Source organism: Aphelocoma coerulescens, chromosome 3 (assembly GCF_041296385.1).
Source record: "Aphelocoma coerulescens isolate FSJ_1873_10779 chromosome 3, UR_Acoe_1.0, whole genome shotgun sequence".
NCBI classification, from domain to species: domain Eukaryota; kingdom Metazoa; phylum Chordata; class Aves; order Passeriformes; family Corvidae; genus Aphelocoma; species Aphelocoma coerulescens.
Genome location: NC_091016.1, coordinates 38,467,845 through 38,539,933, shown reverse-complemented (window position 1 = coordinate 38,539,933; position 72,089 = coordinate 38,467,845). Strand labels below are relative to the sequence as shown.

The 72,089-nt window shown below is 41.0% G+C and overlaps 1 protein-coding gene and 1 long non-coding RNA gene across 3 annotated transcripts; one reads left to right on the top strand and one right to left on the bottom strand.

Annotated features, from left to right (window-relative positions):
- Positions 1–19,466: 19,466 nt before the first annotated feature.
- On the bottom strand, positions 19,467–55,241 carry KCNK5 (potassium two pore domain channel subfamily K member 5). The gene is made up of 5 exons (XM_069009828.1): positions 54,764–55,241; positions 28,318–28,429; positions 26,757–26,923; positions 25,487–25,655; positions 19,467–24,663 (listed from the first exon to the last, which is right to left on the bottom strand). The coding sequence occupies exons 1-5, from the start codon at positions 54,947–54,949 to the stop codon at positions 23,849–23,851; spliced, it is 1,449 nt and encodes a 482-aa protein (XP_068865929.1). The 5' UTR covers positions 54,950–55,241; the 3' UTR covers positions 19,467–23,848.
- A 131-nt stretch (positions 55,242–55,372) lies between these two features.
- On the top strand, positions 55,373–61,772 carry LOC138107940 (uncharacterized). Of its 2 annotated transcripts, XR_011149786.1 has the most exons (3): positions 55,373–55,588; positions 55,684–55,764; positions 57,820–61,772. It is a non-coding gene; the product is annotated as an uncharacterized lncRNA (long non-coding RNA). The 2 variants fall into 2 exon arrangements; XR_011149785.1 differs by having other exon boundaries at positions 55,373–55,764.
- Positions 61,773–72,089: the final 10,317 nt, after the last annotated feature.

Here is a 72,089-nt window from a genome sequence, read left to right as displayed (position 1 = left end):
GCTTTCTCAGTTTCTAATGGAGACATTCTTCTGTGGAATCGCTGGTTTGGGCTTTTTATGATTAGCAAGATGCAGCAGTGTCAGGACACATCAGGATACACCCTGCCGGTGACTGCTTGCCTGCTGTGGGCAGCAGCACGTTGTAGCAGAGGGAAATGGTGGGAGGTGGAGGGTGATGAAGCTGCCTGTCATGTGCTAGAGGATGGATTGGAGTGTGAGGAAGACTGGTTAGTCCTCCCCTGGAGGAGGCAAAACAGAAGACTTTGCAGCCAAGTGCCACTTCCTTTTGCGCCAAGATGAAAAGCAGGAGGGAGGAAGGAAGGGGAGGAAGGGCAGGGTTCAGAGCCAGGGATATGACAAAACCAACCCCTTGGGATCTCCCCATTTCTCTCCCATTACTACCATAACCCTCCCAGCAGTCTGGTCAGGGGCAAGAGGGAAGAGAAGAGCAATTAAAGGGAAGTGCAGGGGACACAGGGTGGCATATCAGAAATTTGCTGGAATTGGTCATTTGGGCTGGACCATGACGGGGCTCTAGAGAGTTACTCATGATACAAAGTTTCAAAATATGTACAACTCACGCTCAAAAAATGACTTGTGTCTGAGGGAGGAGAATGTTCTCCCCAGCCCCTGCTTGTGAGACAAATAGGAAAATGGGGGGGGGGGGGGGGGGGGGAATTACTGCAGTGAACTGTTTAAATAAAGATAATTGCACTGAAGTTTGCTCAGGTAATGCTTCATCTTGCTGCCTGTTTTCAAGAGACTGTCCAGGGCAGGTACCTGATAGCACGGCTGGGTCCTGGTGGGGCACAGAAGTGGCACAGGAGTGGGCCTGGAAGCTTGAGCCTGGGCTCAATAAGGACTTTGGGGATTTTATGTAAGCTCTCTTATGAATTAGGGCAGCTGACACTGAGTGCCTATGTGTTTTATAAAGGCTGTCTGCAATCAGAAAGATGATTAATTTATTTTAGCCTCACAGAGACAGCAGCTGGTAGATGATAGTTGTCTTTAGCATATTATTTTTTCTTATATGAATTTTTGCTCTTCTTTTACAAATGGATAAAAGTGTGAATCTCCTTATACACAGATACACTTCTGTACTGTCTGTCTCAAAAAATTTTTATTTAGAGCTATGGCAGTAAATTATTCTGATTTGCAGTACCAAATTACTCTTAAAAATTATTGAATTTTATGGCTGGTCCAAATTTTGCCCGTGTTGAACTGGCTACCAGTGCTACTGCTTTACCATCACTGACCTGGGATGATCCTTTCAAAGGCACTTCTGAGTAGATACATCTTGACTGCTGCAATTAATTCAGCTGTGACCATCCCTGCATGTGGATGTGGTGTGACTGACAGTGACCAGTTACCTGGATTTCTCATAGTTGCAGAAGATGAAGTGACAGAGCAATGTTTGAGCCTGATGGGAGGAAAGCTTCTTCCCGGCCTGTCTGACTTTAAAAAGATCCTTGCTTGCATCAGCATGTATCAAGTCACTCTGACCTGCTACAGCCAGGTTTCCATAAATACAAGCTACAAAAGGAAATACTTGCTCTAGCTAATGCTGCAGGAAATTACAGGTCAATTCATTTATCATATGCATCAGTATAATATAGCAGTGGGTGCACACATTATTCCCTTGATTATTCAGAGCATTGCTCTAAATCACTCGGTGCTCAGGACATGTTCCTGCAGACGGCAAGAACCAGCAAGTCCAGTCTAAACTGGGGAGCCATAATTTACTGTCTCTGTCTGCTACACTGGCAACTACTGCAAGCTCAGCCATGGTACTGGGGGCTGTGGTGCTCTCTCAGTTTGAAATTAACCTTCAGGTAATGTCTGAGTTAGATGGACATCACAAGCCAGGGAAGACTAATCTCATCTGGAGATGCAAACTGATGTGTGGTTTTCCCTGCTTTGTCCCCAGCTCTCCCCTCTCCATTCCCATCTGTCTTCACCTGAAACTGCTGATAAGATATGTGGTACCTGCCTGCCTTTTCCGTAGTTGTCACTCTGGGGAGGTGGGGACAAAAGGCAATCAGAAATTAGCAATACACATGAGGAGTTTGTGATAACATTGATAACATTGCTCTTTGCTTTGAAGCTCTTTTGATCTTGTGGATTTCAAAGCACTTCACAACAGAGTGAAATTGAAGTGCTTTACTCCTTTTTTTCATCTGGGACAACTGTGGCACAGAGATGTACTAGAACATGTTCTAAATTACCCAGTGAGCCAGGACTCGCTGCACCTGATACTCCAAAGAGCTTTTGGCTTTATCTGTTAATTAAAATAACGTAGGGTGGGTAACTCAAGCTTGCTGATACATTTAAGGAAGCAAACATGGTGTTTCCAAGAGTCAGACATTCCATAGGAAGGACTCAGTAAGAGCTGGGCTCTCCTTTCAAGCTCTATTAGAGTCTCTCCCAATATTTCCTCTGCCTATTGCATTCTCTTCCTGCAGATGTTTTGAAATAGATATTAAAAAAATGCCTGATGAGTATCTTCATGATGGATGCTCAGCAGTTGTTTTACAAGACTCAAAGCCAAATCCTCACTTCTAAAAGGCTTTTTGAGACCTGAAATTCTATGTAGGAATAAGGACCTCTCACAACCAAAACCATCTATCCCAGGGGACTAGAAGGATGATCTAGTGTGGGTTAACATCAACACTCAGATTATCCTTGTGCTAGGTATAAATGTAAAGGAAGCCTGTAAGTTTCACCTGGAGATATTGAGAGCTGTTGGAAGAACAACAGATTCCCTTAAGCAGATCATTCCCAGATGCTGATGTTCCCTTCTTCCCAAAGCACTCCCAGGTACTTTCATTTGTCTTGAGTTTTAGGGGTAAAGAAAAATGTTGGATAATACCATAGCCATACACATATTTAAATATTTTTTTATGTTTGCAGAGGTTTACAGGGTGAACATTTTGGTGGGAAGAAGTTTTTGGTGTTTTCACTATTTTTCACTGTATAGCCTTACAGATTTCCTTACAATGCATTCACTGAGAGAGGTCAAAAAAAAAAAAGTAGTTTTTATCTGTTTGCCAGTGAAATTCAGTTTCTGTTTCTCACACTGAGGCCTCAGAGATTTGTTGTCCTTGTTACATGAAGCACTTCATGAAACGAAAATGATGTTCCATTACTAAAAGTCATCAGCACAAAGATCCTGGCAGTGCAGTCACTCTTGATGTTTACTTAAATAAGCCATTGTTTTAGCAAATTAGATCCACCTTTACAACAAGGTTTAGACTTGGGAACATATCAAATTGAAAGAGAAAACTCAGCTGCTGTTCTATTTAAATGTGTATTTATTTACTCAACTAAGCATACATTAGAGAAAGGTGATAAAATAATATTTCTATGCAGAAGTGAAATTTGGTTTATTAATTCTCCACACTTTCAAAACTTTTGTGTGCTGCAAAACTAGGTTGGCAAAATATGACAGTATTGCAGAATTATCAAAAGGAGATAGAGCTGGAATGAGGACATCTGCTTACTTAAGCAGCTGTGAGGGAGGGAGAGACAGTGTGGGATGAGGATGATAAACAAGTTAGTTGGTTCTTCTTCCTAAAATCCACCAATATTTCATTTTCACCACAAGGCACTAACACTCAGATACCTGCTAAGGTGAGCAAAGTAGCTTAGAGACCCATTGTTCAGGTAGCAAATACCGATGCATCAGCAGTTCAGGTTTCCCTTGCAATCACAGTGGCTGGAAACTGACTTTTTGGTGAGCGAAGGCAGATCTGAACAGATTTTACACCAAAGGTGAATGCCATATTTCAGGCTCACAGAAGTCATGCAGCATGCAGACATCTAAGGCATCAGTCTGACATAAGAAGCCTGGCTGATTTGTATCCAGGTGTTTTGGGAATTATAGCCTTCCCTGCTGGGAAAGCTGAGCTCTGGATCTGGGATGAGAGGAGGATTACCAGAGCAACAGACCTCAGCAGCGCGTCTGTGCACCAATGGCACGAGGCACTGCAGGTAAAGCAGCTCCTCTCACCCCTCTCGTGACAGTACCCCTGTTTTTAGGGTGTCTTCAGAGCCTCTTAGAAAAGACATTTCAGATGTTCTGAGTCTCTCTGAGTCTGCCTTCAGTGCTCAGCCCGTGTCCCCAGCCCCAGCTGAGGTCCCAAGGACTGTTACTCTGTTTTAGTCTTTTCTCCAGACACGGAGCGTTGTCTGCACCCCCCAGAGGAGGCAGAACGCTGCAGTTCTTTGGTAACATGGCTCCAGTCAATGCCCATGCACTGTAAAGTACACCAGAAGAAAATGCACTTCTTTGCTGTTACTTTGCCTGCATCAAGGGTTTTGTAGCTGTAGTTACTGTTGTTTTCCCTCCTGCCTTCTTAACTGAGACATGAAACAAATTGTTTTTCAGGTGAAATCGACTCTTGCTTTCAATCTCCATTCTGCTGCTTGCAGGGATCTTTCCTAGAATATGTAGGGTTTGGTTTTGTTTCCCTAGAGAAGCTCAGGAAATTTCAGCCAGATTTGAGTTAAGTCTGACCTAAAACGTGATGTCAGCTCTCATACACTGAAGTGTGTTAAGAATGTGAAAACACAGTGTGAATCATAAAGAACCAAGAGATTTTGATTCCAGGATAATGATTCTAGCTGGAAAAAATGACAATCAGTAAACTGAAGACAAAAAATGATGCTTTGACTTTGATGCATTTCCCTTGAAAGGGGAGAATAAATAAGTAAATGCATCTGTTGATTAGGGTATGAAAAGCAGATACAGTATAATTTATTACTATTGATAAAATAGCAATAGTATTGATAACAATAGTACCTAGAGTTATTACTGTAATAGAGTGTTCCTTGTTGAATTTCCTGGAGTGAAAAAGGAATCTTTATTTGATGAGCTTTAATCTGTAAAAATTCCCAACTACTGCTGTGCACACTGGAGTGGTGCAGAGAAAGGCAAATATGCTGGTTAAGGAGAAGATGAAGGACATCAACTTGTTTAGTCTAACAAAATAAGCACAAAATGGTGGAGTGGAGATACAATTACTGTAAGTAAATACACTGGACCATAACACTTCAAAAGGAAGGGAATACTTAAGCTAAAGGATAAGGTTAGCTTACTAAAAATAGGTAAGAACTAGTCAAAAATAGATCTCTGCTGGAAAACAGATTTCCAGACCCCAAAGGAATGAGAATTCAAAGCAGCCTTCTTCTAGGGCCAAAACCCCTCATTAGTTTCCAAAGGAAGCTGGATGTATTTGTGAAAAGGGTACCTGTGATGCTCCTGGAATATGCCTGATTGCACAGAAGATGAAGATACTCTCTGCTCCGGCATTTTTATTTTCAGCCCTCTCTTTTGGATGCAGGATGAAAAAAATTCAGAAAGTATGCAGGCCAGACACACATTTTGGGATGTCTTCACTGTACAATTACAGGGCAGTAAGAGTGCACCTCTTGTGCATCTGTCAGTGGGAGTTGAAACATGGCCTTTCTCAAGTACAGAGTTGTTATCAGTCAAACTAAGCAAAACCAAATTTTCAACAAGTGATAAAAGTTACTTGTTTCACCCCACACTGTATTTTACTTATTTGTTTCTCTCCATGCTGTATTTTTTTCCCAGAGGAAAGAAACCAGGAATGTACTCCCTTGGTAGGAAGGATAAAAGGGAGAAACTATTGCTTTGGAAATGACCTTGCTGAGTTGCTCCAAGCCAGGATAGTTTTACATCTATCAATTACAAAGATTAAGTTATTAACACATGTTTATAGGAGCATAAGCAAATTCCCCTTCTATACCTGGGCAGCAACAAGAGGGAACAAAATACCTAATTTAATGGGAGTTGGTGAATCTGAAGAGTCAGAGGGGAATCAGGCCTGCCAAACTTTCTCTACCTCAGACTATTGAGGTAAACTGCCTCTTGGTTTTGCTGCTGCCAGCATGATTCCTCAGGCATCAGCTCCAATGAGATAATTAGCCTGAACAAGGTATCCCTCTCAGCAGAATTAAGTCACAGTCTCCAAACATTCAGACATTATGACTCAGGCCTCATAGAGGCACAAGTTTTATCTTTAAAAGGCCTTTTATTTGTTAAGTATGTGTGTGTCTAATCTGATAAAACTTTAAATGCTGTTTTACCAGTCTTTAGCATAAAAGATCAAGACAGATTAGGATATGCCTAATCCTCAGTGTGAAATTCTGACAATGCTGCAGGCAGTGGGAGTTCTGCTGGTAACTTCAAGAGACCAGATGCCTTTTGCTTTCATCTCAGGAACCCTTGCTACTGGGTGAATAAAAGCCTCATTTGTGAATTATAGAGGAAAACCTGTTCACTTCCTTTGTAATCGAAGAAATTAGTAACCAAAGGGTGAAAGATATTGTTACCTAATACAAAAACTGGAACAAAAATGCACCTTTTCAGCTGTTTTTGAAATTACCTGTCACTTCTTAGATCCTGTGGAAGCAGAGTACATTTGGAGCTTATTACTGTCAAGAAAACAAGTAATCCAGGAGATGTTTGTTTCATAAATACGATGATATTTTGGCTCTTTTTTTATGTCTTTCCAACGATGTAATTTGGTGGCCAATGGGCTGCCTCTCCCATGAAAGCTCTGGTGATAAATGCAAGCTCACCAAAAGCCTCAGATCTTTTCTGTAGTGAAGCTTGATGGTAATGTGAACATTCACATCCCAAACCAGTGCTTCTCTACTGTTTCTTCTATGCTGCAGACAAGACAGTAGCAAAGGAACATCTCTGTGCAGCACAATCTTGAGAGAAATATCTTAAGTTGGAAAGGGTGGGAGACCAGAAGCTGGAGATAAGGGTCAACATGAAGTAACTAGCTGAGCACCTGCATTCATTCACCAGTGGTAGTATGGGACATTTCTGAAGGCCTTCAAAAGTAAGAGGAAGATCTGGCCTGTAGGGTAACTGGATGGAGTATCTCGGATACTTATACTTGGTATTTTTAGGTCAGAGGAACAAGCACTTCTGCAGGACACAAGGGCACTGTGGTTTGATTTTGGTGGTAAATCAGTTCCACAAGTTCCTTGTAATCTATATGAAAACCAGTGACAGAAAAGAAAGAGCTTTTGAAAGTTATACCCAGATCTTAATTGCTTTTTGAGGAATATGAGCTTTCTGTGAGCCACCAGAGCATCCAAGGACAGTGCCACATTGGAATGATGTCTGGGGTGCAAAGTTAAACATGCTGTTCTGCCAAAACATGTTCCAAAGACCAGTGTCTGTTACTGCAAAGACTTACACAGTTTCAAAGGAGGAATGAAAAATATTTGCATTAGGTGCTGAGAAGGTCTGGTGAAGTCCTGTCACATCTGTGTCAGACATAAATTTGGTGGGCAAGATCATGGGAAGGGTTTGTTACTGTAAAGTCAGATGCTGATGGATCAGATAGTGTCAAGGTAAATGCTTGCATGGCAGTTAGTCATGAGCAGGACAAAGAGATCTTTCCAGGTGGAGCAGAGAAAAAACCAAGTTGATTTAGTGCTGGAGCAGGATCCAACAGCAACACTGAGGCTCCCTCTCTGTGGCTCAAGGGTGGTGTACCACCACAATGGCAGCTTCTTCAGACAAAGACCAAAGAAGAAAGCTCCTCTTGAAGACCTTGCTAACTTTGAGGTGTTGAGAGATATTTAGTTGGTTTTGAGGTTCTGTGGTGGCAAAAAACAGAAGCAGATTTAAAGAGGTGGAGGGGAATTCCATCTTAAATGTGGAGGCTGGAGACTGATCAAAACAGCTTGCAGAAAAGCATACTAGAAGAGAAACTGGGAATGGCTAGGGAGAATAGAACTCCAAGGGCACTGCTATAGGGGTTTGGACAAGGCAAAATGTCTGACCTCGGCAGACAGTGGGCACATATATCCTCAGTAATGTGCACATCGACAGTGTCTCAAAGAATAATCCAGGTCTTCCAATTGCTGTTCTAAAACAAGATCAAAATATAGAAAAATAAGTTCTTTTGATAAATTTGATTTAAACATGAACAGTTAAAGAGTACAAATGGCATCACAAGTTTTGAATTACAGTTGCCATTTGAACATTTCTTCTCCGATAAGAGAATTGTTGTTTTCTATTTATTTGTGCCATTGCTGGAGGTGTACTTTGCTATTTGTTATATGGACACAGAGACTGAGGGAAGAAAACAATTATTTTCTGAAAACTATTACTTGTACATAGTTTCTTATTTATTTTCTATACTTTGAATTTTAGAAAATTATAGTGACCAATATAGCAGCTAATTGAGCATTAGCCATCCAACTACTGCAAACTACTTTGTATTAACTTGTTCTTCTGTGAGGCTTTTCACATCCTGTTTCATCAGAAATTGGAATCTATGGGATTTTACAACTGGGGCTGATATGAAAGATTTGTCCAAACCTTGCAAGACAGGAGTGTGTTGTGAATGCCTCATCCATGGCAGTGTTCAAAGCCAGGTTGGATGGGGCATTGAGCAACCCGGTCTAGTGGGAGCTATCCCTGCCCATGGCAGGGGTGAGTTGGACCTAAATAAATCTTTAAGGACCCTTCCAACCCCAACCATTGTATGCTTCTGTGATTCTATGAGCAGGTCAGGCTGAATACTGAAACTGTGGTCTACATTTTCAGCTGTGTTGGTGTGCTGACTCCATTTATCCAGTACTCTGTTGCCAAACTAAAGTGTCACATATCTTCAAGTGAATACAATTCTTTTTCTACTTTGTCTCAGAATTCTACATACTGTTGTGCAGCCACTGCATTCTACCCCAGCACTGGCTTTCCTGCAGGATTCAAGCTTACAGTATGTTCAAGCACTGTGTGACCCTTCGGAGTTAAAAGTGCCACCTAACATTACCAGCCTGCTTGCACACCCGTGGTAGCCATTCAAGCAATTTCTTAGACCACTCTTGCTCGTGTTCCCTGAGCTTACAAACCAACTGAACTGTACTTTCCTTAAAAATGAAGGAAAGAAACACTGTGAGCAGCAATTGGCAGAGCTGCTTCTTGTTTTCTAGAGTGGTTTGTTCATAAGTAACCTGAAATCATATAGCACTTTAGTAAGTGACAGGTTTTCCCCTTGCAAACATCAGGACAGAATGAGCAGAAGGGGTTGCTGTGCCCTGTCTCACCAGGACGCTACTGCTGCAGATGCTGTAGGGAGCTGCTCACTGAGTGTTTTCACAGGTTCTCTCCCCATCCCATGAGGGACTGCGTGGAGTCTGTGTACCTGCTCCTCCTGCCCGGGGATTTTGACTGGCTGAAGAGAGGGAGCTGTTGCTTGATGTGTTCCTGTGTTTCTACAGGGTGCCAGTAGAGGGCAAGGATGGCTTTAGGCTTGATGCGAGCAAGCACACAGGTTGCCCTGCAGAGCCGAAAAATTGCATGAACTAAGGGAAAATGCAAAAATGCTATGGGAATCTGGGAAAAAGAGGTGCCCCCAGATCTCTTTCTTAGCTGCTTCTCGCATCTTGTGAGCACAAGTTTCCATGCAACACAGCCGAGAGCTGTGGATCATGGTGGTGAGCCCACGCTGAGGCAAGAGCCTTGCAGGACCCAGGCACAGAAGTCTGTCTGTCCTCAGTGGGACAGACGTGTCCCTGTCTGCCTGAGGTGCTGTCGGCTCCTACCATGCCTAGGAAAGGGACAGGCCCGGCTGCTGCATCTGTTGTGAACAGAGTCTGCTCTGTTACACTGGTCCAACCCCCACTTCTTCATCAGCTTTCCCTTTGTGTTTCCTGAACTGCTGCTTAACCTGGGCTTCAAGGAAGGGTCTTCCACTGATATCATGTGGAACCTCGTTTCCCTTTCCTTTACCAGAAAACTTTAAATACAAGGGTAAAGAAGTTTTTTGGCTCTATTCTGGGGGAATGGAATTAGCTGTAGTATGAATAATCTTTAAAGGTCTTGTAATCCAAATAACCCAATAAATTAAGAATAAGAAATGCAGCTCTTATTTAGATCCTTTCTCTGAGCTGAATAATACATCATTTATGTCAGTAAGTACTTCAGATAGTCTCTATATACCTTAGTAAAGCATTTTTTTTCTCTTTTCACTGCAATTTCAAGTCATCTGTCCAGCTGATTTATAAGTTCATTATAATATGCTTCCCTTCTCTACAAGCAAATCGTAGGTGTCTGAGAAGATTGTTAATTCCTCTGCTCCAGAAACAGAAATAGCATAACATTTTGTAAATTTGTCCGAGTCTTTCTCAAGAGCTGATGTAAAACCTTTCAAAGGAAAAAAAAAAAAAAACAAAAAGAAAACCAAACCAGTGATAAAAATGGAAGTGAATTGTAAATAAGCTTCTTCCTTTCTTTCCTGAGGGAGCCCTTTTCATAAAACTTCCCAATAGTCAGAGGTTTTACCAGTTCTCTCACCCCACAAGGGTATGATGTTCCTCTGAGATACCAGTTACTGCCTTTTAGCTGTGACTGTGTAAAGCATCTGTGCTACTCTGGAAGGCAAAGCCTTTCACAGAATTCCTTACCTGTTTTCCAATCCCTTCTATTAAGCAGTGAGATAGATAAACAGGGGCTTGTTACACAGCAGTGAAAGGCCACCAAATTTAGAATCCAGAGGACTATGATCAAGAGATTACTTTTGTAACTTTGCATGCATGACAACTGATGTACAGTACAACCACTTCATCCGACTCACACAAATCCATACATGTGGCTGAAAAGCAATGGAAGATGACTAAGGAGTGGGAGGAAAAGGTAGGCAAGGAGGACACACTGTTCAAGGAGAAGCTGCTTGAGAAGAAAAACATCATTCACTCTTTCAAGTGGAAAAGGAGATGGAATACACTGGCATAGACATCGCAATCTTTGCCTCAACACTATTACATCCAAACCCTCGACACTGGAAGGGAGAGCCAGACACTGAACTAGAAGGTCCCACACAGCACCATTTTCCAGTGGCCTTGACAACAAGTGAAGGAAATAGAAAGGATATGAAGTCTCCTTGTTGTTTTATTATTTACATGTTTTTGTTCTCTTGTATTTTAGTACATTCTAATCATGTTGGGGCAGCCAGTTAAGTAAGTAGAAGAGAATATGTTATTTCTAGGGTGTGCATGAAATATTACATCTGATTTATAGCAGAGTCTCATTAGTCTGAGTAACCCTAACTATACATAAGAGCAATACTTTAGAGAGTGATAAAAACAGATCAGACCTGCTAGAATGGACACAAACTACAGAAACATACAGCTGAAAGGGACCTCACGAGATAACTGAATATGCCCTCCTGTACCGCGTGTCCGTACATGTAGCAAGACTGTTCCTGACAGTTTAGCTGTTTGCCTAAACCATTTAGAAATTCTCCAAGAATTTAAAGTCCTTGTCCATCTAGGAGTTTATTACTCTTACAGTTGGAAATCATGTTGTTGTAGCACTAGGCTCTGCCATGTTTGTTGCAATGCTGCCAGATTTATTTTGTTATTTTCTCCAAGGCCTAGACAGAACAGTTTAGCCCCTGCTTAGCACTTTTCAGCAGTATTTTACCCATCAAAAAAACTTACATGTACTGGCCCTTTTGTTTTCCTTTTTAGTCTGAATAAACAGGTTTTCAGCCTTTTCTAATGACCTTCTCAAATGTCATCCTTTCTTAAAACATTTTCTTGTTGCTGTAATACAGACTGCTCTCAGCTTACCTACAGCTGCCTTAAAATCTGATGATCTAAGCCCATGCTAGAGCCCATATTAGCCCCACCATCCTGGAGAGTGGAACAATACTTCTCATCTCTCACACTTTCTAATTTTGCTCATACATCCCAGGAATCATGGCTTTGGAAGCCATTTTAAGTGTTTGGTGGGGGATCTTTGACACCTCCCAGATCCTTTCACATAGTAGTAATTCTGATGCAATTCTAGGTATTTGATTTGATTTTAATTATCTTTAAAGTGTTTGAAATTACTTTCTTGAGGTGGGAGGATGGGATTTTAAGAATTTCCTAATATGGGTGCTATACTGGTGCATGTTGGTTTCTCTCTCATTAATTCTGTTATTAGTTTCTTCCTATTTTGCTGCCCAGAGGCCTCTGCACCCAGGACAGTGAAAAATTAAAATGAAGATGAGAACAGGAACCAATTATTTCTACTTGCTAATGGGAACATAAAATGATCACAAAATTAAACTTCAGAGAGTTGCATGTTACGTGTAAGAAAAATTATGTTACCTGCTAAAAAAGCCTCCTAAGGGAGGTGGTGGAAACAACACCAGTAGATCTTGCCAAAACTACAACCAGACAGCTCCTCATTGTCAGCACACTGCCTATGGGTTTGCTCACTGCAAAGAGAAATGGGTTCGGGAGGAAAGAGGTCTGCTCACACTCCATGGCCTCCCAGGGCTTTACCAGCACCAAAAATAGGTAAGAGCAAATGAACCTTGCATGAGGGATTCTGAGAAAGAGACCCACCTAAGTTCTGGTCTGATCCTGAGGGAAACAGCACCCCTGTCTCCCTGTGAGGAGATGAGTGAATGTAGAGCAGCAAGAAGACGTGAGACGCCTCACAGTCTGTAACAACAGGGAACGAGGTTATCACTCCAGGAACTATCAGCAGCTCTCCTGGAGAGTCTTCTCAACAACAGAGGGTTGTATGCTTCTGATGAGCATCTGCACATCAATCTTTGTTTAAATGTCATATAATGGAGACCTTTAGTATGAAGATACAGGTTTACCTCTTTTTAACCCTTGAGGATCATTGTAGTGACTCAGTGGGAGAGAGGAAACAGCTCTTTCTTGGAAAGTGATGACAATTTTTTTGCTTCTTCAAAGTCCTTTCCCAGCAGGTGGCATATGGTGGCACATGCCCTGCCCTCCTTGCCTGTGGATTCCTGCTAAGGGAACATGTCCCATCCCAGAGTCCCAGTGCACAGGGACTTCAGGGCCCTCAGCTGCAACAAGAAATACAAGAGACAGTGTTCTAAAACTGTTGTATCCACCCAAACTCATGTTCTTATCCTTCCCACTCCAAATATTAGCCAGGCCTAAACATAAGCCCGAGCAATGGTCTGTTTAGCAGGATATGGGGATGCAGAAGAATCTTTTTCATCTGTAGTTGACATGGTTTCTTATTCCCCCTCATGCAGAATACCTATTGTGTGCACATGCTCAGGAGTGAGGGTTTCTCCATTTTCCTTCTCCTTTTCAAAGTTCTAGATGGGGACTGTCACTATCTTGTCCTGTTCCTCGTTCCTAGGGTTTCATTTTTGTGTACAATTACTTTGGTGCTGCTAGATACCTCTGATACTTGAAGAAGACTCCTCTGCCTCAGTTTGAGCTGACCAGCCAAGAGCTATGCAAACTATACAAATATCTCCAATAATCCTGCCTGGTGCCACTGGCAGCTGCTATTCATGGTCTGTTCTGTGCTTGTAATCAGCTGATTGTCCCTGCCTGAAATGGTCCCTTTACACTCCCTGGCACCATAACACCCTGGAATTCAGCTATGGCTCGTGGTACCAGCAATGTCCATGCTATGGGCTTGTGCTCTCACGCATCATCAGCTTTCCATAGACTCCTTCATAGCACAGGTTGCAAATCTTGTGGTGGGGGCTTCTGCACAGATGTGGAGTGACACCCCATTCCCACTCCTCCCCTCCCACTGGCATTCTGAAGCCACTTACACTCAAGTATTATACATAAATGGTTCCTGACATTGATCTATGGTATTTTTAAAGTCACAGTTTGGCATTTATTTGGAATTACTGTAACTGGGAAAGTAGCACATATGGATTTCTCTACTGCTTAAAAAGATTCCACTGTGGGAGTTTTCTGTACCCTAAAGATTCGATATGTAGGCTGTCTAGATAATATTGGTTGCCATCTGGCTTTCAGTCCCACTCTGTTTTCAGTCTCCAGGCCATTATGTCTTTAGTAAATAATCAAACATATTTTGTTCTATTCAATCCCTTTTCTTCTGGTGAATTGTTGATTAGGAGCCAAAGATTTATTTAAACAGGTGATAACTTTGCTGCTTACTTGGTGCAATGGTAACATGATTTTAGGTCACAAAACGACAGTTAGTCATGCCAAGAGATCTGAACACACAGCAACAAGCTAAAGTTGGAAGGTTTGGAAGCCTTCTGGAGAGTTCCAGACTAAAAAGAGCTAAGCTTTATCCTCCCAGTTCAGAGGCTGCAGCAGTAGAGACCACTGTGGTTATGAAGTGGGACTGAGGAACGTAGGAGCGGCAGTAAATGGGAACTGGAGTGGGAAGAAGGAGAGGAGGAACATGGAGCTAGAAAAGGTGCAACTAAAATTCACAGTGGGCATAGCCTCTTTCAAAACCTGTTTTGAACTGGAGCCTCACTAACAAGTCCCTGTATTTCAGTAGGCTTGCCCAGTCCACCTCATGGCCTCGTAGTGAAGCTCTACCCCTGCCCTTTACAGAACTACATTCATGCAAATCTTAATCCCCAGCAGATATTAACAGCGTGGCTGAAAGTGCGCAAAAGCTTGAGTTGTTCACTGAAGGAAGCCATGGCTGCTCAGCTGAGTGCCTTGGCTGTTCAGTGTCCACCTCCTGTAGCTGAAGCAGTTCAGACTGACATTGCTGGAGTGGAGAAGCCAAGTCTATCTTCTGGCTGTCAGCCTCAAATGCCAAGAGGCTGCAGTGTCCTGCCTGCAGGCAGCCGTGGCATTCCTAGGGGGCATGGGAATTGTAATGGGACAGCTGCAACACAGCTGAGGGAAGGGAAAATTAAGACATATAAACAGGAAGAAAAGCAACGGGAACCAGAAGATATAGACCAAAAGGTTGGAATGGTATCCTCCCTTGAAAAATTAGTTGGGTCATTACTGCATAGGTCTGAGGAGAACGTGTGTTTGAAACCAGTCACAGTTCTCCTCACCCTGAGTCGTCTTGTTGTTGTTTTCAAGAATGGTCATTTTACAGTACATAAACTCTGACAACCCCAAAGTCTCTCCCTCCCTCTCTGTGCCAGAGGAAGATAAGTTTATCCCATGCATTTCCAAAAACACATAGTATTGGAAGTAATATTTGGGGTCAGAAGCTTTTGAATACAAGCCAGTTAGAGCTTCAATCCATCTCCAGCACATTTTTTATTTTCATTGCATTCTCTCAAAGAAGCCTGTCTCAAACCTACATGTTTTAAAAGGCTGACAGTTCTTTCCTGCAGATCTTGCATCTTTCAGCTGTTATTCCTCCATTAGATTATTCTTTGCATCTACTGACAAACACTGTAGAATTAAACTTCCCCAGAGACATCAGTATCACTTGGCCAGCCAACATCTTCAGAAAACTGCTTGAACTTACTTGCCAGAAAACTAATTTCCTAGTGATTTAGAGCAAATCTCCCCACAATTAACAGATTCCTCAGCTACTGTAGTTCTGATTTCTTCCTGTATTTGATACAAATTTTATCTCTTCCCCTAAAAAAAAATTTCTTAATTCAACATCCCATCCCTTTAACTTTGCCTGACTGACATGCTGGGATTACCAGTTGGGGCTAAATATCAATTTAAGCAGCTGAAAAGGATAGAGAACTGACACCCCAGAACTACAGATAACTTGAAGGTTAAATTTTAAAAGCAGGTATTTGCTTTACCTTCTTGCCTTCACCTGATCTCTATCATATATCTCAGAGTCTAGTCTCACAATTTACATTGGTGAATTTCACTTTCTGAAGAAACGCAGCACAGAAGAAAACCTTAAGACTTGAGTCTTCTTCATTGCATGAAAGAAAGCCACCCTTGCAAGACTTCCTCACTTTAAGCCACCCATTTTCTATCATTTATTAAAAACTAACAGCCACAAAAACAGCCAGAGTGCAGTGTCCCCCTCAGGTGTCCAAGGTGTGTTGCTTACTTCTGCTTTTCTATTAATTTCCCATTCTAACCAGCAATTAAAAAGCGGGCCAATTAGCTTACTATTTTTCCTTTCTTTCCAGCTGTGCCAGAGATGAGTTGGCAAAAGTCCCAGGCTGAGAGGAATAGAATATATCAAAAGAGATTGTCTGCATGTGAAGTGTTAATTTGTTCCTTTACTTTTTGGTAGCTGCCAACTACCATAAGCCACAAATACAAAGGTTGCCAGAGAAGGACAACAGAGCTTTATGAATAAACACTTACACTCCAGCTTCAAAAGCTTGTGACTTCTATTTCAATGTGAACACAGATTTATTTCACATTGGTATGCACATATTTTGCAGTTCTGCCCAGCAACCAGGAGTATGTAGGAACAAGTGCTCCTCTGCACCCAGTTTATTTTGATCGGTATGGATAGCGCCCAACCCACAAATCGGCACAGAAGCAGATTTTTGCCTCTGATCTTAGCGGCATTAGGAATTATGATACTTCCTTATACACCCAAACAGAAATGTGATCAACAAGTGCCCAAAGCTAAAAGTCCACAGAACAGTGCAAAGCTGTTGACAGGCCTTAAACAGGAGTTTTTTGCTCTCAGTCATTCACAGAGTGTATTAATTCTCCTTACAATTATAGGCATATTATTGTGCCACATTATACTTTTATATTCAAATAGGATTAAAAGTGTGTCAAAGTACTTATTTTTTACCAAATAAATTATGTATAGATCTAACTTGAAAACATGGGTGCTTCTTTTGTTTAGCATATTTAGGAGAGTAGCCAAAAGAATGTTGTTAAAGGTTAGCATGGGAAATGTCAAAGAATGTCTGTAGGAGAAATACTGACTTGTACTTAAGATATTTTGTGTTTTAACCTCCTCACCCTAATTTCAGAATTCATATTTTCAATTTTTTTGTTCTGCTTTCTTTGTCATTTACAGCCCCACCCCAGTAAGGAGAAAAGGGGGGACAGGTTGTATTTTCCACAGCTTTCTCCATGTAGGAAACAACATAACCACCAAAATATGAAGAGTGAGTTATCACTCTTCTGCTCTTTCCTATGAGCAGCAAGGAGTGACAAGAGGGAGAGAAATTCTGGCGTCCCATAAAAAACAATCTAAAAATAGAGAACCAAAACTCTTTGACTTCACAGTTGTTTCAGTTTAACTCATAAAATCCAAAGTGATTATCAGAACATTTTCATCAGAATATTTCTCATATGCTAATATATTTTCCATATATCTACTCTTTTTTTTTTTAGGCAGAAGGAGTTCTGGCTGTGGGCTGTACTTGGAATCTTGGCTGTCAGAGGAAGCCCTCCCAACTACAACATGACACCTGGCTTTCAGGGAGCCTCTGTTCAGGATAATGCCTCCAGTATCCCAGTCCACATTAACTCTCCCTCTCCAGAGGAGCCTTGCTGGTGTGAAATAGCAAATTTCCTTGGTCAGTTAGCTGAGTATTTCTGGGTGTTTTGTTTTGGACCTCTATGCTCCTATCAGTCGTGGTACCACTCCCTGTGCTGTGTAGTCCAAGATAACCAGTGCTGGCTACTTTGTTCACCCCAGAATAAAGAATACCTCCTTGGACACCTATTGTCCAAAAAACATCAACCCCCCTCACCCTCCCCAATCCCCCTGACCCCTTATGAGTCTGTTTCCTTGGGAGTCAGGAGTAAAAGGCAGTAAAGGGCAGTATTGCACCCCTTTTTCCCTAAGTCTTTGCCCTCATGCCATGAGTCAGCAAAAGCAGGTATTAGCCAAAAAGAAAGCAAAAAACAATCCCTCAGCAACTCCTCAAGTATCCCATGCTGCTCAAGATGTAGCAATGAGCAAGTTTGAGTGGAGAGCTAAGGGCCTGCCAGGCAGAGGCAATGCCATGGCTTTGCTCTCAGCAAGATAGGTCACTCTGGTCAGGTCTAGGTTTAGTCCCACTGGCCCATCATTTCCCCTTGTTCCTCAGGGATGAAGCCACAGCCCACAATCACCCTGTAAAGCCAGGCAGGGTATGTGGAGGAGGCCCAGTCTGAGTGTAGGTCAAGGGAATTCTCTAAGAAACAAAAAGAAGTACAAATCTAAGGAACGTTGTACTCAGCACAACCTTTTATTCCTATATATCACAGTATTAGTTATCTTACCAAGGGCAGGATGAGGCTAAAAATATGTTTTACAAAATAAAAAAGCTAAAAAACAAAGAAAAAACCCCAAAAACCAGCCAACCCTTGCTGACAGGCACAAGAGATGAACTTAAAAAGAAAACTCTTCCTCTTTAATCTATAGGGAACAGAGCCCCACCACTTCCTTGCGTAAGAGAGGTATTTTATGGGTTCTTCAGGACCTGGGTCCAGCTACAGGAAATTGCCCTGAATGGAGTAGCATTTCCCTGTTTAAAATGGTCCTAAACCACAACTCATCCTGCCTTTTTTACTGTCTTCATCTCCCAGAATTAAAGGTTTGATTTCTCTGTGTCTACAAGCTGTAGGTTGCTGGTGTCATGTTGCACCAGGCATTGTAAAGGCCTCTGATACATACTCAGTGAAAAGATTTCAGGCTTTTGAAGTGTCAGCTGGTCTGTGATTTTATCGATTAAGCTATTGTGTGCAGAGAACCCTGCAGCCAGGCATGGACCATAAGGACAGGCGTGTAACACATACAGGTTTGTCCTGTTTTCCTACTTCTTGCTACCCTATCCTCTATAAATTAATGACACTACCGAGGGCAGAAGGTGAACAATAGTCTCCAACCTGCTGGGAGCTGATAGAAATATTACTGGGTGCTTACCAGAATCCATGCTATGTGCTGCCCTCAGCTCCATGAGGAGCTGCCACCTGCCTCTTTGGCTCTTTCTGGCATCAGTCACCAGTTGGGCACCTCTTCCTCCTTCACTGTCCCTCTGTTGTGTGGCTGGAGGAAAATGCAGATTGGCTGTCCTTACTCAAATCCCAACAGCATCCACCCTTCACTCCTGTGCTCATTCATCTCCCCACTTTCTTAGCTCGTGCCTCAGCAATTTCACTCAGTTGTCTAAAAGCCAAGGTTCAGTCTCTTCCTCCTCAGGCTGAGGTTGTCCCAATTTCTCCAGATGGCTGCATCTCTATCAGGGTTATAACCAAGTCACATTTTGCTGTCCATTAAAGCAGGTAGTTAGCTATTTTCCAGCATGTTGCCAAGGAAACTGCTGGAGCTGAAGGACTGCAAATACTTCGAGCCTGGAAAATGGTGAGCACTGCTACTAGAAATATTGTGAAAATTCATTACCAGCTACTCAGATATTTTAATAGCTCTGGCATGTGATTCAGATACCAGTCATAAATGTCCATTTTATTTTATCACAGTACTGATTAATTCTAACACTTCCCATCTCTGTGCATCTGCTTTAAAAGCAGCCCACTGATAAAACACAGCCCTTAAAATAAACTTCAGTTTATTTTTCAACAGCTGTCCAAAATCCACGCTGAATAATAGTTTGCTATGCTGTATCTAATTGAAGACCAGATGCCATTGAACTGAAGTCATCAATAACCCATACAAGTTCAGGCATCTGCTTGCATAAAAGACCTTGCTTTTTTGGCTCTTTGCCTTCCAGCTCTTTGGGCCAAGACCAGTTTCAGCTGTGAGGTGCATTACAAGTGTAGGTAGCTGTAAAAACTAATCTTGATTGCCATTCTTCTCATGTCAGAGAGGACAAATTGTAAATTTTTTATTGCAAAATATTAAAATAAATTACATTTTACAAAGACTTAGCAAATATTTACATACAGTGTGATTCCAGTGACAATCAGCAACAAAGAACAGACAGACAGGCATATTATGGAGTGATAAGGGTCAGAACTGTACAAATGTCAAAAGCCATACAAAAGACAAGCTAATTTTTAAAAGTTAAATCCATCACAAATGGAATGAATCCCACGAGGCACAAAAATTACAAGTCTACAACAAAGTTCTTTTGTTTCGTCAACAGACTTGTTTGTATATTGCTTTTTGCTCTCCTCATCTGTCTCTACACACTCTCCCAGATCAACCGGAGGAAAAATAAAATCTTAGCATACACAGCTGTGTCACCATGGATCTGTTATCAGTCTGGTTTTAATTCTGCGTGCGTTGTGATATCCATTGCCAGCAACAGATTCACGAATCATTAGTTCAGAAAAATGTAACACTCTGATTTTGTATTTCCTCAGTGACTTCGTACCAGTGTATCAGATGTGTCCGACTGCCTGGTGTGAGACGGGTGTCCGGAAATGATGCCCTTCTGGTAAAAACAGCCTTCAACAGCACAATACAAACCCAAGAAGCATCACAACGATGTCATGAGAAACGGGGTCACATAGTCTTACAGCACTCGAAAGGCCTTTTGTAGGAACAGACTTCCATGGTCACATTTCAGGATTTTTGTTTCAATTTTTGGAAAAAAAAAAAAAAAAGAAGAAAGTACTGGCTCATCTTGGCAAAATTAGTAAGTGAACCCATCCTTCACATGATGTGACTGGAAATAAAATCTGCTTGTAGGCAATAGCTAGAAAGAAGAATTTCCACTGCTATTCCATCCCTTCCTTATACATGCTTTTAAGCCTTTTTTCCTTCTTTGTTTAAAAATCCCCCTTTCCTCTCTTTCCAGGAAGAGATCTGTCTCACCTATAAAACCAATTCCACAGCTTTAAGAAAACTGTTAACATTGTTAGCCAAATGAAATCTTAATTGGTGCCTGAAGAAAATGTTTCCAGATTGACCAAATAATTGAAATAACTACAAGACACAACCAGGTAGCACTGGGGAATTCACTCAGAGGCACTTTTGGAGCTGAGTGGAACAAAATCCAGCCTGGACACCCCTCTAAGTCACTACATGTAAATCTGAAGGCAGAAAGACATTAGTTTAGGTCCCCCAGGCAGCTTCTTTTCTCAGGACATGGAAGACAGGCAGGCAAAAAGCTGTCTTGTTTAGCACTTTGGCACTTCTGAGATGGCACCATAATTTAAAAAACCCTGGGAATGGTTCAGCCTTTTGGAGAGAGCCACTATGAAAGCTATGCACCAACTAAACCCCTCCAAAACTCTGAAACATGTAGGGCTTAACGAGACCAATTCTGTTGGCCCCTGTGTAAAGAGGAATTTTTTCTCAGTGTTAAGATTACATTAAGGCACATGGTGGGATATCTTGAGAACAGTTTTGTGAGGTGTGATCATGTTTCCCCGAAAAACTGGGAATATTGTACTTTGTTTTAATAAATTTAAACTATTACTTTAAATCCCATGATACTTATTATGCAGACTTATAGTCTATGCTGACTACACTGGGAAAGGCCAGAGAGCCACATCTAGCTTGATAATATGAAACAGATCCCATCTATTCTCAGCTCTGGCATACAAGTGCACTTTGCTACGCAGAACAGAGTCTGGGTTCCAGTGTGCAACACCCCCTCCCAGTCAAAGCAGCCCAGCCAAGTGTCTGGGTTGTATTATTTCGGTATTAAAGAGAATTTTTTTTTTTAATGAAGATTGGACTATGCTTTTCCATTTCACGCACTTGCTGGAAGTCTTTTCTTTCCTCGTTGTTCTGTAGCTTTCTAACTGTTACTAAAACTTTGATCTTTGCATCAATAATGGAAGACAAGTTGGAGGACAACAAAAGCTCTATGGAGTGCTTTCTCATTTTCTTTTAAGTTAGTGAGGACTTCTTAAAACAAAAAATATTTTTAAAAAAAAGAGAAGGCTAGACTGACTACACAAGCATCCTGCGCATCATGCACATAATCCTATCTAACATTTCTTACAGTTTGAAGTACAGCTGTCAACCACAACCCTTCAGACACAAAAACCTGAAGGGCTTGGAGTAATTTTAAAACAGTGGGGATTAAGGTATCTTACTAGAAGTAAGAATTTTCTTGATATGGCCTTTCCTGCTTTCCTGTCAGATACAAGTCAAAGTCATCCAACCACCCCTGTTCCAAGTAGTGTAAATAAAATAAAATTTGATTATAAATGAGAATCTCTCTTCAACAATAATATCATAAATTGCAGATTAAACACCAAATCACTCCACAGTTGTTTAGTATAACAGAGGTGGACACAAGCTGGCCACAATTTCACCATTGTATTCACATTCTATTTGAAAAAATGTCACATATGTGGAAAATTCTAGGAAAGAAATAGACTAGGAAAGACAGTCCCTTGTTTCACAGTAGATAACTTCAAAACTTCCCATTTAAAGGCTATCCAACCAGAGTGCCAGTTTCCCATATATCCTCCTGTGGAACAGGCCAGCAACTGAAGCTGCAGCCAATATTTGTAGTTATCAGAAAGAGCTAGTAATTTAAGATTAGCGTTGCAAGGTTCCATAAGCTCTTCTTACAGAGCTAGTGAGTCTGCCAGCATTACACTGAAAACAAGACTGAGACACTGAAAATTTTTAACTGTTCACTGGACTTTGGAAACTTTCGGACATACCAGAATGACTTAAATACTCTAAAGCCAAACAGATCAGCAGAACCTGGTATGTTAAGGTTTAAAGATCTTGGCTATTTTCTGTTCCAAGTATATTGGATAAAACTGAAGTCAGTACCTTTTGCCAGCATATAATCAAGAGCCTCATTTGAAAGAGTTGTCAGGGTTAATGCATAGATATGGAAAAAGAAAGTAAAATAAAACCATGGTAAAATTTCTTTGTAGCCGAAACAATTTGGGCATACATGTTATGAACAGACATGCTTCCTTCTAGTGGGTAGCCCATCTCCAAGTCAAAAGATAATACTTTTAGAAGCTTAGAGCCAAAGTTCCTTCTAAAAAAAGTGCCTTATGGCCTGAAGTCACTTGATCACATCTCAGTTTGCCCAAGGTTTGATATTGCCCAACCTTCTTTCAAGTGGGATAGAAAAACCATTGTATACACACATAGGTCAAACTCTAAAACCAAAAAAAATATACAAAGTGTTATCAACTGTTTCAAAAATCATCTCCCATTCAAGTCATGTCTGAAGTACCAAGGCAGAGAGCAAAATCAAACAACAATACTGACTAACACACTGCCCAGATCAGCAGCAGTGCTACAGGTCCCTTCTGACAGGCATTAGGGCATTTGGAGAGTATCTGTGCTTCCCAAGGTGATTTTTTCCTAAGAACAGTATCAGTGAAACTTCACCTGTACACAGATACTGTATAAAGTTCATTCAAGTATTTCCTTTAGGAAATGGACAGTGGAAGGACACTTTCAACATTAAAAAAGTTCATTGCATCCTGCTTGTGCTCATACATGCTTTGATCAGTAAGTCTTCCAGTCACTTTACTCTTTTAACAGTTCTGGGGCTGATGTGCAGCTTAGCAGCCCAACTGGTGAGCTTCATCCCAGATGATTCTTCCTTGTTAGAGGGCTCCTTCTCAATCCATTCCTTTAGAACTCTAAATTCTAATATTTTATTTATAAAATTAGAATTCACTAATTTGACAAGCACTGACATATTCTACAGAGATGCTTCAGAAGCTTCCTTCTCAGTCTACCAGCACACCTCAGCTCAGATCTGTGTGTCCTGGCACTCCATCTAAAGTTGCTCATTAAGTACAGCGTGCTAGCGCCGTATTTTTGGCGGTGACAACTTAACAATGGGCAACCCCCTTGATTTAATTTGTGATAAAAGCAGGATTCAAATCCAGGTTTTCAGAGGTGAAAGGCTAATGGAGTAACCGAACATGTTTGATGCCCAAACCAGTCTTGCAACAGTATAGTTACACTCCTTAACTATTTCCTCAATGAAATGTATGAACTCAGAGCAGATCCAGTGTATTAACTAGTCTTTTCTATTTTGTTCAAGAACCATAAAATCCAAAGAAGGAGTGGGACTCCAAATTCAACTGTTATTTTACAAGTCTGTCAGAAAAGCAAAGCTGATGGGCTCAGAAGCCAAGTTAGGATGGGAAAAGAAGACTGGAGTTTCTTAGTTTGGGACTTGCTTCTGTTTTCAAAGAGACAGGAGAAGCTACAAACATACTTTTCTCCTTGCTCTATGTTCAATATGCACTGACCACTTTCAGAAAAATCATTGTCCTGCATGCTTCACGTGGCAGCCTTCACATTGCTTACTGTATTATATTCATTCATCAGTTGTTCATAAGGCACAGAAAGTTCTAGCTCATTATTGGTAAAGGTAGATTCATCAGAGGATGGGAATTTTACCAGTTTTTTTGCAGTTTCAGATTCCTCTGCAAGATTATCATCCATAGAGGATTTTGATGTTTCCTCATCATCTGAGATATCTTCCTCTTCATCATCATCTTCATTTACAAATGTTATATTGGCATTCTCAAATATTAAGGGTCGATAGTCTCTGGAATCCCACACTTCACCTTCTTCTTCACTAATCCTGTCCAGCTGATTTACAAACATGGTTCCTTCTAGAGGGCTGTCTCCAATACGTTTATCATGGAGGGGTCTCAGTACATGACCATTCTGAATGTCCAGGGAAGCCTCATCATACTCAAATGACTCTGTCTTTGTGTAAGTCACCTGAACATCTATACTGGCATTCATTTGTTTGCCATTTTCCACTATAATCATTTTGTCATTGCTTGTCTTCAGGGCCTTCTTCCCGATTTGCTTTATAAGGTCATTGTAGGTCTCTTCCTTCTTTGAAAGAAAGCTGAAAATGTTGACATCTTTTGAGGTACCCATTTGAAGGGGTTTTTTAGACCGAGGATGGTTGTCAAATGATTCTTTTCTTTTTTTCCTCCGTTTCTTGATTGCTTTGTGGACTTCCACAAACATACTGACCTTCCAGTTAACAAAGAGTGAGAGCCAAGCTAGTCCCAGATAGATCCATAACTCCACAAAATATCTGTAAAGCGCATGATAGTTTGCATCTGGATTTACACCTACAAGAAATTTAAAAACAAAAACATTACTGAAAGAAGACTCACAGCTGATAAACCTTTGAAGTTATGACTCTGAGAACTACTCTCTTCCTCACTAAAAGAGCCTCGTTATTTTAACACTGGTCTGATAGGTAGCAAGTGGGGGATCTGAAAGAAAAAGTTGATCCCACATCTTCCACTTCTTGGCTGCATGTATTTTGACCACTGGACTAACAAAATTAAAATGCAGCATATCTATCCTCTCCTTATAAGATATAAAAGCGAACATTCTCCTGTTTGAAAACTACAAGTCTTCTTCCTGCCACTGAAGTATGTATATATAGGCACCTTCCTTGAGAAAAAGATTCAGAGTTCCACTTACAAGGACCACCTCTAAAGCCCTGAACAAAGCAGTGGATTTTAGAGAAAGAAGAGGGAGAGAGGAATATACTCAGCATTCCCCATTGACTAGCTGTAGGCAGGTGTGGAGAGCACTGCCCAATGCCTACACATCCTGCTTAGTACACTGGATCCCATTCACACGTGCACAACTATCATGGTGGGTACAGTAGCTCCTTGCCTGAAGTAGAGACATGGGGCACCAGAAGGACTTATGAACTCTGGAACTTGGCTGCCAAATTAACCCAATAAAGGCCTCAGGTGTCTACACCAACAGCGAAGAGACAGATCAAGTCCACTGGATCAGTACTGAGCCTTAAGTGAACGTTCTATTCTGCAAAATGTGCTGGAAAAGCTTAGAAAACATCTTTTCGAATTAGAGTTTGGAAGTAGAATTGCCACACTATGCAAGTAATAAAGTAATACATAAAATACAATTACTGACCAGCAACAAAATCTCCAAATCCTATGGTGGTGATAGTGATGAATGAGAAATAGAGACCTTCAATGTAATTCCATCCTTCAGTCATCATGAAGACAAAGGGAGGAATAACCAGATGGACCAAGACACCCCAAACAATGAAAATAGCAGTGCATGTAATTTGGGCTTTCCTCTGTGAAGAAAAAAGAAAAAGTCAGGGAAAGATTTCAATTTTTTTTCCCCACCCATGGCACCAAGAATCATCTGACAGTACCAGATATTTCAGAGTTTTGTGCTAACAATTTAGCTACCATAATTAAAAGTCACTAAAAGTGACTGAAATAAACACACATTTTTTCCTTTAGGCAGAACTCCCTATTCTTACAACTATTTGCTAAAAAAGGATTATTTCCTCACAGTTTTCTTTCACACTCTTGGAAGAGTTTAGTGAGTCCCTGGTATTTTATAAATTGGCATGGGATATGGACATAGCACTCTAGTCTAAAAAGCCATCGGTACCTCTAACTTTCCTTTTACTCTTCTGAATACAGAAGTTTTAAGATGTTTCTCTCCTACTTGTGTCCCCTTTGCCACTCATGCAACCTCTGTACAAAACTGCACATACACATGTAGTTCACTATTATTTTCTGCACTTTCTTCTCAGGTGCAAAACCAATAAAGTTCTTGCTCTGTTTCTGAAACCAGGACCCAAAGCAGTCCCAGTGCCCTCCAGGCACTATGACCCTGCATTGCCTCCCATCTCCGGGCAGAGTTAGAACTGAGAATTCACTTGCAGTGGGGAAGGGAAGGAAGGGAAGAAAAAACTCAAACAAACCCTCACCAGAACACCAACAAAAAGCCACAAACAAAAAACCACAAGCCAGTAATTCAGAACAAAATATTATTGTGCAGTAGGTTCACTGCACAGCAGGAAATATTCATGTTGGCATGCAGGCAGGTGGGAGCCAAGCAGGACAGCTTTTTTCATTTCGTGCCTGAAGGAGCTTGAAGGAAATGTCTGTGAAATGAAGCCTTATGTACATTTGTCCTAAAGGTCTTTAATGTAAGAAGTAGTACCAAAGGTTTCTATGAGATCTCATTTTGCTAAACTTCTTGCAGAACTAACACATCAGACCCAATCCCTCTTTTAGTTATTTCAATGCAACATCATTTGGGAAAATTCATAGTTGTGCAAGTGTTCACTTACTACAAGATAAGCAGGCAAGTTAAGAAGTGTAAGCTTAATTCATGCATCAAAACTACACAGTTCAAGGGTAAACAAGTAAGGGCTTACCAGGCTTACTCCTCTTTTTGTCAGAAACTGGCCCAACCTCTTGGCACGTCCTCCAAAGAACTTCCCCAGAGCACTGATCCACGTCAAGCAGAGAGGAACTCCAAAAAGCCCATAAAATATGCAAAAGAGACGCCCAGCGTGTGTCTTTGGAGAAACATTTCCGTAACCTGAAAGAGATAAGTATGTGGTCCGTCTGTTCTTGTTGAAGAGAATTCAAGGCACTTCTACCTGTGCACAAAACAACGTTGTGTGGGCTCCCACTGTGTCAGCACTCCTTACTTCACCATCTAAAAGGGATTTTACTCCAGCTGCTGATCTTCTGAATCTGGATGCCTTCCAATTTGACTCTAGCAAACACGCAAAAAACCCCGCACTTTAAGAGTTCCCTAGATTTTTTGCATCTTTTTCTGGACAAGATGGGATAAATACAAAATAAAGCTCATCTCAAAACTTCTGATATGATGCCCCAATCTTAAGCAGCGCTATTAAAAACTTAATTTGATTCAGTTTTATGGAATGAAACTCAAAATTCATCCTGAAGCCAGCTCCCACATGAAAGATCCACTATACACATTTAACTTGTGACCTTTGCAGGGTAAGAGCTTGTGAGTTAAGTGCAAGGCAAGTAAGTGCAAGATATTTCAACTGAATTTTGTTCTTTGCTGGTCACAGAACCCAACAAAGCATTACAGACTCAGGCTTCAAAATCAGCAGCCTATTTTCTGAACTTCTGACAGAGTTTTCTTCTTTAGGTGTGTTATTGACTTCAACATTTTGTCATAAGTTACAATATAAGCTGAGTATTGTGAATTTCAAATAATAAAGAAAACCACAGTACTGCATATGGTTTAACAGTAAGACTTCTAAATCCAGTCCTCTATGGTTATTTTGCATTCCTTTTTAACTGTAGGTGCAACAAGTATCTAACAACACCATGTAGAAAGATTTTTCTGTAAAAGCAGAAGGCAAATGATGTTGAGTTCTGAAAACCTATGTATCAGAGGAGGAAGAAGTCTTTCAGTGCAGAGGGTCTTACAAGCACGAATCAGCAGTGATATTTAAAAAACAACAGTTGTTCTGCTTCACCTTCTTTTAAGAGGTAGATAAAAAGTCTAGATAGTTCTGCAAGCCAGGAACACTGATGATTTAGTAGTAGCTCAAGAGGATGCGTGTGTGTAACAAGACAGCAATACAAAAACCTCATATGCACTTGCTTTAGGTATTAGTTTAATGGCATGCTTTGTTACGCTTTTGTTTTGGAATTTTAAGTGATTTGGAAATCTAAGTGCATGAATCAATGGAACTGGAATGACACCAGCCAACCCCAACAGCACCTGTAATCCATTACTGATTGGAAAGGCACACTTTTCTCTTCTGTACACCCATGGAGAGTGCCAAAATCCTCAGTTTTTTCCTCTATGAATCTGCAGGTGAACACACACTCTAGGCAGCTCCAACCATGGGGACTTTACTCAGTGGCTACCTTGACACAGAAATGGGAGAGTAGAAACACACTAAAGCCTACAGAAAACTACAGTTAGGAAGGCTGATAAATATTTACCGATTGTAGTGATCACAGTAGCAGCAAAGATCACAGCATTAGGCCAGTTCCAGTTGTTGAAAGTATTGTTCCCAGTGATGGCAACCCCCTGTCCAGCAGCATCTGATACAATCTGTAAGGAAAAAGCTCACTGTCAATCTTATAAAATCCTGGCAGCCTAAAAAAGAATGTGCCTGTCCCTCTCAGGTTTTCCCCTTTAGTCCCCCTTTCAAAATAATCTCTGATTTTTTTGTGAAAGCTGGCCTAGTATATTCACTAACAATAATTTTATGAAATACTAAAAATTTGTTTCACATAAGCAAAAGTATCACAGGTGCTCTGACATTTAAATAGGAAGTTTTAATTAGATAAACTTTTACTTGATTTACAAGTTTAAACCGAATGGATCTCTTCCAGAGAGCAAATAACACTCCTGCAGACTAAACTAGCATTTAACCTCCAGTGCAGATTTTGAATCTAGTTTAATATTAGGGATATCTTCAGAACTACTATCCATTTCAAAACACTGTTACATGCCTCAGCTTGACTTGGGCATGAATGTCATAGAATCCTTGGCAAAGCTCATGTGATTCATGTTAATTCACCTGCTGTCTCTACCAAAGTCAAACTATCTACTGTAAAACTGTACATTTCAAAGACAGAAATTAACTTTTTTTCACAGCATTTCATGCAACAGGATTCCAACCATTATCCTTGAATCAGGCCCTTTTCTTCTCCCACGCTGGAATCTGGTATGCCATGACAAATGCAAAGCACTTGTTAGCAACGGTCCAGGGAAGCAAGTGAGGTCAGCAGCATTTCTACAGATTCGGCCAGTCAGTTTTTTAACAGCTCTTCACATCTCCAGGTGCTCAAGAATTCTTAAACACCTTCACCTTAAACACCTTAAACACCTTTTGTAGGAAGGAGCTTCGAAGAACTAGCCTCCCCTCCTTTTCCAAAATTAGATTCTAGAAAACACACTGATTAAAAAACCCTAATTACTATTTAGTGTAGAAAGTGAAAGTTTCAGAGCAAAACGATGCATCTTGCCAATGCTGATGTGCATTTCTACCTCCCCAGAATAAAAGAAAAAAGCCAAACCAATTTACTATATTGTCTCTGTGAAATCTCTAGTTATTTCAATCTTTGCCCTGTCACATCATGATGCAGTTAAAACCTTATCAGGTTACTCTGCTTTTTTCCCTTCAGTGTAAATACTTAACAAAACTCTGAGGCTACACCCATATACAGAAAAGGTGAAGATATCTCCAAATGTTGATATATAACGCTATCCACTTTCTGTGTTTCTCCCTCAATAAGTGTTGAACATAAAAACTATCTTCAGCTGAGTACCTAAAAAATTGGAAGTAATATACTTTTTAAAAATTTTTTTTTTTAGAAATAAACATGACAGGTGATGTTTATCTTAAACTGGCAAGAACTTATAAAGGTAACTACATCCAACTCTTCCTTCCCCCATCACCCCTTCCTTCCTTTCTACTTGATTAAGATCTGATCTTGGACCCAGCAGAGACTCAACACAAAGTTCAATCACTACTGAAAACATACACAAGTTAACACAGGTTTTAATTATTCTTCAGACTTAATACGTATCACCACCCTCCTACTGCAGTAAAAATGCCCTCAAAGTGAATGTATTGTGCATATACAGGATGCAAACAATGTAATTAAAAATGCACTTTCAACACAGAAGCTGTTACAGAAGATAAAAGGAGAAGCACTGAAAGTGAATGAAGGTAAAGAACCAGATTTTCTTTTTTCTCCTGGTAAACTCAAAGTGTGTGCAAAACTGCATGCAGTGCCTTTCCATATCCTACAGGCTCTGGATAGAAAAGGACAGAATTCTTACCAAGGCACTCATTTATCATGAGAAAGTGGTGTACAAACGAGAACCTAGAACAGGCAAGTCGAGAGCAGGCAACTAAAACACACAGTGCCACCCCTCTTCAAAAAAAAATGGATCACAAGAGATCATCTGAGGAGAAACCAATCAAAGTACAAGCACTCATTTCTGCCACGGTCTGCAGATGAACTTCCTGGAAGTCCCAAAGGACATCCAAATCACCTGAAAAACACAACCTGTTCTCTATTATCCTTGAAAACATGCCTTGACTTCTTCCACTGCCAAAATGTTACACTAAGCACCAGTTTTCCAGTCATTTTCCATTCCATAAGCAGACTTGGATGTTTTTTAGTTGTTGTTTCCTCACAGAGCAAGTGATCTCTAAGAGACCCAGCGAACTATCCGTTCCCATTGTCACAGGCCATTATCTCATTACTCCACTTTGGTCTGACCTCATGAGCTCAGTTTCCCAGCACATACAATTATGTCAAGACCTGCCAGGATTTGAGGTCTGGAGGTTTAAAGGGGGCCCAGATCTGAGGGGAAGAAGCTGCTGGACATAGCTGCCCTTCACAGCCAGGCAGCTAACATATGGGGGGCAGATGGCCAGCTCTACAAGTTATATACAGAGAACCACAGATACTTCTCCAGACACAGCTGACACCCTCCTCCTGTCCCTATTTGCACACAGCTATTGGCTATTAGCACAAAATGATCTGTCATCTCCAGTCCAGTCTTTTTAAGTTACTTTATACCTGCAATAAGTCTGAATGCACTATTTGCATCCCAGCTGCAGGAATGAAGATGGTCACAAAACATGCTTAGATAGCTTTGGTGCTGTGGGAAATATGTAGCTGCTTTCCAAGCAGCATAACTTTTGCCATACTGAAATAATTAAAGATTCTGGCTTAAAACAAAAAATGTGAGTGGACACTATGCAAGTGAACAGCAAACATGGCTGTGGTTTTTTTGCTTGGCAAATCTGTTAGGCTCTAATGTCAGAGATGCCTTTATGTTCATATGCTAGGATACAGAATGCCCCAAGTTAGCTGTGCTTGATTTCTCAAACTACAGAAAACTTCCTCCAAAAAGTCTTTGGATTGTAAAATAGGAATCAAGGAAGAAGAGGGTAGATAGTGCAAGTGTTCTTAGTATCTTGAAAGATGTAATTTAAAAATACCTTTTCAAGTAAGCCCAAATGCAAAAGCTGAAAATAGCTAACTCATAATTTATACATCACCTTAGGTCTCACCTCAGGACAGCTAATACTGATAAAGGCGGGACAGTATTTTCAGTCAAATGTCTTCTGCCTCACAGAATTAAACCCTCTCTTCTCCCTCATTCCCTGCTACTCCAGTTCTGCTTCTTGGCAAAGGAAAAAGGCAAAGAAGTTTTAGAGACTCTTGTGTTATTATTGGAAGTTAAACAGACTTAAAACTACCACCTCTTCTGGAGACATTAACACAAGCAGAAAAAGGGATGTAATTTGAAAGTAATCAAGCAGACAATATGCTCCATTTGCAAGGTACCTCTTCCCACTTTCCCACAAACCCCAGCCCTGCTCCAATACAGCCTTGTGTTTCCTGGCTTTGGTGACATTTTTATTAACCCTCTGATGACCAGGCAAACTCCAGATTCACCAGGCATCACAGGAAATAGTTGTTAAATCTCCTCTGTCTTGGACAAAGGAGAGCCATTTAGGCACATACCACTTGAATCCCCCCTATATGAGTAAGAGTAGGGCTGAAAAGTTCTCAAAACAAATTCAAAAATAGCAAGGCAAAGTCTTGGCCCAAATAGGGCACACACCATTACTAATTTTTTTCTAAGAGTTAAGGAGTGCAAAAAAGTTGCGATACAGGTTTTGCATAACAAGTAGGAATGATTTAATATTTGGCATGAAATCTTAAGATACTCTAGTAAGGAATAGTTGGGTCTGATAACAATAAGCAATAGGAAAGAAAAAGGACTTCTGGGGTACTTGTGGCCAGATAGATACACCAGACTGAAGACAGAAGACAATAAACTGGCTATATATAAACTAGAGCAACAGATCCTGCCCCACAGGCACACTATTACATACAGGAAGAACAGCCAGATATTGCTCAGAGCCAGGTCTCGTTTGAAGAGGCTAAAGCCTCCCTTCTTATTCAGAGCATTCCCTGGAGATTTGACATGCAAGTCTAATGGCAGCTTTAAGGTTCTCCCAGTGGTATGAACAATTGTCTTCTGAAATGCTGCTTTTCCACAAGAAAGGAGATGTAATTGAATTATTAAGCCTGAAATCAGACCCAGTGGCTTTCATTCTACTCTCAACAGTATTAAGACTGTAATGGACAATCACAGCTTGCTACTGGATCCAAAAGCTGAATCCACTAAAGCAGCAACTGAGCCATCCTTTGAGGACTCCTAGGCTTTGTCCTCACTTCTGACTCCAAAAGAACATGGGAGTAATTTCTCTTCTTTCTCAAATTCTTTTATCAAGGATGTAAAGATTTAGTGCACTGAAAAACACTGAATTACAAATCTACCAAGGACTTTAGAGACTTTCCTACAAGGAATAAAAGCTTCAACAGCAATCGTTTTTCACATTGACATCTAAATCTTTTATACAATTTGAAGAAACCAGAAAAGTGCAGTAGTTATTTAATCATAGGTACGTATAATACTGAAAACTTAGTCAATCACAATAAAATTATACAGGGTAAAAATTTTAAATTTAAACTATCAGATGAAACTCGTGTACTGCTGTTCATTTCAGCTTTAACCAAATGCAGTAGCAGCAGGGCAAAACAGATAGGTGAAGTCATACAAGCATTTGTATGAACAAAAAGCCTAAAGGAACTCCTGGTTACCTTAAAAATACACAAACAATTAAAATCCATGCCCATGCAAATTGCACACCCTTTTACTTGTCCCACATGGGTTTTGCAGTGACTTAGGTTTTCTGGCTCCAGCTATAAACTTACAGTAGCAGTCAGCTGTTTATAATAATCATATTTTTAAATGCAATAAAAACACATTTCATTGTTAATGAATATCTTTCCAATAATAAAAAACTTGAGTCACATGTTAAGATTCCCGGTCAGATATACATTACAAAGTTCTGCTGACCTGGATAATACTGTCTCAGGATTGATTACACGTACACAAAGGGAAAAGAAACCCTCTCAGCCAGTAACCCTTTTCAAGGAAAAATGTCAGTGGGTGGTCACAGCTAGACTGACAGGACAGCCTCCTCAGACTCCTTATGCAGACAGGCAGCCATGGCCAGAAATTTCCTGTCCTGTTGGCATATTGCACTTTGACATCTGCTTGCACATTAAAAGCAGCAGAACCTATTTCCCAGGCACAGTCTGAATTTGTCAGTACTTTATAGCTAGATCAAGTTGTAGATTCACAGTCAAACTCGAATATATGCATCCTGGCTTACAGCTCAACTACTGACTAAGTTTGTGGGTTTAGTTGCTAAACAACAAATATATAATATAACACTAAATGCCATAATCTATTGTTCTGAGTTATGGTCACTGGAGAAAGTGAGAACAACAAACAAATGAAGTAGATATTGAAGGTGACTGGCTTTCACTCTGCACCCCGATGTGCCCCAGCTGAATGGAAGATACTGTCCATCAGAGAAAATATTTTCCTCTCAGGAATACCTTGGCAGCTTGGGGTTTGGGCTAGGAAAGGGAAAGTGAAGTCAACTATGCAACTAATGATTTTACCAATGAGTAAAAAACTCTTTCTCCCCAATTACTTTTCATGTCTAGATATATGAGGTGTATACAAGTAATGTTCTATTAAAATTTCCTGTTTGAGTTTTTCAAAGACTTCATATTAACCTATATATTCTTTCACCTCTCATCCCAACCTCAATTACAAAACCAGATGCAGTACTGCTAAGAAAATCTTGCTGTGCCACGCTGCTTACTTTGGTAGCCAGAGACACAACGTGGCAGAACTGCAGAAAGCCCAGAGAATTCACATATGGTGAAATGATTTCATTGAGGCATCAGAAAGATCAGCTATTCCCATGTCATCTTTAGGACATGGCTGCTATACACGTGTCTGTGCACACAAATGGAAGCTCATCACTTCTTGGAAAGGAAAAAAATTCTTTAAGGATTAGAATACAAAAAGACCCACACAGCCTACAACACAGAACAGCAGCACCCTATTTGGATGCTTATTTCTTCCACTTGGCACCTGGCACCTTTTGTATGTAATCTGCTCAAGGCAAAAGCTCTCAGGAAACGATGGTAGTTACCATCCACCCCTTTTGAGCAGCTCAAAGCCACCAGAAAGGCACACAGTTGTGGTTCCTGCCATCTTTTTTCACTCCCATCTCTACTGTAATGATAGACTTACCCTGACTGCTTGCTTGGACTCAAGAGTTCCCAGCTGAATCCCGCTGGCATATGACCAGGGCCAGCACACAGGGCCAAGTGTACAAGCCTTTGAGGCTGCCTTCGCCACCCGACAGTCTCTGCAGGATTACACGAACCAGCAGGACTTAGGATAGCTGACCTCTCATTTCCCTCTCAGCATTATCTGTGTTTGCAGTATGAATTTTGTGTTTGTCAGGGCAAGAACCATGCCAGATGTAAAAAGAAGTCTTTTAGCTGAGCCCTGGATTTCCTACTTGTCTTCTGTGGGGAATGGTTTGCGACCTTTTTTGAGAAAGAAAAATAAGACAAATGAACCACATTGTCTCAGTCTGACAGGCAACACCCTCGTGTCTTGCTAACCTGTGAAAAGTTTTACTGTCCTTTACTGACCTATGCAGAGAGTTGAGCTGGAAGGTGGTTGGGGCAAGAGGTGCAGGATATGAGTCAGCAGCACCTGCACTATAGAAGGATGGTGGGAATTAACAAATTCCACATTAAATGAAGAGGACATCAGTTGACTACACAAGTCTGATTCCGGATCAACTGAACATAAAGGAGTGACTCCTCAGCTGGCCTATACTAACCTAGGTTCTGCAAGACTCTTGATAATCCTAGAACTTATACAGTCTGTTTTAACAAACAAAACCCAAGGCAGAAAGAGCACAATGGGGTTATGGACAGTAGCCACTCACCACAAGGTCAAAGCTAAAACTGAAGCAAAAAATTGGAAGTAGTCATTGAGGGAATAACATTAACTTTCACTTCTAGAAGAACAGAAACTTCACAAGCTTCATGCTTGGTGTTGACAGATGTAAATAACACACATAATCAAAAGAATCCATGAAGATTATGCAAAAAACTAGAGAGATCACTATGAGTATACAGGATTCCTTCCCCCTTATCTATGAATTGAAATGGAAAAAAAAAATAAAAACAAACTCTGGAAAGCAAGTGTTATTCCCCAGGTTTACATTCCTGCGTAGATCAACTACAAATAGCAGGGGATAAGTTTTCCCCTTGCTGTCACAACCAATCACTCTATAAATGCAGTGCAAGTGCTATTGCAAGGAGATACATATTTTGCATTTTTCTATCAACAGTTTAGTCTTAAAATATAGTTCTCCTATCAAGGACAAAGTTTTGAAAATTCCCAGTAGGGGAAAAAAATCCTGGCAAAATATGATTTAACATACTTCAAAGGGAGGAGTTTGTTCCAGCAATAGCAAGATTTAATTCAGAATGAGATTATATTTTTACACTTTTATCAATACAGCAGATAGAGTATTCTCACTTTTCCACAGTCTTTGGAGAAAGAAGAACAAGAAAGAAATAAGTCTTTTTTTTTAAACTGCTTCGACATGTCAGTGGTTCTTGTTTGCGTGCTTTTAATAAGGCAATTATAAAAGTTATTTAAATTTGCTGTAAGTGACTTTAAATGATCCACCAGTATCAAAACAGAAACGTATATGTAGAGTTCAAATGCACTGTATATAACACGCTTTATCCAAAAGATTATATAACAAGATTGAACTTGCTCTGCAGAAAAAGTCTGGCTAATCTTGTTGATTCTTCATGTACCCAGCCAACTTCTTAGTGTTTCATTCTGTTCATGCAACAGTGCTTCTCAATGCACAAATGAATAACAGAACCAAGACACTCTATTGCTTTACCTTCATTATGCTTTGGTCTGTCAGGAACTTGTACCTTCACCTAAGCAGAATTTTTCTTACCTAATTGAGCCTCCAGCACCTGCCACTTCATACAAAGCTGTCCCCACATCTAAGCCTCATATTTAAAGAATGCACGTAAATACATGCCTGGTTTTCACTTTGCATAGTTTTGTGATATAACAGACAGCAAACTAGACTCATTTTGGCTGCTAATTTAGAACACAGCACACCCAGAAGGTTTTTTTACATGTGTCTTGTTCTTGATTTCTTATGTAGGTAATTTTGTCACAATTCTTTATTGATTTTTTTTTTTTAAGTGAGGAAACTCCTGTTCCTAGACTTCCGTGTGGCTAGCACTTCTTTTCTTTTAAAGCAGTCTTGCTAGTTTTATTAGAGGGAGAAAGCATAGAGTGGGATACCTTGTCCTTTGCTGGACTTTGAAAGCAGATTCCACTGAAAGTAATTAAGTACATGCTATGAAGAAAACTGTGGATTAGAGCTCGACATCCCTTTTAATTTACTGATTAACCAGCACAGAACAGGCTGTCCAGCAAGAACACAAGACAAGAAACTACCAAACAAGATACGACCAAACACAGAGAAACACTGAAGTAGTCTTTACCAGAGAGAAAATACTCTTGGACTAAATAATTGCATCACTGTGCTGTAAAGAAGCCCTGTGTATGTGTGTATGTCCTTCAAATGACATAACTGAGTTTGAAGAGGGGTTAGAAACATCCACATATTAATCCTACAAACATACCTTCACACTTAAGAATATTCACTATTTAGTATAATTCTGAGGATGCTTCTCTAAGGTTTATTTAGGCACTCAGAACTGAGGAAGAGCACTGACATATCCCAAAGCAAACTGGAACTGCTCAACACGAGCTCCAAAATCATTCTGCAAAACAGTTTGTTGGATATGCCAGTGAATTCCTATATGCATCTGAAGTTCTATCACATTAGCTGTTCTTAAAATTCACACTACCCAATCCCAGAATGACCTGTAAATACAAAGAGATTTAAACAACAGCATCTTTGCTATGGGTTAGTGAATCTATTGTGGTCTTGTGGCCATGCTTTGGTAGTGGGGGGGCTATGGGGGTGGCTTCTGTGAGAAGCTGCTTGAAGCTTCCACCATGTCCAGCAGAGCCAATGCCAGCCAGTTCCAAGACAGATGTGCCACTGGCCAAAGCTGGGCCAATCAGAAATTATGGCAACACCTCTATGATAACGTATTTAAGAAGGAAAAAAAAGTTATTGCTCAGATGTAACTGCAGCCAGAGCGGAGAGGAGTGAGAATGTGAGAGGAACAGCCCTGCAGACACCAAGGTCAGTGCAAAAGGAGAGGCAGGAGGTGCTCCAGGCTCTGGAGCAGAGATTCCCCTGCAGCCTGTGGTGCAGACCATGGTGGAGCAGCTGTGCCCCTGCAGCCCATGGAGGTCCATGGGGATGCAGAGATCCACCTGCAGCCTGTGGAGGAGACCCAGGAGACCCTCCTGAGAGGAGGCTGTGACCCTGTGGGAGGCCTGTGCTGGAGCAGGGTCCTGGCAGGGATCTGCAGGCCTATGGAGGGAGGAGCCCCCGCTGGAGCAGGTTTCCTGGTAGGACTTGTGACCCGAGGGGGGACCCACACTGGAGCAGGCTGTGTCTGAAGGACTGCACCCCATGGAAGAGTAACCCAGATTGCAGCAGTTCCTAGAGAACTGCTGCCCATGAGACAGACTCACACTGGAGAAGTTCACAGAAAACTGTCTCCTGTGGGAGGAACCCCACAGTGGAGCAGGTGAGTGACTCCTCTCCCTGAGCAGTGGCAGGAACAATGTGTGATAAGCTGAGCATAACCCCCTATTCCCTGTCTCCCTGAGCCACTGAGTGGGGGGAGGTAGAGTCTGTGAAGGAGGGAGGGGTAAGGGGAAGTTGTTTTTAAGAATTATTTTACTTTTCATTATCCTGCTCTGATTTTGTCAGTAATAAATTCAATTAATATCCCCAAGTTGAAACTGTTTTGCCTGTGATGGTAACTGGTGAGTGATCTCTTCCTGTCCTTATCTCAACTCACAAACCTTTCACTGTATTTTCTCTCCTGTCCAGTTGTGGAGGAGAGTGATAGAGAGACTTTGGTGAGTGCCTGGTGTCCAGCCAATGTCAACCCACCACATTTTACTATTGCATACAGTCTTCAGGACCTTCCAAAAACTGCGGGTGAAGTTTTTCAAAAGCATTTGTGTTTAGATACAATGCCATTATAAATAAAACATAAGAGATAATACTGTCACAGCTCCCTACCTTTATTAAGGCTAGTGGCTTAAAAATCTGTCCTGACTGCAGAATAACCTCCTTTCTGACTATTCTGCCAATTGGAAAGGAGTTTTCCCACACCTTCTCCCAGGCACTCATGATGGATAACACTTTTCCTCCCCTTCTCTTCAGCATTATTATTTTAACGCAGCACCAATTACACGTTTAACAACGCAGAAAGTTCTTCAGTGGACTGAGTCTAAAAAATAGCAGTGACAAATTTAAGTCTGGGTGTTTCAGGGGTTTTTCTCCTGGGTTTTATGTTTTTGCAAGGGCAACATGTGTGTGGGAACAATGCTAAAATGATAAATTTGTAACAGGGACTAAGCATTGAGCTTTACTAATCCATAACTGCTGACAGTGGCAACCTAGTGAAGAGAGGAAATAATTGATTTAACATGCAAAGGGCAGTCTCAATAAAGACAGTACTAGAGGCACAAGCACCTCTTTTTGTTTCTGTGTTCTCTATATGCTCCCTAGTCGGCAAAATGAATGAGGGTAGAGAATGCACATTTGTCACATGTCACACAAACACTCCTTATTTCAGTCTTTTAAGTGCTCATCTGTTTTCTTGTTTTTCAATTAAAATTTAATCAGACTAAGTGATCCTTTAGAAAGGCAATCTGTTAATTAACCCATATAAGACAACAGAAATCATGCTCTTCGAGCACAATCTCAATTTATTATCCAGAAATAGCTCTCATTAGCCAGAGACAAGAAAGGGGGAAGTTTTTACATACAAATTTAGAAGATATATGCTCTACTCTGGTTTTAGCTTGTTATCTGAAAGCCATGAAATAAATAATGAATTTGGAGGAGATGCAAAGAACCATCTTTATACATGCCTGAACCTGAAAGACACATAAAACTCTAATTGTGGCTTAAATATAATATTTATGAGTCTGGAAACTTCAGAACACAGTCCAGTGGAAACAATTTGTGAGTTTACAGACAAATTAATTCCACATTATTGTTTGGAAACAGAAAAGGTAAATAATTCTGCCAGCTATTCCCTGCTTGAAAAGATGATCAAAATTAGACAAAGCATGAGCAGTATGAAACTGGATACATAAGATTTGAGGATAAAAATTTTATGGCACTCTACAGTGCCAGCATTTGCTATATTGAATTTTTTTTTCTCCTACATTCCCCTGCACACACTCCATCCTCCACCTCCTACCCCACTATTAAAACCAGACATTCACATGCTGGACATTTTAGAAATTCATGTAGATGTAAATGCTGATCACTGCATCCTCCACCTCCTACCCCACTATTAAAACCAGACATTCACATGCTGGACATTTTAGAAATTCATGTAGATGTAAATGCTGATCACTGCATGAATTCTACTTTATCTACAGCAAGTCCTCAGGGTTGTTTCTACTTGGAGAAACAGTCTTAGTAATGTGTAATGTTCTGCAAGATTAGCTGCTCAATCAGCACTGGTAACTAGCACCACCACCTTTTCTTTCCCTCCAAGGTGGACACAAACATCACAAAGTGTATTGATATGTTTGAGTTCTGAAGGGAAAGTTACAGCTGAGTAATAACCTAATCAAGAGACCTTTCCTGAGGATATGATGCTTCCCAAGATGCAAGGGCACATTTTTTTTGGATGTCACATGGCATGGAGAACAAAGACTGAGAGTTTTAAAGTTAATGGAAAATATCCTGGGAAACAATTCCCATTGACATGATGAGAGAATTATCTCCTGTGGGACAAACAAATGGGTGGGGATCAAACTTAACCTTCCTAGCTTCCCAACTTCTGCAATATCTGAAAAGTAACAGAAAAACAGTAATTCCAGGAAATGCTGTCAATTTAACAACAGAAAGTGCCTGCCTATAGACGAGAACCATGGCAAAACCATTTGACTTAGTTCGATTATAGAGAGAGCAGGTTATCAAAATACAGTCTAAAATGTATCTATAGTTTCTTTAATTTCCTACTTCCGTCTATGCTACCAACTTCAACTCTCCTTGAATTAGCCTGAAAGAAGAGGAGAGCTCCAAAACTTCCGTATCTTGAAACCGGACCTCATTGCCCTTGAGAACAACATAGGTTTTGTCATCATTTTGTTTAGAGAAGATAAGCAATTTGTACTGCAAAAATGAAGGGCAAGAGGAGATAGCATTGCTTTCTTTGTACTATATCAGAAACTATAATGCAAGACCACAAACAAAAGCCATTTAAACAAAAAGCCATTTTGTACAAGAATAAACAACAACAAAAAAGCATGAGTGAAACTAAACTGCAAATTAAAACAGGTTCTCAACCAGGCAATAGCTGTTAATCAAAGCATTCAGCATGGTAGTGTGCATGAACCTCCCTGCCTAAACCAAGATCCAGATTAACACTGATTGGTTTAGCTAATGTAAATATTTCTGCCATGTGGTGTCAGAGGTAAGATTTTGGATCTGGAATCCCTATTAATTAATACTCTAGTGCACTGGGGAGCATATTTTTATCCTACAGTAAAATCCTCTTAGTAAGAGAGAAGGTGTTCTTCAGAGATGTTGGGAGAAAGTGTTTACTCTTTCACCATTTCCTGTGGCTCCATTCAAAGGCATGCAGGAGCTCTCCCTCAAGGATGGACATGATGCAGAGCACCCAAGAGATAAATGGTGAAGAGCAAAACAAATTACTTGGAAAGAAAGAACTCTGCTGATAAATAAAACACCAACACTTTTGCAGCACCACCTGTCAGGAAATTTATTTTTTCTCCTGACAGACTTCTAACAAGAAGGTCTTTAAGTAAGGTTCGAGCAATATAGAATACATACAATTTCCTTTACTGAATATATTAGTGGTTCTACGAAGTGGACACATTTCCCTACTGACTTTGTGAAGCCTTATCTTAGGGCAACATTGAAAACAAGTACAAGTAAAGATTAGTGATTTTGTAATGATAATTTGCACTCCTTATTTGTACAAAGTGCTATTCTACTGAAGGTTTACAGATGGCTGTTATGTCTCCAGCTACAGACATAACACAAGAGCTATCCTCTTCAGATTAAGCAAATTTTGCATGAAAATATTCCAACTGACAATGGAAACAGAGCACTCATCTGAGCAACCTGGTCTAGTGAAAGGTGTCCCTGCCCATGGCAAGGGAGTTGGAACTGGATGATCTTTAAGGTTCCTTCCAACCTAAACCATTCTATGATTTGTTCTTTTTTTTGTAAAAAGCAATGCAAGCATTACATTTGTCTTTGCAGCTTTCCATCATAAGCATCTATTTTACAAAATAGTGTTTTAAAAATAGGCAGTTTAAGACATTTTCAGTCAAAACACACATGTGTTTTCTAAAAAGTCTTCACATTGTGTACATGAGTGTTTGTGGAAACCTGTTGTAGTCTGCCCAGACATGATTTGGATAATGCTTGTTGATTTCATGGTCTGCAGTGAGTTCCATATTTTGCCTTTCTCCATCTTCATGGAAACTTCCCATTGCCTTCCCAAACTACCTTTACTAAAAGGAATGCCCCAAGACTGAGGCTTCGTTTTTCATGCAGTAAAATTCGAGGATAAAAGTCACAGAAGGATGTTCAGCCCAAAGGCGGTTGGACCTACACACACCTCCTCACTAAGGTAAGTTGAGGTCAAGCCAACATTGCCCACATGAACTGACAGAAAAACTGAGTAGTCAGGTCTTTGGAAGTATTTGTTGCTCTTTCTACACCATGAAATCAAGCATGCAATCAAGAAGAGAAAGCAAACTTAAGACCTCTGATCAGAAACTGCACAGTTGTTAAAATGGTACCTGGTGAATTTTGAAGGGTTTTGGCAAATTGAACCTTTACGGTTGAATGAATAAAGCTTTCCCTCACTACCAACCATTGCTGTCCTGCTGCTAATTTCTCTTTGACATAACAACTAGCTAACAACATGCTTGATTAGGGACCTCCTGGCCCACATGTGTAAAAAAGCAGACTAGGGGTGAACTATTGTCATGAGAGAATTGTTTATTCTGCAATAATCCCCCACGTTTTGGAATAGTTTTTTATTTTAGAGTAAACATGAAGTCAATGAGATTTAGGTGGTAAGAGTCTGTAAAAAAAAAAATTTGAACAACTGGAGCTCTACTTCTATTATGCAGTACAAATAGGTGTTACTGTTTCCTTTGGAAAAAAAGGTCTAACCTGTAGGGAAATTAACCTCTTGGAGGCATGTCAATATTTTTACAGCATGCACTGTTTAAGACTTGCTCGTGTATGATGTATAGCATGGACAGTTAATTTTCCTATAAGTCATAATTCATAGGACAAACAATGTGAGGGATATTAATGGAAAGAGATCAACAAGGTTATTTCCTTTTTATGACTTTCTGCAGAGTTAAATAATAAGTGAAACTCTTAATTCAGCAAATAAGTTAACTGGAACTATTTTGTCATTGCAGAATTGAATACTGAAGCTTCCCTATTTGTGATACTTGCAGATCCTACCCTTCAGCGAACTAATGTTGCCTAATTTTATTTCTCCTTTCTATTTATGTGCAATGGATGTAAATACCAACTGTTTTGAAGAGGCATCTGCCTTTTTTGACAGACCATGACTAGAGAATTTAACAGTTTATATGCACTTTCCCCCTATTAATTTCAGGACTAGATTCCAGTTTTATGAACTACTTAATAAACTATTTTGATGAAAAGCATATTCAGTGCTTTACCAGCATTCCCTTGCTCTTGTGATTAATGCAATAATAGAAAAGCTTCCTTTTCACTTTCGCAAGTTTCACATAGACATGTTTTGAAGACAAATTAGCTAAAGGTTATTGCTGCATGAGAACTGCAGCTGTTCTGCAGATGCTGAGTGTCCCTACTTTTCATTGGCCCACAATCCTTCTCATACTGAAATAAAACCTATCAGACTATGTCATAACTTTCATTATTACAGCTTAATTTTGTGGGCTTCTGTTCCAATATGCTCATAACAAACTTTGCCGTGGACAGGGAAAAGAAAAAAAAAGTATTTCAACAATTTTTATGTTGCATCAGCTGAAATTAAGACATTGGAATAATCTATAATAGCAGATTAAGCTTCCTTCCTATCTGAATACATACATGGTGACTAATGTAGCCAACTCCCCTTTAGAAGGGCTTTGGAAAATGCTGTTGTCCCCATTTCAGAGATAAGAAAGTGGAAGCAGAAGAGTCAAGAGTTTAATCAAGCCCTCACACCAGCTATGTTAGGCAGGGTTAGAACCAGACAGTGTTTCCATGAGCCTCTTGCAACAGAGCTGGTACCAATTGCATAAGCAGATGGTAACCCATGCAGCAGTCTGTTTCCAAAATAATACATTTCAGTTCAGTTGCAATTGATTTAAGTAGATTTAAATGAAACCAAAACAGTCCTATTGTCAATAAAAACACAGTTTATTGAGATGAATTTACTAGATGGAGAGGGGTTGGACAGAATATGTTGATATTACATAGGAGAAGCAGAAATGGAAACTGAGTTTAAAATTGTGCTTCCTGCCACCTCCTCCCCCCTAGCCTGCCATGATCACAGTGTGTAAGAATAGTTGATTAGGACAAGTCAAAACACAAGTGATCCAAGCTTGACAGCTTTGCTTACAGAGGCCCAGTAAGCTTTTCAATTCAGTGAGTAAATTGAAGCACAAAGTAACATTGCATACTGCATCCTCCCCCATTTATGGCCATGCATTAAAATACACTTCAGATTAAGAAATTTACAGAAAGTCACTTGTTCAGAGCACTCTAAAAACTGTTCAGAGTTTGTTTCTTAGGCACTAGGAGGAACATGTTATAGGCTTTTGGTTTCACAAGCACTTTGTATTTCATCCCCAAATTTCAATACAACTTTAAAGGTCTTCTTTCCCCAAGGACATGCTAGAAGCTGCTGCTGAAGTGTGCTAGTAGCATCACACACTCCACTTCCTATTTAACAACCTATCTTAAGGAGAAATTAGTATTTAAAAAAAAAAGGCAGGTCCTTGTAAAACACCTTACTTGTCTGACAATTCAGTGAGCTTACACATGCTAGAATAAAAATCTTGCCTGTCCCAACAGCATCAAATAAAAAACCGAAAGTGATCAGACTTGGGTGGAGCAGAGTACTACTTGTAACAACATTTTTAATCAGGTAGACTTTTGAACCACAAAACAGGAACAAGAAAAAGACACACTGTTGGCTATTAACCCTTTAGGGTAATACCTTCACTAAGCCACCTTGTTAAGCCAAACTAACAACCAGGTCTCCAGGGTGAACAAAAACTTTACATAACCTCAACCACACTAGTCTCTCTCCCTATATCATTCCTGTATCAGGCAGCAGGAGGACGAGGCAAGGCAAGGCATGCTTCCAATGTCAACAGGGACAGGATGCTTTGTATGAATAGCAAGGTGATGGGTTTATGTAAAGAGGTCTAACATGGGGAAAAAACTTGCCACAGAAATGCTCTTAGCTTTGAGATTTCTGTTATTATGTATTTAGCTTTATCCAGGGCTTAACCTGAAACAAAACGTTTTTATATTACTTACTGTAAGTCTCTTCAACACTAGATTAACTCAAGACCAATCTTTGAGGAGGACTGGGGAAAGAGTAGAGGCTGCTCTGAACAAATGTTTTCAAATACAGAGATCTGCTGGCACAGTTACAGCAGGTTAGAAAGAAGTGTGATCAGTAACTGAGATAACACGCTAGGAAACGTCTGACCTAGACACTCAGACCTGTAATAGCTTGGTTTGCCTAGTCTATGTTATTTCTTCTGTTGGGTGAGTGAATTAGACTGCCAATAACTTCAGTTTGCTGCTAAGAGCTGGCTGTGCATTAGAGTATTTCTTAAACACAGTTGTGTCAGCATATATACAAACCCCATTTTTTCAGGAATTGTATAACATTAAAAACCACACACGCAACACTTGCACTGGAACACAATCTTCTGCTATTTTAATATATTCTGCACTATACTAATAACTACACAGAAGGGCCTTTCTTACCAAGAGAGTTTCCAACCACTAACTGAGAGAAAGCAGAACAGATACTACTTCAATAATTCTCCAATAATTCTCGAATAACCTTTTCAGTCCTGTACCACATCTAGTTCCTGGCCAAAACCCAACTGTAAACTAGAAATTGCATATATCCTGTGGAAAGGATTTAAAGTAAGTGAAAAAGTAAGCTTAGTCAACTGAAAAATCTTCCCACTTTAAGACTACCAAACCATGCACACTTTCAGATTCACAAAATTTCCCATACATCTGCAGGTTTCCCCTGAACAGCTAACAAGAGACAAATTGCAGGCAAAGAGTAATGTACAGCACTGACGTGTGGCAGGTGATTAACACTCTGTGCCCTGTCACTTCTCAACTGTCCCATCCCTGAGGATGTATTAAAGCCAAACCACTTTGTCATCTTCTTGCTACTGTATTAAAGGCAAGAGGGATCAGCTGGCACAAGTACTATAGTTGCTGCCTTCTGTTGGACTCTTTTCCTTCCTAGTCCAGATTTCCTGCAACTGACATCATGACTGTCCAGCAGCATCTATTACCTTCTCAGAAGCTGAGACAGAGGAAGCACTCGCACATTTCTAAGTAGAGAACCCTCAAGCGTAAAAGCTGCTCACATTCAAGATGCTAAGGGAGTCAAGAAAACCACAGAAAAGTTGCAGTTACCTCAAATAAGTGAGACAGTTCTCCTAAGATGCACAGAATTCAGCTTAAAGCACCTAGTCAGTGTCTAGTGTGGAACTACTTTATGGCAGTGTCTCTCCACTAGGAGAAAAGAAGCAGCCAGCTGTGAGGACATCTGTCCAAATAACCAAATGTCTAATTGTAGCAGAGCTGAACAAGCATTATTAAAACATGCAAATAAAGCCAAGGCACTGTCAAAGTATGAACTACATTTTACTTCCCCTAAATACAAGATAAAGACATCCTATTCTCATTTCATTAATCAAGTTGACAGCTTTAGGACCTTGCAGAGGCTATGTAACAACTCATGAAAAATCACTGTTATCCTATAGGCTCAATCCAGTTAAGACACTACCTGAAAATCTAGTATTACTGTAACAAACAACATAGAGACACAATAAAGATGACTACTGGGTTTGCTGCTAAACCAAAGCAACTTTAAAATTTTTCAGACTCTCTCCCTTCCCTTGCCTTCCACCTGAAAAGCCATAAAAAAAGTTGGAAACATGTAAGTGATATTTTAAAAGGGCAGTTGATAGTGACGCAGGTGAAAAGCTTTCAGAGTGCACTGATAAAAATAGGAAAGAGTGAAGCATAAACTCCAGTGCCCTTCAAAAACCCTTGTGCCAGCAAGGCAAGCATAGATTGCCCTCTGTCATTCTGCAGTCACGTACACACCACTTAAGACAGGCCTTAAGCCTTGACTGGCAATTTACCATAGGTCAACTATTTAACTTGATTTTAACATATTTGCACTACAGTCTGTAGCTGGTTAACAGCAACTGTAAGAGCGGAGCATGTGCCAGGCTAAGCGTTCCAGCCAGACTAATGCAAGAGAGGCTGAGGGAGAAGTCAGTATCACAGTGAGCTTGATTAGACCCCTTCTCTTTGTTCAGCTGCGTGGCTCCAAACACCTCCCCTATTTCTTTGGTGCCTGGAGGAGACTCATCAACCTCACTTCCGTTATAGGCCAGAACTAACCTGCTTACAAATTGCTGTTTCGTTAGCAAGGGACCAAACATGACTCTTGAGCAGCTTTCCTCCAAAGCTTTTTTACTCCTTTGGAGTAGGTTGGGAGTAGCAAAGAAGAGCAGCAATAAGAGCATTTGGAAGTCACACAGAGAAGTAATCACTGATAATTTGATATTTTAGCCAGGCCATCAAAAATACTGTATCATATCTGACTATGTTTTCTACCTCAGGACCTTCACAACCCTTTGCAGAATTATCTTCAAGTCCCATCAACTATTACTCACTCACTGCCATTATCTCACAATCTCATGACTTACTTTGCAGTCCAAATGAATGTTAACTGTCACCTGTTGTTAGGAAGTATCAGAATTCAGAGACCTGGGATAGGTCCAACTGGGACATTTCTGCACCTCTTGCAACCTCAAAGAGATGCTGCACAGGTCTGGGTTTTGTTTCTCAGCAGCTGGAGACTGCTTACAGAGTATTTGCAAGATGCCGGCACAGAACAAAGCTAATTTAATATTTGCCAGTTTGCTAAATCACAGTCCGTGTCTACCTTTTGATTAAGGCAGAAATATGGTCCTACAGACTGGCTGATCTGTAGCAAATCAATCCCCCAACAGTGGTTAAAAAAATAGGTCCATCGTAAGAAACACTACTGATACACATGGTTAGAAAAGGAAACACAACCTATTATTTGTTTCCTACTTCATCACTCACATTTCTTTGTCTTAAGAAAATCAGTGTATGAGGTTTGATTTAAAACATTTCAGAAACTGTTTTGCGCTCAAGAGTGTCTTTGATCCACTCCAGTTCACACAACACAATGCAGGGGGAAAAAAAAAGAATAACTTTCTTACTGATTTGACTGTAAATAGAGCTACTAGGACAAAAAATGCCTAGAAGCAATCTCTCCTGCCTACAATTCAAGTGTTGGTAAGTACATAACTAACACAGTAAAATCTAAAAACTCTAACACAAAGACATAATAGAGTAAGATGGGAGGACACAGAAAACAAACAGCCAGCCTGAAGTTCCCTGCTAAAGAACCCGGTGTTTTAAAGAAAAGACCTAGTAATGCTAGAACCAGCAGTGCTGATGAGGGACCTGACAGAATCAAGACAGAAAATAAAGGAAGACAAAGCCCCTTCAAGCCCCAGGCATCCCCTCAGCAGAGAAAGCTAGCAAAATGCAGAGTGCATATTGCATGCTTATTTTAAAGGTTCAATCTGTCTCAAAGTGTGGCACTCCTGAGGATGTCGAAGCACCACAGGTGCTTCAGGTGTGACCTCACTGGCATTTTAATTTAACTGAAGAGTGCAACTCTTCCACCTGTCCTGTTACCACATTCTGCTACATACTACAGAGCAGGCTCAGTTTGTCATCTGAACTTATTTTGGACTAAACAAAGCCCAAAGACATAGTACTACTCCATCCTACTCCAGGAAGACATTTAACTACACTTTCATATGTATTCATTCCATAGAATCAAACAAGTGCCAGGACAAAATAAAACCTCTGCAAATCACAGGCACTGTGATCAGCAGAACCATAGCACCAAAGTGTAAAAGCATTCTCCTTTGCTCCCCAGTTGATCAGATTATTGACTGTCACTTGTAATCCAGCTTGCTTCTGGGTTGTATGTTACTATGTTGACATCTACTTGCACTACCAGCAAGGAATACAACTGTTCTGAAAGTCAACAGCATTCAGAGAAAAGCAAAACAATTCATTATATTTAATTAGTATTAATAGCAAAACCAACAATTTGTTTTTAAAAAGGAAATCTGTACAAAGTCATCATTACACTGTATCTTCACTGGCTACAGAAGGTATCTTGCAAAAACCACATATACAGTATGAACCACAGCAGGGCTTCCAAGATCCTTTAGAACAAGCTGTTGATAACTTGCAAAACTACTTGCATGCAATGGTCTCTAGAGCAGAGCTTGCCAAAAACACACCTAGTAGCAGAAGGTAACATGTAAGGTAACACAAACATTCAGTTCTAAGGTAACAGAAGGACAGCATACCAGGAACACTCAAGAATGAAGTGAAGTTCGTAATAGGAAAAAGGAAAAGCCCATAGCAGGAAAATTATAGCTTCTGATCGATTGCTATTGCTCCATCAGCAGAGAGTTGCAGTGTATGCACTATCAGCTTTGTTTAACTATGTTCCAAGAAAGTTCAAACAAAATGGTTAAACAGGGAAAAAGAAAAAAAAAAGAAAACACAACAGAAAAACATGCCTGCTTACATTTGGTTTTATGTGTAGAAACATACAGAGAAAAGCTGTGGGGTAATGCAGCTGGACATCAGGAGGAATTTCTTCACAGAAAGCGCTAATAAGCACTGGAATGGACTGCCCAGGAAGGTGGTGGAGTCACCATCCCTGGAGGCATTCAAGAAACAACTGGACATGGCACTCAGTGCCAGGGTCCACTTGACAAGTTGATGTTTGGTCAAAGGTTAGACTCTATGATCTCTGAAGTCTTTTCCAACCTGAATGATTCTGTGCTGCCTGTCCTCAATTCTTTTCTCCTAATGTTGCAGTGGCAGTGGTCTGAGGCATCTTAGACAGCCGTGGACAGTGGTCCTACATTTTCATCTTAGTTCATACCTGCTGAACTTAAAGGATGCATAATTAAAGATATAAATTTGAAAAACCTAGGAATACCTATTTCACAAACATAAGCCTTAATTTACACTGTCAAGTTTTTATGTGAAAGATATTAGAAGTAGTTAACAACCTTGTTTCATCGGCAGTCACTTGTCCTTGTCTGAAAGATGCTCAGCTTTACTTTGTTCAGCCTATGGAAAAGGCTTAGGCTTGAAAAGGACAAGTCAACTGGCATTCTAGATAGTTAATTGTCCTCTATTTATCCACCCCACCTTCAGTATCTTCAGTGGAAGGGATCAGGAAGGTAAAGGGCAAACAAACAAACCCAAGTAAGTCTAGAATCTCATTTATGCATCTCCTGAAGAGCACAAAAAGGGAAAAATATTATGAAAAAGATGCTCCTATTAACTTTACACTGAAAACTAAATCATTCTACAAAGCCTAAGCAAAAGCCATCATCTTTGTTAAATGTTGAACAAACAGCATTGAAAACCTAGTTCAAGTTTTCAAGAAAACTAATTTGCAGACTGTCAAAAGTACTGCACATAGATTTAAACCTTGAGGTAGTAGCTTGAAAGTACAGTCATGTGGGAAACAGTGTTCAGAATCAGAGAATATTCTTAAATTTTCACAATTTGAGACAAATTCCAAGAATATCCAGATCTAGAAGCAAGCTTCAGCATCCTCAAACACAAACCAAAATCCTGCAAATGCACCTGTACTTGTGAAAAGTGAAGACACTTAAAAAACAGGGGAGAAACTACTATTAATCCACTTTATTGTTATTGCCTTTAGCATAAACCATGTGCCATGTATATCCCAGCAGCTATCCTTAAAAGTCTTCTAAAATGTTTGCTAACAGCACTGGGCTTTAAGTCTAACATTTAGGTTTCTAAAGTTATACCTCAGACCTGTTTAGAGTCTTGCATGCTTTTCAAATAAAGATGTCATACTCAGTATGTTTGTCTGCCTCCACTAAACACAGCCAGCAGTTTCTCTTTTCATTTTATTGCTGTTTAGAAAGTAACCATTTTCACTCATCTGCAAATTCTTCCCTTTCTTTTCACCAGCCTTGATGTTTATCAATGGGAAGCATTTCATTTTTCAATGACTCTGGTGGGCCAGTAAAAGATTTCCTGGTAAATAAGACGTGGCCCAGGGTAGGCAAACCTTTGCTTATGTGAATAGACATGAGGGTCAAGAGGGCACCTCCTTGCATGAATAGCTTCTTTATTATTAAGCTGTTTCACAACCAGGATGGAGCAATAAAGAGTAAAAGTAAGGAATTGGAGAAGAGGGAAATGACTGAATCACCTTATATTTGGCTCAGTCTTCCTCCTGCAGCAGGGTAGATAAAGGCGTCATCACTATGGATCCCTGCTTTGTTGCCCTTCCTAAAGAGTCCCAGGATTTAGGGCCACTGAAACAAGTGGCAATGACAAGCCATAGACTTTTTATCAACAGACAAAGCTGTTAAACTGTTTTTAGGATTCTACAATGATGATAAATATGGTATATTAATGCTAAAAATGTTAATTTTTGCATATAGTCTAAAGAGGTATGAGACATTTCTCTTCCAAAGTAATTGTACATAGAGATGGGAGATTACGCAGTTCTTGTGTAAATACACAGTTGTGACTGAGGGTCTTTGGAGGCTTAAATAATGTGAATGATGTGGCATCTCAGCCACATTTACATTTGAGCAATCAGCTCTACCCAGAGGAACATGGACAGGCAAAAACCAGCCGATACACTGCCCAGGGTGAGACACCTTTAAAATGAGGGTCTACATAACATTACTCCAAGAAGTGTTTAAGTACTTTCTTTACTTCTTACAGTTATGGTAAGTAATATGGTGCTCTCAACAATCAAAAGCAAATGGATTCTTCACACAAGCGACTGCTAAAAGTTGCTTTTAAGCAAGTTTATTTTTAGGCATTTCTCAGCATGGAAGGAAAAGGCTTTCTTCTCAGCATATCCTACAATACTCAGCTTGTAAATTTCTGCAAGTGTGTTAAACACATTTCAGTAAACATTTATTGTGGTGTATTTCTACTGTAATGCATTGTGAAATTTTTATTACAGAATATAAACTTTAGACAGTATTTGACCAAATACAGCTCACTTAATAATCAGCTGAACTGTTGGCACAGAGATACTGGTCTGTAGGTGAGCTGAGAATCTGTGCTGATAACCTACTTGTCTTTTTAAGTGCTCAAGATCAACGCTACAGATCTAGCTTTGTAGTCATTCCACAGAGTTTCCATTACACTTACAGCTAGCATTAGGCTCAAAGGAACACACAAGCTAACCTGGGTGGGGAACAAGGGCAGCAGAGAGACCGGTCTCTGAATAAGTCAGTCCTTGTCACCTTTCAGGCTGCTTCTGGAAACAAAATTGGTATTGTTAGTTCAACTTGAACATTTCTTGGCATCCTTTCATTTTACTAATACCCGTTTAAAATTCTACAGTTAGTGATATTTGCTGAAGAACTTTATCCAGTTGTGTTTTAAATGGGGGTCTTAAATAGAACATCAGAGAAGTAACAGCAAAGCTCAACATGGCTCTGTAAAGTCATAGGAGTGTCAGTAGGGACCAAAAACAGAGAGAAAGAAAAGGCTTCAAGATGAAACCACCTATTAAAAAGAGACAACAGCAGAGAAACGAGTTAAACTATGCAAAATCCCAAGAACAAGTTTAGGGAGAGTCCGTGGAAGAACCTAGAGGAAGAGGCTCAGAGGAACAAGAAAGAAGTGGGGGTGAGGATGGGTGGGGAGGTGTTAAAAGCCCATTTTCAAATCAGCAACCTTCTGGATTTATTACAAGAAGAAAAATTTGGAGGTTTAATAAGAGAAGAGGATAATCAAGATTTGTGAAAGAGATGCTAGCAGTGCTTTAAAGATTCGGCAGAACCCAACAGAAGCAGCACTGAGTGGCTGAGAAAGGACAACTACAAAGACTATTTCTGATATACTTTACAGCTTACTCAGGACAGAATCCCAATGTCCTTACATGATTCCCCCATCACAGTTAGCTTCAGCTAGGTTAGATTTCACCCTGCCATCATCCTCTGACAGAAGTGACACTACCCTCTTTCCCATCACTTCTTACATAGAAGTTGAATAAGAACAGGAACAAAACTACAAGGCTAAAAGAAAGCAGGCAGTAAAGTTTCCAGTTACCAGTAAGAGTGAAATAAAGGCATTTACATTTGAGCTAACTTGAGCTTAGGACGACAACAGACCATCTATGAGGGATCATCAGACCATCGAGACTGGACATGGAAAGTAGGACATGACTGGAAGAAGTACAGAGGGAAAACTCAAACCACATATGGGACTATTACCAGGGGCTAACACACATTGAAGAGGAAAGGCCCTCCACATTTTTTCACTGTCATCTTGTTTTTTAAGAAAAAAAAAACCCAAAGCAAAAAACCCGCAACTTTCTGCCACTTCAGGATTAATTGTGATATGCATCATGGGAGAAAACAAACAAACATAAACCCCCCTAATGATTCCCTCATATCAACATAATTTTCATCCTAAATTGGGGCAATGTAGATTCTGCACTATGTTTGCAGCAAGTTAAGCACACCAGGCTTAATGCACATCCCAATCCAAACAAGGTTTTTTTTCTTGAGGACATCAGAACAGATTTGGGATATAACTTAGAGTAAGATTTTGTTAAGACTCCAGAACAGCAAAAACATACTCCAAACACATCGCATATTTTTCATTTTCCAACATCCCTTTATGGTTTCAAGCCTCCATCCACCTGTTCCACTGTATACCACAAAGACACACCAGGGCACTAAGATGGAAACAATAAGAACACTGCCACCAAAAAGCTCTGCTATCTGAAGCAGACAGAAGGCAGTCACCAACTGAAGAAAAGAAACTTAAACCACAAACTTTTGGGATCAAGAACCTATACTCTTCTAAGCTTGCACAGTATCGATTACACCAAGAAAAATAATGAGCCACTTTGCCATTCTTCTGTATTTTAGCATTTTAATAGACTTTTAGTGAATTTGAAAATAAAATATTTAAAAAAAAAAAAACCCAAGGAACAGAAATAATGAACAGAAAATATACCCGGTACAAACATTCTCACCACTGGAGCCCCACATATCTGGGCAGCCTGTTTTTCATAGTTCATCATTGCTTGCCACGACATTTTAACGGATCCATAAAAAGGCACTAACCAAGTTTATATTGCTCTCGGATTTAATACATGCTATCGATTAATAATTAGTTTTGAAGAGGCATTCTGCCAGATGACCAAACCAGGACAATTATCGACTCCTTATGGCTTGGAAAGAAGTCAGTCTCCTAGAGTACAACAGCGCAAGAGTTGCGAGCATCCCTCCGTGCGAGCCGTGCACCCTTTCCCCCGGTTACCCCGACTGACCTCCGGGACCCCCAGGGCACCTCTTCAGCATTTAGTAAGAAAACAAATTAAAAAAGAGAAAGCGAAGAAAATCAGACCAAACAGAAGAGGATCGAGACTCTTGGCTTCACCCTCCCTCCTTCTTAACACAACATCCATTGAGGCAAAAGAGACCAACCACCCTGGGTGCTAAACAAGAGCCGCATTCAGGGCGCCGCGCCGAGCAGCGGGCGGGAGCGCACTCCGGGCGGGCACCTCCGGGCCGGCCAGCTAGCGCTGAAATCAACCCCCAGCTCCTTTAGCACTCAGAGGGAAAGAGAAGGCAACGCGGACCCATTTAAGGGCTCTATCATTAAGTAGTTAGGAACGATTAAGAGGTTTCCCTACGCTCCCGCTCGAGGGACAGTTTTTCACCAGCGGGCTTTGTGAAGGCACAGACGCGGTCGGGCTGTGCCGGGTCCCGGCTGGTTCCTCAGCCCGCCCGCCCACGGGCGCGGGGTTTTCCGCTCCAGGGCGCCCGGCAGCACCTGCTGCTGCTGCTGGCACCCCCCGGCCCCAGCCCCGGCCCCCGCCCCGGCGGCGCCCGCTGTACCTGCAGGATCTTGTCCAGCCCCTCTTGGCCCAGGCAAGGAAACTGCTTGAGCAGCTCCGTCTTCTGCCGCTTATAGTTGTCGGTAGCCGAGCGCCAGTGGGGCTCCTCCAGCACCTCGAAGATCGCCGCCCCAATGGACAGGTAGAAGATGATGGCCGAGGTCAGCAAGGGGCCCCTGTCCACCATGGTGCCGGCGGCAGGCAAGGAGGGCGAGCTGGCGGAGGGCGAGCTGGCGGAGCGCGGCAGGCGGGCGAGCCGGGGCGGGTGCCCCGCGCTGCGGCCGTGGGTGCCCAAAGCCGCCCAGTCCTTCCCTGACCACCTCTGCCTACCCCGGCCGTCCGCCGTACCTCTCCTCCTGGCTTCTGCCGCGTTCCCTTAGAGTCTTCCACACTCCCCTCCCACTCTTCCTCCTCCCGCCTCTGCTCCGCTCCACTCCACTCCCCCCGGGCTGATCTCCTTCCCCCAGTTTTTTCCCCTCCCTCCAGAGCAGCGATTTGAACCTGGTGCTCTCCCGCTTCCTCTCTGCCCCCGGCCCGCGCATGCGGTGCTGTCGCTGGGGAAAGGCCGGCGGGGCGCCCCGGGCGCGGCGGGACCCAGCCCGCGGCCCGGCCAGGGACGGGCGGTCCCCGCGGGGCGGGAGGGCGGCGGTGGGGTCCGGCCATCGCCATCGCCCTCCCCCGAGGGGCCGCCTGGGGGAAGGGGAGCGGGGCCGCGACCTCCGCTCTTCCCGCTCTGCCTGGCGGGAGCTGGTGTGGGGCCGAGAGGGCAGCTCGGCCCCGGCCTCCTCCCCCTGAGCGCGGCTGGTCCCCGCGCCCGCAGCCGTCTGTACGTTCCCCTCCGTGTTTTCCCTTGAGTCAGGGTAAGAAGGGGTAACGTCGCTCAGTTTTATTTTACTTGTTCCCTCATGCCGGCGGGTTCAGCGGAATTCCTCGTTTTCGACGCCGGGAGGCTGTGAAACGAGGTCTATAGCTTTCCTGGATGCGTGGAACCGTGGGGGGAAGGTGAGCAGGAGCTTTGAGGAGAAAAGAAGGTGTCTGTCCGCAGATTTCACCCCTTCCCTGAGACGTCCACACATGGGCATCACAGATCATTCGGAGCAGAAAATGCATCTCCCTTTCTTTCATGCCTTTGGTACCTTCAGTAAATATTGCTATGTATGCTGTCGGTGTGTTTGGGAGGGAGGGGGACACGGGGTAGTGATTTTCCATGAGATGCTCAAAACATCTTGCAGGCTGAAGCTCTCTTGAAGCTCCCCCTATTTGTGAAGCCTTCTCCAGGAGCCTCTTACAGCCATGCACCAGCCCACGCCGCTCCGTGTTCGAATGGGGCTGGAAATGGGTTTAAATGGGCAGGGAGAGGATATAGCGATGCGTTATGCACCCTGGCAGCGCTTCTGGTGCGGACACAGTTCATCTTACAAACATTGTTTTTGTGGGGGTAACTTGTTTTCTTCCAGCCCCCACAACAGGAAATAAACACTCAAGAAATACAGTCGTTCATATCAACTGCATCAGCAGTAAGAGATTTGGGGTGTATAGGTACTCAGTTGGAGTACACAAACTAAAAGGCTGAGATAAGCCTGTGCAGACATAATTGAAATGGGAAGACGGGGAATGGAGGATAATGGGAAAGACAAAGGAAAGAAGTGTGCAAGACAGGATGGAAAAACAAAAAGGAGAGCAGATAGAAGGCAGAGGAACATGCCTTGGTTAGAAGGTGTATGGAGATACCTGTATAAAACTTTGAATCATGCCCAACGGATGCTTGTGTGAGATTGCCCCCAGGAAATCACATGGCCCTTAAGCAGTCCTACTAATGTACATAGTGCTCAATAAAAATACATCTGCAAGAGGTTCCTGGCAGCCTAAAAGCAGGACTGCAGAAACCACAAAATCCACAAGCACATTAAGTGATCACTCTTTGCATGGGATTTCCCAGTTATTTAAAAGAAACATTAAGAAGGAAAAAGGATTTTCAAACAGCAGTAGTTAAAAAATAAAAATTATATGTGCTAGAGGAAATAGCAGGAAAAAAAGCATCATAATAAACATTTTTTAAATGAATGTCATAAACTCCACTAATCTTTTTTATTAAGGTAAAAATGGGGGATGCTTCATGAAGTTGAAAGGCTGTAATTTTTTTAATTAAAAGGAAAAGAAGAATTTCATGATGCACAATTACCATGTGAAAATTATTCCCAGGTGTTATCACTTGGCCCAAGACCTTTGCAAAACTTGAAAAGCCATTGGCCACATAAATTAATTTGAGCATCTGTCACTGTCTCACTCACTGATTTAAAAGTAAAGCTAAAAATTGTAAGGTATATAAGTACTTACGGCAAGTGACTGAAAGTATTAAAGAACTTTCAGTAGGCAAATCATGATACAATTTTCCTTTTGGTGCTCTTGCACCTTCTTCTGAGTCACCTGCAAGTGGTTAGGTTACTCTGACAGCAGCACCAGTAGCCTGACACGTTACAGCAATGCTGCACTTGTGTGTTCCTGACCCTGAACATCTGTGCTTTGTAACTGGAAGGTATTTGATTAAATTTTGAAACTGTACTCTGCTCCATCTGTCTTTAAGTCTCTAAAGGCCCATTTATACATTGAAACAGTATCTTAAAGGCATGAGGAATGACACGAATGACCCTGAACCCACTGCAGTTACAGAGCACAGACGAGCAAAACCACTTCCAGGCATTTTACAGAAAGTTTGTGATTTTGATTCAACATTTCTGCTTTCCACTCTAAACTCCCAGTCAAAGACTGCATAATTAGTACTCTCAGTAACTGAGTCAGTCGGTGTTTAAAAACAAACAAACCTGTGTATCACATACCATTTTTCCCTGTGTTGAAATGCTATTGCACTTGTTAGACTGTCTCCTTGTGTTTCTCTGAGTTTAAAAGAGGTGAGCCTGGTAAGGAACAACATCCAGAAGAATAGTTTATTCCCCAAGGAACCATAACCAGCTACTCCTACAAGAAGAGGTGATCCACTGAGTATCAACAAACTTCGAGCACTTAGATATTTCACTTCGATTCCATTGTCTTTTGCAGAACAAATTGCAAGGTATACTTTCATGCTGCTGGCCAAGCGAGTGCAGCAAGAAGGAATGTTTTGTGTAGCTGGCCTCTCTTTGCACCTCCTGATCTAAAATGCTTCTCCTGACCTCAGAAAAGATCCCATATCCTTTTATTCATGGCCCTTTTCTCCTCTTTGTTTCCCTTGGATTAAACAGTACCCCTATTGTCAACCCACAGCACCTGCCACATAGGCCCCACAGCTTTTCATGCTAGCTAAGTTAATGAAAAGGCTGGAGTTATTCACTCACAGTCTTTTAAATCTCATTAAAAATCAAGGGAGAAACAGCAGAAAGCACTGTGGTGAGCAATACCACAAGTATCAATCATTTGTATTATTTGCGTAGGACATTATTTCAGGCTGTCCAGTCCAAAAGGAAATCTCTTTCATCCAAACTGTGTGTCTAAGACACATTTGCTGTACAGATGTTTCCTAGAGCAGCCTGAAATGAATGAATAAATGTCAGAAAATGTCTTAGATGGAGCAAGTAAAAGACATTATTTGGGCTAAAGAAACCTGTCATGTAGTGGCAAAGACGGCATGTTATACTGAGTATGAGCTATGAGCCTCTCTTCAAGCCTCTGCCATTTTTCACTTAGAAGTCTGTTTTGGGCTGGTTGATGACTGTTCTCAATGCCTGTCAACTCTGCATGTTTCATTTTTTTTTAACTGTTGAAATTTAGACACCTCCAACGTTGTCTTCAAGTGCTTTGCATCTAGCCACGTATGGTTTGACTAAGTTGAGGGGTGTGCTGTCGTGACTATCATGAGCAGTTTGGCTTCTTTGATGCAGTCCAGTGCACACAGAGAGGGTAAGAATGGTCTGCAGATGATGCAGAATTTTATATGAGGCATTTGTGGAAAGTTCAAAAATTCTCCATGGGATTGTTCATACCTTTTGGCTTAAGTATTTACACAAAGCACATTTTATGCCCTGAATGTAAAGTAACACATAGTAAATCATAATAAAAATAATAAAAACTTTTACCAAAACAACTTGCATACCACTGCAACAGACTTCTTCACCCATGGACAGATAAAGAGTGAACAAACACCACATGACAGATGTTAGTCATGCTGCTTAATGAATAACTGGTGATGAGTACAATACCTGTGTGGAATGGCTGTAATATGTTCAAGGAAAAATATGCATTTGGATCATCTGTTTTTCACTGAGGTACCTGTAGTGCTCGAGAGAAATATCTTCATCAGGAAGAAGCCTAGGTATTTCAACAGTTTTTCTACATCTCTTTCCTTGACTTGTTCCTCAGTCATCCATAGCAGTCACTGGATGATGAAACACATCTTCCTTCAAAATATTAAAAAGAAATACTCTGGCCTTCTCTTTCTGTTCCACCATGACCTCACTGGTAGTGCCAAAAGCTTTACGGCTGACATTCATGTCAGTGATCTAAGCATTTCAGAATACAGCTCTACAAAAAAAGACCAACTCATACAATGTCAGTCCTGGACTGGCTTTTACCACCATGATACCTGGAGGACATTACTCTTCTAGATATGTTCAAGGATAGCTGAGCACCATGGTAACAGAGCCAGTGAATATGCAACAATCTGTTATTTTGTTATGTAAAACTTCACTTTCAAGTCTTGTGTAATTAAGAAGGAATTAAATTTTATTTGTGTATAGTAATATGGATGAATGTTTGCACATCACCCTGAAACTTGTTTCCCAAACCAGTTTAATTTAACTTCTATCAATCTGGTGTCGTGCAGTGCATACCTTCTCCAGTGTTACTGCCTGAACGTGACAGTGCTGGATTACAGGGGAGAATTCAAGGAGCTGTTAGCCTCCCCTGTCTCCCAGCTGGGTTGCACAGCTGTGTGTCTGTGTGCCAGGTTGTGCAATGAAGGGCCTTGTATGTGACTGGGCAGCTCCCAAATCCACACTGGGCTCCCTTCCATGCACGGTGTGTAGCACTCACGTTTTGTTAGTCAACATGCCGGAAGAGCTGTTCTGTTCCCACCTATCTCTTCCCTTTATAGAGAAAAAGTCAGCACATTAATTTTGGCAGAGGAAAAGCAGAGCGAAGGTTGATGGCTTTTTTCCCCCCCTCTTCGGTGAGTAGAGCCTCGTGGATATCAAATGAAGACAGCTATACACCAAAAAAACATTGAAAAGGATCATATTTTATCATCTGTTCTCCTGTTCCAAACCCTGCAGCAACAGCTTGTGAGGCTAGATTGGGTTCCTTATCTAGGGAAAGAAAAGATTGAGTAAGTAAGTGAGAGAGTTGGCTACATGCACTTAAAGGAGTATGGATTTTTAAGATTTTTGTTTCCTATGGACACTAGTTGCTTTTGTGCTTGGTGTCCTGGAATGAAAGAATGGTCATAGCCCATGTGGTCTCTATGCATGTGCCTCTCCCTTATGTGTTTAAAGGAGTTTTGAAAGAAGACAAGAGTTCCTGGCATAGTCAAACTCCACAGCCCCTTAGCCTGGCACATGGTTCTTTGTGATCCCTCCAGGTCATGTGTGATATTGGGAAAGAAGACAGCAAAGGCTGAGCACTAACACCCACAGCTGTCCTGCAAGTGAAGGGCCTGTAAAGCTGTTAGTGGCTTTTAACTTATGCCTTGAACCCTCCTAGACCATCACCAGGAGAGGTGTTATAAGAGAGTTTGGAGGAACTTGGATATCAGTGTTACTGCCTTCCAGTGGTGCCTCCCACATGCCAAAACTCAGCAAGCAAATCCAGGTGACTTGCAGATATGACTCTTGGGAGGTAACTTGGCACAAAAGTGGCTGGGTTAGAGCATCAGAAAAAAATCCACCTGGTCTAGTGCTTCACTCAACAGCAGGACTGTTGTCATTGCTGTAAGCATAGAAGCTGCCTGCAGGTTCTAACTTCCAGGTCTCATGGTGAGCGCCATGCTCTTGGCTCTCGGTGACTTTGTAGGGATGTGTGTGTGTGCATGGTCACAGTCAATTGCAAGATAACCCATGACTGAGGTGGAAAAGCAAGTCAGATGCTGGATATTTTCCTCCTGTTGTGTAGCACCTCAGCAGTGCTCTGTTCATCATTCTGTCTCACAACTGGAACAAAGTCCAGGGAAAGTGAAGAAGCAGTGAGTGAATAGAAGCAGACTCAAATTGCCCATGTTGCTGCTCTCCTTTGGGAGCTCTGGGGAAGTCCTGGTAACTCAGGTCAGACTCACAACGGTGCCAACAATGAGGTGTGGGGAGGTCTGTCAGGAAGCAGAGTTGAGGGAAGGCAGAGAGCATAAGAATAGACAATTCCTAACTATACCTGTACATCTGCAAAAATCTCTGAAGCAGCTGGGAGAGAGAGAGAGAAGAACATATGGGTCTCTCTAAGGGCATCCAAACAGAGGTGAACATCCCAAGCTTCTTTGTTCATTCAAGAGGACCATCTGAGGCTGAACATCCCCAGGGAATACTGCATTGCCAACATGGGTTATAGAAACTAGTGGTTAGCAGCCTGTTAGAGGTTTCACAATTCATTTTCTTTGAATATTAGTTATTTCTTTTGCCAAAGAGAGGCGAAAAAGGGAGGAGGAGGAAATAAAAACTAAATGGGCTATTTCATTTATTTTATAAGATAAAGTCAATAAGCAGATGGGTGATCTCTGCAGATGGCATTGCTTCAGTCAAGACAGAAAATTCAGTGCTTTCCCTGCATGTGTTTTTTGCAAGATTTCTTTGGAACAAGGAAGTGTATGCAAATAATGGAACCAATCTGCAAAAGCTCATTCAGCTCAGCAGCCATGAACTCTCACTGACTGTGGATACTTGTAACAATAAAGATTCTCCAGGCTGGGGAGCCTGGCTCTTGGGTCTGCTTCGTATTCTACCCTTGCTTCACAACTCCCTACTCTCACCCCCAAGCTTTTGCAATTCAGTGACAATCAGAGTTAATAAAGGTGTGTCTGTGATCCTATAAAGCAATTTGCATCATCATCTTTTGTCATGAAATTTTCACAGGGGAAGGAGGAGCAGCAGCATTTTGTCGAAGTAAAGGTTGCCCTGGCAGTGTACCAAGAAGGCTGAAGCCCTTAATTTTCGTAAGAGAGATTTGATTACCGCAGCCCATATCTGAGTGCAGAAAAGTGTCCTGCAGAAACTACACTCCCCCACCCCCTCACTCCCTCTCTTCCAAGATAAATCTAAAAGTAGTCTGGAGCTTACAGTCTTGCATTACTGCCACTGTGTCACAAGCACATGGACAAGCTTGGGCTACCTTGCTGAAATTATTGTACTAGGTATACTACAGATTACACGACATCTGCCTCTGCCCTACCAAAACCATAATTTTCCATAGCCAGGTTGAAGAAACTGCGCTGCTTTCACTAGCCAGAAGTGGCCAGAACCTGCCAGTTGACATTAACTGTGTTGTATGTTATTTCAGTGTGTGTCTATTATAAACAGATGACAATGCAACTTCCATTTTGACTAAAGGAACTGATAATCGACACAGAGCTATTAAAACATGACAAATAAGTAATGCCTAAGCCAAATAAATAAATGAGCTGTTGGAGAAGTCTTTCTTCTGCTGTGCTGTCTAGTGCAAATACAGCAGCCTTGCTCAATAAAGAAGACCTTGTTTAGTTCTGGGCTTGTCTCAACCCTGGTCTTTTACAAGCACTTTGGACAAGATCATTAAACTGCATGTATCAACTGAAGACATGCCTCCCAAATTTCCTGCTAGTGCTGGGAAAAGCTCTAGTTACACAATTATATCTTGACTAACAAATATCTATTCTCAGCAGTGGGAAGTGAGTTATTTTGCAGCTCTCTATCAGAGTCTACAGATGCCTTGTATGACATTTAGAGAGATTAAATTCCTTTGCCTCTCTTTATACCTGGACTGCTTGTAGGGCATGCTGCTTGGAAAACGTGGGAATATTACAATTGGAATATCTATTATCATGATAATGTGTGGAAATCTGACAGAGCAGTTTGGTAAGGACATTATTGGGGTTTGTAGGTAAAGCAGAGAGGGGATTTTGATATCTGTCATTAGTACAGAACAGTGAGAAAAGCTGCTGTGGTTCCTCACTGGCAAGACACAGTGGGGAGGCTGCTACTGCCATAAGCTGGGCACTGGACAAAAGGGTGGGATGGAGCCTACAGGAAGAGTTGTGCAGGCTGGCTGCCATGGGGGGCCTTTGCTGGCCGTGTGGTGGGCAACAGGGCCACACAATGAACAGATACTCCAGCTATCATTTTTATTTTCCAGAAAAAAGTTGGCTTTCCTATCTGGAGTGACTAAACTGTCTTTTCTCCATTCACCTTGATGCAAACTCATCTGTTTTTGAACAGAGATCCCAAGTTTTAAGATCCAATTCAAATCTGAACCTTTCCTTATGGTCTCTACTCTGTGGAGAATTCCTCCGAGTCTGGCAGTTTTCCATATTAGAAATCTAATATTATTTACATTGATTGTGGTTTAGACATAAAGCTTGAATTCAGTTCTATGTGGATAGAAGGATTGAATATCTTCAAACAGTGGTGCAGAGAGAGAAAGAAAGGAAAAGCAAAAAGGTCTTGAATAATATAAAAGATGCTAAGGAGGCAGACCAAATAACATCGTGGTCTTTTCATTTGTGACTTGTGCAGCACAGGCTTTTCAGGATGGTTGAGTACCCACTTCAGGACGAGGGGGCAGGGGTAAGGAAGAGCTCACAGCAGCACCTTGACAGCTTGCCAATGCACACACAAGCAATACGCACCTTTTGGTTAGTCCCTGCAGTGAATTATGTTTTCAGTTGTACCTTGCAGAGTGAATAGCAAATAACTTCAGACTGTAACACTGTCCAATCTGTTCCCCCATATGCACTCCTTTTCCAAAGAATACACTGTACCATGCAGTAATGAGGGCATTCAAATAACAATGGAAAGACTGAGTCTGATATTCTCCTGAGCTAATTTCAAAGCTGCCTATCCAGTTCTCTGCCTTTTTTGGTCAGTCTCTTTACACCATTTATGCTTGGTTTTAAACAGACTTGGTAGGAGAAAAGATTCCAGCACACCTGATCCAACTTTTAAACTCAGCTCCACAGAAAGGCAGATATTACATAGGCATAGAGTTAGAAAGTCAGTAGAACTTTCCCTGCTTCCTAGCACATTTTTATTTCTTAAAATTATGTAAATTCTGTGTTGGTAAGGTAGGTAAAACTGACTGTGGGACATTACACATGAACTGGAAGGCATGGCACAAGAAGTCACATCTTTTTGTAACACTAGATATTGTCTCACATATGGGAGGCAATATATCAGAACTCACAAATCCTCTTTTAAGCACCTGTAAGAAACCACTGAAACCAAACACAGGCCACCTGCAACATGCAAAGCCCTCAGCTGAAACAGTCACATTCACAAAGCTGAGTTATGAAGTCCTCTATAATAGAAAGTCCTCCAAACTTGCAAGATTTATTGTTCTTCTGGGGGCAGTTTTAGGCATATAACTTATTCCCACTGAGCTCTGGCAGTTTCTCATATCCTGGTTGTTCTCACAGTATCTTCTCTATGGCTAGTCCTGCAGCCAGCTTGTTTTCTAGCTGGATAAGCTGCCTCTGCTGTAATATCAACACTTGTCGGGCCAACAGGGAAGACAGTGGAATCAGATACATATATAGGATAGCAATAGTAACACTGTATATTCTTTATTCCTTGTATTGACTTTCTCCCTGAAAGACTGCGCACAGCACAATACTGAGTGAATTTCAGCCCTTTTACAGGGCCAAGACATGGTTTCTATAACACCTGTGTTCTAGTTAATGCTCAGGTTGGCTCTAAGTGGAAAATAACTCTTGTTACACTTCTGCACATAGTCAAATTTTGATTAAAGACAACAAAAGATTATTTGGGAGGAGTGAGGTTATTTTTTTTCTTCTTCTCATTCTGGAAAGGACTACCAAAGCCCTTTTACCTACTGAACTATAAAGACAAAGAATAAAGGTTGCAACTAATGTGGGGGAAAGGGAAAGGTTTTTTACACCACCACTCTGTCCTGTTTGAGTGGTCCATCTCCATACATTGTTCATGCTTGGACAGTGCAGTTTCTATTAAGAAATGTTCCTGCTTGAGTGTCTGCTTCATGCAGTGATAGCTAATAGAGTGTTGTGTCATAGGTGGTGCCTAGCACAGGGCACTGCTCTGCTGTGAATGGGCTCAGCTGAGCACAGTGGCTGTGAGGACATGTGTGAAGGCTCCCAAGTGCACTTGTTGGACCAAATACGCTTCTGAAAAAATAGCGTCTTGGAATAAGACAAGCAAAAAGCAGCAAGCCTCTGACTGGAAAACAGACAGCCCATTTATTCTTTCAGAAATTCCATTTATGTAGGAGATGGATACAAGCCCTCCATACTGCTAAAATCCTCCAACTGTTGCAGAGAGACAGGTCTCCTTTTAACCATTGTCCCAGGTGTATTTCATCTGCAATATAAAACAAGTCTGGCTCAACCCTTTGCAGACCTCTGAACTGTCAGAAGCCTGGAACAGCAAGACTCTCAAGTGATTGCATCACGTGAGAGGGGAGGAGGTCAGAGGGACTCATCGCTTGAGAATGCATGCCCACATCTCAGCTCCTAATCCTGGTCTGACACGGGGCATGTCGGATCCCGCACGGAGGAGATGCACAGGGCATGCCACTGCTGGCAGGTGCGTGCTGCTTAACAAGGAATGCTGGCCCCTGCAGGTTCTCCTCCACCTGCTCCAGCCCCAGGCTGGAGTGCTTCCTCTCCGCAGTGCTGGCAACACCGCAGTGCTGGCAACAGCTCCTACCTTGGGGGATGCTACTGCAGGGATGGGCACAGGAGGATGGTGCTGCTGCATGGATGGGCATAGGAGGATGGTGCTACTACAGGGATGGGTGCAGGAGGATGGTGCTACTGCAAGGATGGGCACAGGAGGATGGTGCAACTGCAGGGATGGGTGCAGGAGGATGGTGCTGCTGCAGGGATGGGCACAGGAAGATGCTACTGGCAGTGGAGGAGTGGCAGCAGAGGGACTACCCCTCAAACTGCCTCAGGCTCAGCAGGACTTCTATTGGCATCACCAAAGGATCATGCCACTGCCTTCATAACTGCAGAAATACTTCCCAAGGCTGACTTTTCCTTTTAGAAATAGAGAAATTTCATCCAGTGAACTATGCATTTCTTGGATGTTATTTGGCTTGCCAAATGGCTGTAACCTGTCAGCTGTACCAGATCAGCCCAAGGCCTAAAAATGCTGTGTCTTATGGCTGAAAAATTAGTTTGTGCATGCTTGGCTAGAGAGGTTCTGTTAAGAGAATCTGTTATATAGAGGTTACTATGCTCCTTGTAGCTTCCTCACAAAGCACATGTGTCCTTTCCCCTAGAAAAACATTGAAATTATCAAGGGATTTGCATATGTTAAGGAACTAAAAAAAAAAATAGCAAGAAGGTCAGAGAATACACAAGTTCTTTGGGTTCCTGTGTTTTGCAGCCAAAGTTCTGAAAAGCACTTCTGTTCAAGCACAGAAACTGTGGCTCTCTGTACTGTTAGAAGGGTGTCAGCAATTGCAGAAGTATGGAAGAGGAGAGGAAGTCTCATGGTGCCAGCTGAAGGAAGGAGAAGTAGTGACATGAACAGTGCCCCTTCAACCAGCAAGGAAAAGAGGAATCACCTGCTCTGTCTCTAAACCAGCAAGTCTCTTTTCTGTGCTAGCAGGATGCTCCTCCCAGCTCCTACTTCAATTTAAAATTGTCTTTCAGAGAAGCAAATGCAAGTGCCCCAGGTGAGAACTAATCTGTATCACAGAAAATAAATGGAACCCATGGAGTCAGGAAAAAAAACCCATTTTAAAAATGGCTGAGTTTCATTCCACTTACTTCTCTTTGAACTTGCTGAAGTTCAGATACGTTCAGAACTGGAGTTTTGGAGCAGATCCACCTCTGTTGTCAACTCACTTATCCTCTGTTGTTGTGGATTGTTTATTTTAAAATAGTGTGCACAAAATATCACTCTAGGTGAAAATGTAGAAAAATTAGTTCTGAGTGTAGTGGCTGTATTTTTTAAAATGCTTTAAATAATATGCTTAAGAAAGCTGAGGACAAGTATGTGTGAAGATATACTGCTTAAAAAACCCTGAACTTTAACCTTGTAGGTCTGCACATTTGTGCCGATATCCACATCATAAACTCAAGCACTCTTAGATTCAAACTGCTGGATTCATCAGGAACTCTTCAGCTGTGGACAGAATATATTTCAGGAAATTGGAAGTAGTACAGAATAATCATGGACTGAAAAGGCTTTTGCCCTGTTCTGAGTTGCAGAGCAGGATTTGGCCCAAAAATACACTATCAGAATCTCTTTGAATTAATGTAATAATAGAATATGGTATTTTTATTTCTTTTACGTAATGGTCTCCAATTCATTCATAAGTATTGTTTAGCACTAGCTACAGCTCAGTTGTGGGAATGTGTTTTCACAGGCAGCTGTGATATTGTTGTATGATTTACCCTGGTTCACAAAATTTAAAAACAACAAAATCAAAGAGTAAACAACATGAGGCAGGGGAAGGGAAGCAAGAAAAGGGCCAGGGAATCAATCAAGATTGGAATGAAAGTTTTGCCTCCTATTCCTGCTGGACAATATTCTCTGTCACCATCACTCTCACTAATTTACCTGGCCAAAAGGATGTCAAGTTATACACTGTCATGATTCTACACAAGGTTATTTTTGACATTTTTTATTTACTTCCTTTTTGACTGCTTCCTAGGTTTCCTCAGGGAGGGATAATAATGTCTACCCTCAGAGAAGCCCAAACTGTATTATTGTACTCCCGGAACAGTTCCTAAACCCAGTTGCTTCTCAGACATTAAAATACACTGTATCTGTCAACCCATCCCTTTTAACTTTCCCAAGCATTGGATGTTTGTGCAGTGCTTTATGTGCATATAATTGCAATGACACAACTGAAATATGCTTAAAAAGATAGTTTTATAATAAGTCTCTGTGTTGTTACTCAAGTGAGGTTACTTCAGTTTCTGGCTTGTCACAAGAACCAGTCATAGAGGAAATATATGGGCCTTTTCACATGAGAGAAAATTAATACTGGGAACTTTGTAACTAAGAAGATGTTGAGAGATGTGCACCCATTAAAGTCTGACTAACAAACCAGGGAAATGATGGCAGACCACTGGTTACTGTGAGAAAGATGCTCTTGCAGTTTCCCCACCCGGTAAATGTTTGTTGTCAGTTGCTAGAGAGCCTGTAACTTGACATAACCAGGTGCTGATGTCAGGGCTTCTGGACTAGTACTGAGCTAAGCTCTTGTCAGCATTTATAGCTAACCTTTTTATTATGGATTGATGGCACAAAGCAAACTTAAGTCAATGTTTACCTCTACTGTTAAAAGCAAGGAGAAGGGACAAGAACATTTAGTGGCTTCAGGATGGCTTGATAGTCAAAGATTAGTGTCCTTGTAAATCTGATAAATAACAGACAGTCCAAATTTTTGTAAGATCTCCAAGGTTTCCTGTGGGATTCCTTTAGATAAGAATTTGAAGGGTGCTTGTTACTTCCGAAGGTACATTCCTCTCTCAAGGTCCAGCATATGGGGAGAAACAGCTTTAAAAAAAACCCCAAAACCCAACAAACCAACTAATACTTCTTTGCATATAGACTGTCTACACTCTTTTAGAAGAAGCAGGAAGTCAGTGGATGTGTAAAGCAAGAGGAACAATTAGATAAGACAATGGTGAGCAGAAACACAAAATGCAATGGAACCAAAAAACAAACATTGTCATATGTAACCTCCTGAGTCAGGGTCATGCCCTAAATACACAGGACTGTCTGAAAGCAGTGTTGTATTTAAGTACCTAAATACAGACTTAATGCATACCTGTAAAATATTTTTCAGGTCCAGCATCATATCTTTTTATGTACAATATGTTCCTTTAATAAGGAAGAGATGGCAATCCTGAACCTGTAGTCAGAGGTGCTTGTCTTAAAGAAGGTTCCTGGAACCATCTTGGTTCAGGTTCAAAGGCTGCTCAAATGTTTAAGCTCAAACTAATCAAATTAAGTGTGTTCTTGACAGATTATGTTCCCCCTTTTGTAGGTCTCTCGTGGGGGATATTAGTCATAAACTCAGAAGAACGCCTACACTGCATCCACACAATTTGAGGTGGATGTTAAAATAATCCCCACCTGAGCACACAAGTCTGGTAACTGTTCAACCATTTATGCAATTTGCATGTGTAAATGAATTTAGCATTCACAGATGGATTCCTATGCATATTATGGATAGTTAGGAGTGGAATCTGAAAACTGTTCTGTAGTTATTTCCCATGAGGGGATTTTATCACATCAAATTATAAATCTATATGTTGAGATATGTCTATATATAAAGATGCACAGAACATACCTGCCTGTGCTCACTTCTGGAGCTGTACCAGTGCTTAGCCAATTGGGAATGTGACGGTGGAGCTCTGTACAAGGTTGTCTTTGTTTGTCACATTTTGGGAAGTGAGCAGGACAGCAAGACTGGCAATTTTTTCAAACTGTAGTGGCCTCTGAGAATAGCTGATTTCATGCCCTCTGAGTGTTTGGATTTCAGTTTGTAGATAGTTTCAACTATTGCTCTATTTTTTGGAATGCAAATCTTCAGGTTATGCAATGTACTATTCAAATTCTTTATTGTCAGTACTCAGAAAGGAAATGTGTCAGCAGTCCCACTGGCCACTTATTGGCACCAAGTTGTTAGCAAAGTGTTGTATGAGTGCTGAGTTTCTGGCACTGACCTTTTTTAATATTTTTTTCCTTTAGAGAACAGACAAACACAGTTCTGACCTACGCAGATGAATGTAGAAAAATAAGGTGGTTTAAGGTTTGAGTCTGCCAGCTCTGTCAGTATTATCAGGTTCTGTAGTGTAATACAAAATGGAAGTAGTTTTGCATGATTAGTCCAGGGAAGAACTGGGTGGTTTAAATGATCAATACTTCACCTAGCCTTAGAGAATTCAATTTTCATCAACTTCTCATGAAAACAGAAATCTTCCAGATATTCATATCTCTCACTCACATGTTTGCAAAACTGTTTCCCAATATGATTTTTAGTTTCTAAATGAGTGAGAATTACAGGAAAGGTCATTTTAAAAGTTATCCTATACTTCATGTTCAGAGATCAGATTAAAGTTTGGGTAACAGTAATGGCACATTTAGACTTTTGAAATTCCTCATGGGAACCACAGAGCTACTAGTAAGAGCCGTGAATGTGACTTTGCCTGTATGCCTGTAGGCATAGATTTATATTATAGTATTATAGGTTTTTATATTTGAATATTCCCTGTCAGATAAAAGAACATTAATCAGTGTAAGATGTTAGGAATTGATAAATCTCTTGGCTAATCCTCTGGGGACATCTCCCTCATACTGGTGTGATTTTGGATTAAATGAACTATGTTTACCTTAAATTCTATTCCATAACACCTTGAAAGTCTTAGTCTCAAAGATTGACAGGAAATTTTGGGAAAACAAGAAAAAAAAAAAAAAAGGCAAGCAAACAAACCAAAACCTGCAATACTCCTCTTAAGTCATAACACAAAAAAGATTTCAGCACTTCTTCCTCTTAGAAAAAAAAGAGCAAAAGGATACCTCTGAATATCTGGATTCTCTGCCTTGTTGGTTTATTTTTTAGGAATAAAATACTAATAGAAATTTAAGAATTATAAGAAATTTAGAAAAAGTATCATACCAGTAAGCAGACAGTGGTATAGGACGTTAACAAACTAGAAAAATGAAGCTGATCATCTGAAGTGATGGGGACTCTTTTCTGCCTACTTAAAACTCAGTTTCTGGTTTGCAAATTTACAATGCTAATGCCCCATAAAGACATCTTAGGTGAAAAAAGTCTTTGCTAAAGACCTCATGTTTCCTTCTTTCCTATTCTCTCATATTATTTAATCAGACACTGATGACAGTAATTCGAACAGAAATAAAAAGGTTACTATAAAACATCCAGAGAGTCCTTTAGGTAAACTGGTGTTAAAAAAATAGCACTGACAATTCCTCTCAGTTCCAGAACCTCACAAGAATTAGAAAAACTGTTATTTTCTCTTTGGAAACCACTTTAACATCAGGGTATGTTACTTGAAAATTTCAACCCTAAAAAAGAAATGGTCAAAAATAATATTAATCCTGTGCACTAATTTTTTGCAGCAGATGTGCTGTTACAGGCATTCTCTGCCCTTTGCTGGGTTTTAGCTGCTGCTCTTGTTTTTAGCGGCTGCTGGAATATAGCTTTATCCAATGAGGCTGCTGTGTTATAGTGCTGCTTCCTACCAGTGTGTTCCTGTCTCATTTCTTTAATTACATCTCTACTGTTTATGCCATTTGCAATATGTGAATGAAAACAGAAACCAAGGCATGAAAGAAATTGAAAATATAGATTAAGTTATAAATCTGTAATCTCTTTTAGTCTCCTACTTCAGACTTTACTATCCTCATATGCATTTTATCTTGTTACAGTGATATACTGGATTTGTGTTTACCCTCTAAAAAGCCTAATCATTTGGGAACCCTTTGGTTAACTATGTAGTAGGATCACTTTTTCAGGCACAACAAGTATTTTTCCATCCAGCTCTATCTTCACAAACTCAAGATGTCTTTGATAGATAAGGTTATTAATTTCTTTGTCATTTTCAGCATGGACTTTTTAGCATTTTGGTCTGAGGTATGACTGTTGCCAGCATAACTGTATAGCTAAAACCTGTAGGAAAAATGCAGCTGAAAAGAGCAGATACAGTGTTCTGCTTCTCATAAGGTAGTGAACTGCTCTCCTATAAACACTTCACTGTCAATATATCTTCATCCTCAATTTAGAATATAGTTGGAACAGTACAGTGTCTGGGTAGAAACATGGCCCGAATGACTTTCATGGTTCATTTTAAACCCAGTTGGCTGTCCTGGTTAATGTGGAGTTCTAATGCAATTTGATAACAGATACATTTAGTTTAAATGTTTTCTTGGAAAAAAAAAAGTATTTAAAACATTAATTAATCTAAGATTAAATGCTTTACTGCACAGGAATTTAGAGTTCTGATGAATCAGAACCCAGTGAGTAAATGAATAGCTACATGGTTTTTAGAAGTTCTCCTTTTAGATTACACACTCTCAAGCTCAAAAACTACTGCTATTTCAGCACAATGATTATAATACTAATTACTTTTTGCCAGAAAATACGTTAAATGTTACCACACTAATATAAAATAGAAACTGTTTTAAAATGTTTATTAT

Coding starts and splice junctions, on each gene's coding strand:
- KCNK5 (XM_069009828.1), bottom strand. CDS start 54,949: ATGGTGGACAGGGGCCCCTTGCTGACCTCGGCCATCATCTTCTACCTG. Junction 28,430..54,763: donor GGCTGGACAAGATCCTGCAG/GTACAGCGGGCG, acceptor TTTTCCTTACAG/ATTGTATCAGATGCTGCTGG. Junction 26,924..28,317: donor TACTGTGATCACTACAATCG/GTAAATATTTAT, acceptor TATCTCTTTCAG/GTTACGGAAATGTTTCTCCA.